Here is a 72,089-nt window from a genome sequence, read left to right as displayed (position 1 = left end):
TCAACAATCGTGTTCTCAGGGCCGAGTATAGTATTGGAAGTATACTCAGAAGGTACTCAGTAAATATTTGTTGAATGAAGGAAGGAGAAGAGTTCCATGCTAGCATTGTAACCAGTAGGCAAAGTCTTGATGAAGGCTGACATTGCTGAGGTACTGTACAGTGAGACTTGATAGTGTGTCATTCCCTCATGGAAAAAAAGAAGAGAGTAGGAATTAGTTACTTTTATCTCTTCTCTCTTGCTTCTAAATTCTTCAGCTCGTTAGTCATGGTACTTTTTGTCTGACCTTTCAGTGTAACTTTTTGATATAAGATCTTTCTTAATCCTTGGGCTCCCGATTTGATAAAAAAAATTTTCTTGTCCATTCATTTTTTCTTAATCTTCTCTGTTACTTTGATTTACCACCAGGGACACCTGGGCAGATGATTGTAAGTCAATGCTACTTCCCCGGGCCTTCGCATATAAACGTGAGTATCAGAAAAGATAAAGAATTGCCCCTTCTTTTAGATAAGGGAAGAATCATTGTAAAAAGCCATTTCAATGAATTTCTTTCCACACAGGAAGCAAAAATACTGTGCATCAACTAAACTGAAATGTTGGACATGTCACTTGAACTGCAACTAATAATATATCTAGTTGTTTTTTAACCCCCAGGATGTTAGCCTGTATCTATACTCTCTCAGTCCACAGTTTCAAAGGACTGCTCTATGTTAACTAGGCACAAACTTGAACTTATCTAAATCACTTTAAGCTCTATATAAGAATTACTCTGAACCTTACTGCCCCATAACAAATTATTTGATAAATAAATTAGTGCAAACTTTAAGTTTTATTATAGCTAACTATTTTGAAATTTTTACTATTTTTGCTCCTTTCTCTGCCTGGAAATTTCATATCCCAAATATCTTTCAGGCTTGCCCTCTCACTTTCTTCATATTCTGCTCCAATGTCACTTTTATAGTGAGTCCTCCCTGGCCACTTTTAATAAAACAATGACTCTCTACCATCACCCCAGCCCCTGGCATTTTCTATTCTCTTCTTTGTGCTCTATTGTTCTCCATTATACTATGACCATTTGACTTTCCATATATTTATTTGTCCATTTGTTCATTTTCTGAGTGCCAGGTACATTGCAGGTGCTATTATGGTTTGAATTTTGAACTCCATCCTCATGTTGAAATGGAATTGCCGTTGTGACAGTATTAAGAGGTGGGGCCTTAAAGAGGTGATTAGGCTGTGAGAGCTCCACTCTCATGAATGGATTAATGCTATCATCCTGGAAGTGGTTAGTTATCATGAAAGTTCAGCTCTCTCTTTTCCTCTGTCTTGCATACTCTTGCCCTCTTTTGCTCTTCCTTACTGTGTGATACCTTCTGCCATGTAATGACACAACAAGAAGGTCCTTTCTAGATGTGACTCTTTGATCTTCGACTTACTCGCTTCCAGAACTGTGAGCCAAATAAACTTCTATTGTTCAAAAATCACTCAGTCTGTGGTATTCTGTCATAGCAGCAGAAAGGGACTAAGAAAATTGCTTGATAAGTATTGTTGAATGAATGCATGCATTAATAAATGGTTAACTTGATATACATTTAATAACATGACTCAACAATCATTAACATGTTGCATTGTATTTAGACATAAATGATAAATGGTTGCAAAAAAGTACAACAATTAGTATTCCTTCTAAGTAGATGAACAAAACATCATGGGAGAGAGGTTAATGGAAGAGAGGGAGGCTGAATTTGGTGAAGCAATAACTGGCTTTGAAGCCTTTATAAAGATACTTGATCCTCAACAAAGAGGTTTCCTCATTTCCTGGGTTTGGGCCGTCAGAGTAAGCACCCAGGACTAGAGTCGGGGGCTGGTGTGACTCAGTGCAGGCAGTTTTGCACAGCTGGGTGAGATGTATTTCTCTTTTACTAAGGATGAAAAATGGAGCACCTAGTTCAGCCTCTGCAAGGAAAGCTAATGTGCAAAATAAATTAGGAGAATGACAAATCCTTTCCTCTTGCAGAAGAGATAACTGAGGGCCTTGGCCTGTTTGTCCATCTTTAAAATAGGGATTTGCTGCCACTACATTTGGAGACAGTTTTATTTTCTGTGAGTGGCTTATTGGTAGGTACTTTGCTTAATTGTAGTTAAGTAAATTTTATGTTTGTCTTTTTACTGTTGTATCTTCAGCACCCAGCAGATTTTCTGGCTCATAGTGGATACACTGATTTCTTTCCTTTCTTTCTTTCTTTTTTTTTTTTTTCTGAGACAGGATCTTTATCTGCCACCCAGGCTGGAGTACAGTGGCAGGTGAACAGGGCCCACTGCAGACTTGACCTCCCAGGCTCAAGCAATCCTCCCACCTCAGCTTCCCAAGTAGCCAAGATTATAGGTGTGTGCCACCACACCAAGCTAATTTATATATATATAGCATATATATATATAAAATTTGGTAGAGATGAGGTTTTGCCATGTTGCCCAGGCTGGTCTTGAATTCCTGGGCTCAAGCCATCCACCTGTCTTGGGACAAAGTGCTGGGATTACAGGCGTGAGCCACCATGCCCAGCCTACTGATTTCTTTTAGGTAGATAATATAACCCTCTCAGCCATATGGCTACTACTAAATTGCATTGAAGATGCCATATCTTCCAAACTGTTAGAGTCTCCCTTCTCAGAATCCCAGTGCTTGGGCCCCTGCTTGGATGCAACCCTGACTTTCTATGGTCATTAGTTTTCTTTTCATATAGATTGCAAGTGCCATGAAAGCAAAAATTTCCAGCACTTAAGGTAATGTCCAGTTCAAGCTGAGGGCTCAAAAAGGTTTGTTGAGAAAGGGCCATATTAATTTGAATTGACAATTGGTAACATCTATAAACTCTCTTTTCCCTTCCCACATCAAAGCTACCTTAGAGATCTGGTTTCAGAACTAGATATTTCAGAAAAACATGTTTGGGATAGCCCGACTGTATTGTTGTCTAAATTTATGACAGAAACCTGTTTCGTAGAGACTGCTCCATAGAGTGTACTCTGAAATGTTGTAGGAGAGAAATTGAATGGCTGAATTCTTGATATGGCTTGGATTTGTGTCCCTGCCCGAATCTTATGTTGAATTGTAATCCCCAGTGTTTTAAGAGGGTCCTGGCGGGAGGCGATTGAATCATGGGGCAGACTTCCCCCTTGCTGTTCTCATGATAGTGAGTGAGTTCTCATGAGATCTGGTTGTTTAAAAGTGTGTAGCACTTCCCCCTTTGCGCTCTCTCTCGTGCTCTGCCATATGAAGATGTGCCTGCTTCCCCTTTGCCTTCTGCCATGTGTGTAAATTTCCTGAGGCCTTCCCAGCCATGCTTCCTGTACAATTTTCAGAACTGTGAGTCAATTAAACTTCTTTTCTTTATAAACTACTCAGTCTCAGGTAGTTCTTTATAGCAATGTGAGAACAGCGTAATACAATTCTGAAGCTGGGTTTTGTAGGGCAGATCTAGCAAGAAATTAAGAATATCAGAAATTTGTGAAGCTTGTTGAGTGACTAATGCAATAGACCTTGAGGTTCTAAGATATTAATATATAAAGAGGGAAAGCAAATTGAAGACAAAAGGAGGTGATCAATTAAGATACAATAGAGATTCAGGCATGAGAGCACTTGGGTGTCATGGAAGAATAGGACATTGTGGCCAGTGGGTGTGATAATTAGAATTTATTGTTTCATAGGTGGAGCAGTACAAGGTTATGTACAAGACTAGGACATGACCATAGAAGTGAACTGCTGAAATAAAGTTCACTGAAGTTGAAAAGGTCAATGACCTTGGGGTAAAATTATTTACTTAGTAAGTAGTATAATTAATCCTGGCACTTGGGTCTGCTAAATCCACAGTCAGAGACAAAATTTTATAGCAAGCACCCATTCATACACGGGCCTGGCTGGACATTAGTAGAGAATCCACATGCAAATTAAGGAAGGCAATGTTCTTTGCTCTATTTGCTCCTGACTCCATTCGCTACCCCAATTATTTAAGCAACTTTTACTTTTCTCATTTAAGCATCTTTTTTTGGAGAACAATAATTTTTGATCTTTTTTAAAAAAAGAAATCACATAACTTTCAAGAAAGATAAATCTGTTCTCCAGATTGAGGCTTTTGAAAGCACATCATCTTATTTCTATTATAGTTGGAGGGTAAGTGAATGAATGGGAGAAGAGCTGAGGTATGACTTATAGTGAGACTTTAAAAAACTGTGGGATCACGTGATTTGAAAAGCACAATTCTACTGTTGGTGGGACAGGATATTTAAAACTGGGATTATAATGGAAAAGCTAGGAATGTTTCTTGTGAGGGCTGTTCTGAAATAATCTTATCTTTTAGGAGGCTTTGCTAAAGTGATTGCGTTTATTGACACATTACATTTTTTCTCTAACATAATGTCTCCTCTTTTCTCCATGAAAAACATTATTTGAAGAAATGCTGCGTGTTGGTTAAAGTCTTGTTCATTGATATAGTCAACAAATATATAATGAAATAGTACTAGGAGCTAAGTAGCATGACCTTGAGCAAGCTAACTTAACCTCTCTAAATCTAATAAAAGTGTATATGCATTTCTGCTTGACAGTCAACTTCACCTGATCACTAGTTTTCTTTATGGCTACAAACATTCATAACACAAAGAAATAATACATGTTTGAGATGACGGATATGCTAATTACCCTGATGTGATCTCTCTACATTATATGTATTGAAACATCACTAAGTACCCCATGAAATGTACAATTATTAGGTGTCAGTTAAAAAACTGGCAATAATAACAGTAACTTTCTTCACAGCATTATTGTTGTGAAGCTAAAATGAAACAATGCATGTAAAACGCTAAGCACAGTGCCAGTGACAAGGATTCAGTGTCATTCACTGCTAGACGTGACAGCGTGTGGCTTTGACTTTATGCCAAAGAACAAAAACCGCATTTTCAATACTGACAAACCTTTAGGGTTGTAAACCAGGCTAGGACAAGTGTTAACTTTTATGTTTAAAAAATTATGTGAGTTTTCCTTTTTCTATTTTAGTTGTATTTCTTAAGCAGTTATATATTAAGGTAGGTAAAGATAGTACGTCTTGATTAAAAAATAGCCTAAGCCCAGAAATAAATAATAAAGGCCTTAGGATTTAATTATAAATTATTTAATGATTAATCTGAGACTTTTTAAATCTGAAAAGAAAAAAAGTCAAGCATATAGTGTCTTAAAGTACAGTCAGCAGACAACATTATTCTTGTTTCTGATCAATATAAGGGCCAAATAGCTGCTGGTGGTTTTTTAATCACCGATAAGTGAAGCTTCCAAAAATTGCATCTCTCCTCATAATTCAATAAGATGAGATTGCTTTTTCCAAAGATATGATTGGTCCTTTCGCCAAAGGGGTGGAGAGAGCAGGGAAGTCTAGAAAATGAATACCTTTCACTTATAATGTTCAAAATCAGCTGAAGCACAAAGTAACTAGAGTATTGCTCTGGAAGGAACCAATAGGAAGAAGTCGCAAGACCTGAGCAAACCCAGCCAGAAGCCCAGGGAAAGAAACTTCCCCTGGCAGGCTCTTAAATCGGTGAGTTTTAACAAGGGGCTAAACCAACTAAGAAACAAGAATTTCTAAGATTTCCTGTCTGGAAAATAGGATTTTTGAATTGAATGGTCAATTACAAGGAATTATGAGGATAGCCTATGCCTGATACACGAGGCAAAGAAACAATGACTCTTAACTCATTTTCAGGGAATTTTTTTCCTTTCTTTCTCCTTTGCGGTTGTGAGAACTAGGAGAATGTTAAAGCTGTTCTGTCTGAGCCTTTATTCTGAAAACCACGGTAATTAATGAAGTTAATTGGATTTTTTTCCTCCTGTTGGGTTTAGGCCCAATCTGTCAACTAACGCATATAAAAGACATCTCAGAAGCAGAGTTTCACATCAGGAATAAAATAAAGAATGCACCCAGCAGTAAAATAGTGAGAATCTGTAAAATTGCAATTTCGGATCTTTTCTGAAGCAATCTGAGTTTCTTTGCCCAGGTGTTTAGCCAATTTGTTCCTCACAGTTTTTTTTTGTAAACTTGTATATTTCCTTTTGATGAGGAATAAACAGATCCTATTGTTGAAAATTCTGCATGTTTCATGTTGATTATTATTATTACTAAGGGCAACTTGATAATTATAAATCATCACTAACATGATCTGTTTGGATATAGGAGCTCAGAGCTGGAGTATTTGAATTTGAGATGTAAATTAGGGGATTTATTGCCCTTTTCTCAAACATTATTATTATTATTGTCCAAGTTTCTTTTTATACTCTTGAGGGCTGAGGAGGAAATAAATTGCCTACAATAAATACAATGTCCAAAGATCTTTCCAACTTGAGAAAGATTTGCAGGTCTGATATTCCTTGGTGATGCTGTGGGGAATTCTGTGGTTCCAGTTTCATTTCTGAGGTTTATGGTTTCCCGCATTTTCTTAGGCCAGTGTTTAGATCAGGTGGCCCCTTTCATTATCAGCAGAGGGTTGGGTTACTTGATTGCTTTGCTAAGAAGGACTTCTGGATGTAGGCAAGGTCCCCTGGGAGATAAATAGAAGAATGGACACCATGTCAGGAGGTGGGCAATCTTGTCTAGTACTTGAGTAGAAAGCGCCTCTTATTCTGAGAAAGAGAAATATTGAGGCCCGGAAATTACAATAGTAATTGTTATATAAAAATTTACACCTCATCCCTTTTGCTTGAGAGACTTGGGTTGGAGACAGTGTGGGCATAAACTAATTTGAAACTTACTATTCGGAAGCTGGATAAAATAGTAGTCATCACATGACAGTTGACACTTTAAATATTATCAATCTAAGAAAAGATTAGAGCAGGTCTGTCTATTTCTCATAATTCTCCTATTACCTTAGATTTGTCAATTTGTTTCAAGCTGAACTGGTTAGGAATAAATTGGCATGGAGGTTATTATTCTCAACAGACAACTCTGCCTGCTCTTTACAAGGCTTACAAAATATTGAATTGAATTGATTGCTCTTTTGCCGGCTTGGTTCGGTAGAGAAAAAGATTCTTGCCTTCCTACTTCCCTTCCTTTCTCCCGCCCTTCTTTTCCGTGTTTTCTGCCATATTTTTAGTTAAGTATGTTGAGTTAAGTAAGTTAAGTATGTTTTATTTTCTTCTCTATCATCATATTGAACCATGGCAGAAAAAGCCCGAAAAGTGTATGTGCATTTCTGTTTGACAGAAAACCTCAGCTAATTACTAGTTTTCTTTGTGGCTGTGAACATTTCCCCTGTAGAGAAGGCAAGGATCTTATTAGCACTAGCTAATAGGTAAAGGTTACCCCTCTGGAGACCTGGATTGGGGTATTTGAGACCCCAATCTATTGATTTTATTTCTTGATTGCTACTTTGCATGTCAAGGTGCTTTCAGGTTTTTCTTTTTATGTATAAAAGAAAAACACTATATTCTTATATAATAGATGCAAAAATAATCCAAATCTTTTCACTGGAATACAGAGTTGATCTATGACATATCACTATCGGTATCATTATGGCTTATTGCATGTTAAGCACGTATAGATGCAGACACAGAAAAAAAAATTATGAAGAGCACGGCTTAAATTTATTGAATTTATAGAACACTTCATGAGCAAGAAGAGACACAATAGCTAGGACGAAAATCCTTAAGGTGTGACCTCTGGCTGACACACACCCAAGGCAGTGCTGGCACATGCTTAGAGCACAGATGTGAGCTGCTTACCTATGTGGGGAGATTTCAGGGCTGTGAGTAGGTCTTTCGCAGAAAAACCTTCAATTTCAGCTTCTGTAAGGCATCTCATTAATGGCAAATTTCCAAGGGAAGTAATTTATAGACTGAATAGGCACCTGCACATAATCTGTGGTAAATAAATATATGAATGAATAAATGGATGAGGGTAGCAATTTCACGAATGTTATAATTGGTAACAAATTCTTTGTTAAAAATATAGACAATATTGCAAAAGTAATATGCTATTTTTAAACAATTAAAAAAGTGCCTATATTACCAAGTATCCTCACTCTCCAAATAAAAAGTAAAGAAAGAATTACTCCTAACATCATTGTATATCATAACCATGAGAACACTATACATAATAAAAATATATTTTAGCCCTTTGGCATATATATTTCTAGGCATCTTTATAGTTTTCTCTCGCTTAAAAATGCTTCATAACTCTTTGATAATTACTGTTTTTCCACAAAATGTATTATAAATATTGTACCATGTCAACAAGATTAATCAATTCCATTTTTTTAGAGAAGATTTTGATAGGAAAGGAAAGGGGAGATGCTTGAAACCACTGTGGTGCTCAAATGGGGAGGTCAAATCCGAAGGTCGATAGAGACAGGAGAGAGGCTAGCACGCAGAAGGAGTCCGAGGAAAACTGACTGGTCTCCAGCGTGGTCATCCCTGGACGACCGGGAAAACTTGCTGGTCTTCATTGTGGTTGTCCCCGCACACAATCATGGCCCATGCCAGCTGGCTCACTGGGGTTGAGCGAAAGAAGCTTAGTCCTGAATTGTTCCTCCCTTATCATAAGACACCAGCCTAGGGGCTGGCACAAATTTCTGAAGTTGGTATAAAAATGAATCTGACCACAAACACTTTTTCCTGTAGGCTTATTGTGGGTATTCCTTTTAGACAGTAGTGGAAATGGGTAATCAACCACTTGTTAAAGACCTATGTAAACCAGCTAAAGGATTTCTGAATTTTTAATACACTATGTTTCCTTACTTACATTTTATCAGGCTTAACACTGAGCACATTTTACCTCTAGACATTGAATATTATCTGCTTATCTTTCTTGGACATCTTCTCTCTCTAGTTTGTGGGTGTTTCTTTGTTAACTTTCTGGACATTTCCTGGCCTTTGATGTTTGTTTCCAACTTACTCCTCTGCACCATCTTACACCTATTTTGAGGTCTGCTGGCTTCTACTAGGTTTTAAGTAACTAATTTCAGAAACTACTTTATGTTGAAGTTTTCATGGATTCTGGTAGATTCAAATTTCATGTTCTCAGATAATATATCCCTAGAAAGAAATTTCGTGGTGATAATGCTTCAGGCAAAAAATGGCAAAAGTTTCAGAAGCCAGAGGAGGCCAGTGGGGAAGAACATTTTGGGCAGGACACTTTCAGATTTGTGTAAGTGGCTCTCCACACTGCCCGTGCTTTTTGGTCTTTCCTGCATTAAACCAGAGAAAATTTAGCAGGTCGAGGGGAAATTTATTGCCATATATTTTTTGAAGATAATTTTAAGACTAGATAGAGTGTAACAGAGTTGGACTCTGTTTCTTGATATGAACTTGTGTTTATTTCCTGTTAGGAGGAGAACCTGTGCCATTCTCTTTTCCATATCTGCTTATACCTATTTGTAAGTCCATTGAGTTTGGACATGAGGACTTCTGGCTACACTAAAGATAGTCTTTAATTTTTCATTGTGGAATAATAGAGGATTTTAAAAGGCTAATTCTAGTAACTCAAAAGATATTTAAAACTTTTATGGGTGATGAAGAGTGGGGATGTTTTCAGCTTTTTCTGTAATAAGCTGTTATGAGAACAGCCTTAGGAAGCTTTGTTCATGGTCCAAAAGACCACTGATTAGCAGATGTGAGAGCAGTGGAGTATATTTTATGGCTTAAAGGATTATGCTAACATGAATAATCACATACAACTTACTCCAAGAAGTTTCATTTATATCTTTCACAGAATCATAAATTCAGCAGAAATTTTGACAAGTCATTTAGTTTCTCCTCTACTTTTAAACAGGATACTTTCCTCCAACCCCCATATGTTATTTCCCAAGCAATAGTGTTATGAAATATTGTGCAAGAAAGGCAAGCTTTTACAGCTACAAAATTTGAGAAACTGATCCTCTTGGGAAATAATATCATAGACCCTTGAAGTTGTACCCAGACTACAGTACCTAAAGAGTAGCTACAGTGCAAAATACAACAATAACAATGTACAAAAAATAAAAAAATAAGCACATAAGAGATTCAGATATGCAGCTGATTGGGAACCATTGGTTTGATCACAGGATGCCATCCCAGGGAACTGGGGGATGTGGTGTTGAGGGTCCTGACCACCTGGGAAGGTAGATAGGACAGCATCTCTCTACTATGGGCAGTAGGCAATCTTCAAATACAGGAGGTAAAAGAGGGAAGGAATCGACAAATGACTATTTTGTTTACACAATGAGGTAATTCAGGCACATTCAATACTGAAAAAGAAACTCTCTAAAACATATCTCTGAACAAATACGGTCATGACTATGTGTTGCATTTATTATTTTAAGTAGTACAGTTAGTGTTCTGCAAAGATATTTATGATGGTTACATTGCTATAGCCTGTTTTCAGCAAAAAGTATAATTCTGTATCAATGATGAAATAGCACCTCAACAAAATAATGATAATGTTCCCATACTCTGCACTGGTACCTCCAATTTCTTTATGAACTGAAAGTTATTTTACTCATGTGTAGGTAAACCAGAGGAAGAATTAAGTAAATTAAGCAGATTAATTTCTCCTAAGAGTATTTTAGTAGCAATTGAAGGAGCCAGTTTTATATTCTGAAGGATGTAGACTTTGGATAAAAGCTTGAAGGTCAAGTGGAATTTGGATAGACTGAGAAGAAATGGAACACAAATTACATATAGGGGAAAATATGTGTAAAGTGTGAAGTTGAAAAATGAGTTTGTAATGTATAAAGAAGAGCGGAAAAAAAAGAATTCCCAAATAACCATGTATTTAGGATTCTCTGCCTCTTTCTCACAGTGTTCCTCAGGAAGAGTTGTGTCTAAGTTGTGTCTTTGAAAAGAACTAGAAACACTCTCAAACACTGTATTTCCAAACTTAAACAAAAGCATTAATTTTGATCAGTGTCAGAAAAAAAAATAAGTCCGCATATGATATGTCAAAAGCAACTCTTCTGCCAGGCAGGCAAGGCTCTACAGAACAAGATCCCATTTTACCAAGCCAAGATGGCTACCACTTCTCTCCATGATGAACTCTGTTCCCACGGAACAACTCTTTTTCCATCCCTTATACACTTTATGTTCATTTTTTCCTCCAAATTTTAGCTCACATCATTTTCTTACTGAAAATATTCTCTACGGTTTTGGTTGCTTATTAAAGCCCCTTGGGGGCTCAAGTGAAGTTTTATGTTATCATTTTCATTATTAACATATCGAGTCTTAGGCTGTACAAGGCCTGGGTACTTCTAGATATAGGAAGGACAATTCTTGATATTACACATACAATCTAGTTAATTCCTCAGAAAACAGAATTATTTCCTTGCTTTAAAAATTATCGTCTAGGCCAGGTACAGTGGCTCACACTTGTAATCCCAGAACTTTGGGAGGCTAAAGTGGGAGGAGCCCTTGAGCCCAGGACGGGAGTTTGAGATCAGCCTGAGCACCATAGAGAGATACCGTCTCTACAAATAATAATAATAAACAAAATTAGCTAGGTGTTGTGGCATGCACCGTGGTCCCAGCTAGTCGGGAGGCTAAGTTGGGAGGATCACCTGAGCCTAGGAGGTCGAGGATGTAGTGAGCACTGATCACATCACTGCACTCCAGCCTGGGCAACAGAGTGAGACCCTATCTCAAAAAAAAAAATTGTCTAAAACCAAGTAAAGCAGCATTTTATTGTTTTATATTCTTGTATTATTATATTTTCTGACCATTAGTTGCATCTTTTCTCTGTCCAGAAAATGATAGATACCCTCCCTAAGTCTAGATAACATGGTAAACCTCTGTTGTCCTACCTCAAAATGCTGGGTTTACAGTAGATGTTCAGTGAACACTTGAGTTAACACACAAGCATCTATTGATTCAGCATGGGACCCTGAGGAAATCTCTTATACAATAGCTATATCTTGATGGATGGGCAAGTTTGGGAAAAGCAAGCATCTCAGCATATAATAAATAAACACGACCCCCCATTCATAATATGCTTTCGAATCCAGTATCCTATTGCTCCTACAACAAGCATGAGTGACGGGTAAGAAGGAGACTGCCCATTTTATAGATGAAGTGGTTGCAGTTCAGAAAGTTTAAATGATTTACTCAAGATCAGAGGGTGGGTATCACAGCTGGACTCCAACCCTCATCTCATGATTCTGAAGCTAAGGTGGAGGACAGGACTGGACAGCCAGTTGGGCGGTGGCAATCTTTGGGGAGGAGAGAGTTTACCAGAACAAGAGGCAGTCAAAGGGGAATCAGGAGTTTGAAAGGTAAAGAAAAACTTTCATTTGGGGTAGGTCTTGGGATGTGGTCCAGCTGGCAGCCAAAGATTTCTCCTACAGCTTTCTAACCATCTCAGGGAGAAGGATTTGGAATGAACATTAGCACCTGACTGTCCTCAAACTGTGTGTAGGAGACTGTAGTTTCAGCCAACTGGCCACTGAAAGGGTCACTAGCCTTCCTCTGTAAGCCGTAAGTTGGCAGTTAGAAAGGGGTTAAATTCATGTCTTTTGCAAAGGTGAATTACATGGTTAGATATCTGCCGATCACCCTGTCACCACCTGTGGGGCACACAACTCTGTGTTCCACTTGCTGACTCATATAATGCCCGAAATTGTTGCCTAGAGAGCTGAACAGTGACATCTATTGGTTCGATTTGAAATACGCAAGTTCAAAAGAGAAACAGCCACATTAGCATTTCTTCCCCTTTCAAAACAAATAGTAACAATCATGCCAAAGGAATGACCCTTCCAAAGGAAGTTTTAACATCAGCAGCAAACTTTAACTGAAGAACAACACACGACTCCAAGTTTCAGGATGAGGGGTATCATGTGACTTTTATTTTTGCAGACAGCCCATCAAAGACTTTGTGTAAACCTTTTAAAACTCCAATTCAAAAGAAACAGTACTAAGACCTGTGTATTTGAGAAATTCCTCAGTGCTCAAGATTTCATCCAGAAGCATAAATGAGCAAACAGAAAGTATGGATTTGGGGCGGTGGTGGGAAATAATGAAATTGCTTTCTGCTCTAGGAAACTTGAGAAACAAACCTTCCTGTGGATGTGCCTGTGAGTTACAACCCAGCTTGAATCCTTTCTAAATAGCTCCAAATTTCAAGATCACTTTGACAATCACCTAGCTCTTAGTTTCAATTAATGAAGTGTCCATGTTCCTTTGTACTGAATGCTCTATTTCTTTCCTTACAAAACTCTAAACCTCATTGAATGTACAATGGAAATGATTATCTGGGGAATCTGGATAATAAAAAAATACTATATTCTGACAAATTATATATATACATATGTAAATTTTTATATACATATATAAATTATATATACATATATAAATTATATATAATATATAAATTATATATACACATATAAATTATATCTATTATATATACATATATAAATTATACATAATATATACATATATAAATTATACATAATATATACATATATAAATTATATATAATATGTATACATATATAAATTATATATATAATATGTATACATATATACATATATAAATTATATATACAAATTATATATACATATATAAATCATATATACATATATAAATTTTATATATAAATCATATATACATATATAAATTATATATATAAATCATATATACATATATAAATTATATATATAAATCATATATACATATATCAATTATATATATAAATCATATATACATATATCAATTATATATAAATCATATATACATATATCAATTATATATATAAATCATATATACATATATCAATTATATATAAATCATATATACATATATCAATTATATATAAATCATATATACATATATCAATTATATATAAATCATATATACATATATCAATTATATATAAATCATATATACATATATCAATTATATATAAATCATATATACATATATCAATTATATATAAATCATATATACATATATCAATTATATATATAAATCATATATACATATATCAATTATATATATAAATCATATATACATATATCAATTATATATAAATCATATACACATATATAAATTATAAATATATATATAAATTGTATATATAAATTATATATACACATATACATTGTATATATAAAGTATATATACACATATACGTTGTATATATAAAGTATATATACACATATACGTTGTATATATAAAGTATATATACACATATACGTTGTATATATAAAGTATATATACACCATATACATTGTATATAATGTATATATACACATATACATTGTATATATAATGTATATATACATATATACATTGTATATATACATTATATATATATAGTGTGTGTGTGTGTGTATGTGTGTGCACACTCCATACAATATCATTTCCTGCTCAGACCTTTACAAAAATTGCTAAGAAACAGTAAATTGGACAGTTTGGCCTTCAACCTTTTATCCACCCCAGGGAGAAAAGAAGTGGCTCAAAGAGGGTAGCATGAGAAAACAGAGGAGAAAATGAAGGCTTGGATAATCTGCCAACTGAATAACTGAGTAATGACATAATCGGATCATTGAAAAAAATGTTAAAATTTTTACCAGTTATTAATTAGAGAATCATGCATGACCCCGGGAACTTGCTTTTTGTTTTAAAACAGGGAGCCACGATTATGAAATGGTTCAAGCTGGCTTATTCAGGTCTGCTGAGATCTCTACTGGTTTGCTTTTCAGATCCCTCGTGGTTCGAGAACAGAATGGCGTTAAATCACACTGCCCTGCCTCAGGACGAGCGCCTGCCACATTACCTTCGAGATGGGGATCCCTTTGCTTCCAAACTTTCTTGGGAAGCGGATCTAGTGGCTGGCTTTTACCTGACAATAATTGGTAAGCTTCCTTAATTCTTCTGCGCAAAGGCTGCATTTAGAAAATTCATGGGCTGATATGTTAATTTTGTAAAACGATTCTGATACTTAAGTGGATAGTTTAGTGGAGGCGAAGAGTGGGGAAAGGCAGAAGATGGAATGGCATTATGGCATTCAATAAATGTTTCCTAGAGATGACTCTTTATTATCATTATTATTAGGAATAAAATTCCATTGATAATCCAAGAACTCTTACAGCAGAATTATTTATCCATTTCATTTTGGTTACTTTGGGAGTAGATTTACTTTCTGAATATCAAAATTAATGATAATGATATTTTATTTAAACAGAGTGCTTTTTATTTTTTAATAATGTTTTTGATATAATCATAAGATTTTACGTTGAGAATGGGCCTTAAAAATAATCTAGGTCAGTCTCCTGTTCTCACAACTGAGCAAACTCAATTGTGCTATAGTGCTATCGTAATGGCAGAAACACTGAGTTTACTTCACCTAAAAGTAAAGTTGCATTAAAATAGCTAAGCCATTTTGGTGAGAGTTGAAAAATGTATTGGTGATAAATGGAAGAAAGTCCGGGGTCAAAAGATTTTTGTGCGTAATTGACGAAGGGGTGCACCTGCTTCTAGACTGCATGATCTTGTTCATTCAGTAGCCACATGTGGCTTTTCCAAATTGAAAGGTGCTGTAGTGTAAATAGTCACCAGATACTGAAGGCTCAGTACAAGAAAAAGTGGTATAAAATATCTCATTAATAATTTTTAAAAATTAAATACATGTTGAACCTACAACATTTTAGGTATGTTAAGCTAAATAAAATATATTATTAAAATTAATTTACTGTAAATTTTTAATTTCTAAATTAAATTTTTACGTTGTTTAATGTGGCTACCAGAAAATTTTAGAATCCATATGTGGCTTGCATTTCTGGCTTACATTACATTTATATTGGATAGCACTAATCTAGACAGTTAGGATTTAACCACCATACTTTTCTTAAATTTAAAATTGTTGTTTTAAATTTGGGTGACCAGTGTGAAGGTGGGTTATGTCTTTAGGTTTGTTTGCCTTTAATTTTTTCAGATGTTGGGTCAAACTTGCTCTCTCTCTCTTTTCTCTTTGTTTCTATCTTTCTCTTCCACCCTTCTTCCCTCCCTTCCTCCCTTTCTTTCTTTTTCTCCCTCTCTCATCTATTTATTACCGGCTAAGAATTTCATTTAACCTCCTGAAAGTAGCAAAACTCATTAGAAAATACTTGATATCCCTCTATGGTCAGTACTTGAGGCAAAAGAACTCACGTGATTCAACCAAATTCTGCTGTAAAGTGATTCCCTGGGTCTTTGTCTTTATTGTTGTTAGTATTTTACTAGTTTAAATTCTGTTTCTTATAAATGAGTCCCCATCTCTTTTCAACATAAATATATATTGAGCACCCGCTCTTTGCCACTGTTTTAAGTTGCTGGGAATAGAGCAGAGAATAAAATGGGCAAACATTCTGCTGGAACAGAGACTATCTTATCTCTGTAAAATCCACATTGCATTTTTATTAAACTTAAGTACTTTCAATTACCAGAAAAGGCAGAAAAATAAGCAACTTGATCAGTTGAATTTAGCATAGCTCCATCACTTTCAAGGAATGAATTAAAAAGTAACATAAATAACCTGACAAATCTCTCCGACAACACAAAATAGAGAGGCCTATCAGTCCATCCCCAATCTTATGCAGGGAGGATTGGAGGAAGAGAGGCAACCAGGGTGAGGAAATCAGGAGAATTTCCCACCTGATACCCATGGAGTTGGGAGGAAAATCCACAATCATATTCCAGTGGGTTGGCTGAGATGGAGCCAGAAAAACAGGCTCAAAAAGAGTCCCTGGACGGGGGGAGCTTTAGGAGGATCAGGGCACTGGGAGGTGGAGCCAATGGTATGTTAGAGAACAGTCACGCAGGGTGAGGAGAGGGGTCGGCTGGAGGGGTTTGGACTCACCCTAGACCCACTTCTTGGACTTGGCCGTGTGTCTGGTTTTCACTCTCCTAGAATAGGCTGGTGTAGATGTTGCAAGATTCCTTTTTTTTTTGGACATAGAGTCTCACTCTGTCACCCAGGTTGGAGTGCAGTGGTGCGATCTCAGCTCACTGCAACCTCCATCTCCCAAGTTCAAGCGATTCTCGTGCCTCACCCTCCTGAGTAGCTGGGGTTACAGGTGTGCACCACCATGCTTGGCTAATTTTTGTGTTTTTTAGTAGAGACAGGGTTTCGCCATGTTGGCCAGGCTGGTCTTGAACTCCTGGCCTCAAGTGATCTGCCCACCTCAGCCTCCCAAAGTGTTGGGATTACAGGTGTGAGCCACTGCGCCTGGCCAAGATGTGTGTGCCCAGATTGCTTTTAAGGAGCCAGAGTGGAATAAACATTCTTGGTGGGCTTTGTTAAATACTAGAAGTCTTAAGAGACAATGGAAAGATAACAATATAAATCTGAGTTTGAAATACAGGAGACATAAATTACAAACCCATTTTCTACCTTCCACACTTTTACTATTATTGTAAATACTAAGTTTATTAACAGTTAATATATATGATATTTTTGTATCCATAAATGATATAGGATTTGATAATCTAAAACTGTCCCCACTTTGGTCTTTATCTTCTTAATCTGGTTGTCTTTTCACTAATATTAAGAATAAATTTGCTTTTTCCTGACACTCATCTATAACATATATATATATATATATATTGCTTGTTAGAATAATTTCCATGCAATGAGTAGAGAGGTGACTATTTTTTGATAACGCTTTGGGCACTGGGTGAAACCTTATGAAGTAGGGTCAGTAAAGAAAATTTAAGGGAGGAAAAGTAAGAAAACAAATATTTTCAAAAGAGATGTAGACAGATGAAAGGTGTTTCAATGAGCCTTGTGTATCAAACGAAAATGGATACTTGTTTTTACTCTTTTTGGATACAAAGTAGGTGGCATAAAGTTTATACTTTTTCAAGCCACGTTTTCACAGTTTGCTTTCCTAGCTGGTTTCCTTGAGTGAGACCTAAGTTTCATTTTGGTTGGTTTGCTCTGGAACTCCGTAATCTCTTTTATTTTTCTCTTCTTCTGCTTTATGAAAGCTAAAGAGGTTTTAATGGACCATTAAGCAGCACTGACTCCAGGGAGTCAGAATTCCCTAAGAGCACAATGCAGTTAGTTCTTGGTGGTTTCATACCATCAGCTGAATCACACATTTCTTTCTTTGCCCCCAAAATGAATTGTGGTGGAGAAGTAGAAATTAAAATAGAAAACTCTGGGTTTCTCCTGTTAATACTCTCCTTATTCCTTACTACTAAAGGCAGCTGTACCAGATTCTCATTTATACACAGCTACACTATGAAGCAAGAATTCCTGAAGAAATCTACTCTACATGTTAAGCTATGGAAGTAGGTGTATTCTTTTCTTAAATAAAGTCAGTAGGGATTGGGTCTTTTTGGATTTAAACTGGGTTTGTAAGAACTTTCGAACAGTTTCGTTGTGATGCCAAAGGCAACTAGTGATTAATAAAAGGATATGAAAAAGTGGGAACACACTTATGGCACTGTTGGTAGGTTTGGTGGGTTGAGGGTCACTTTCTCTCCCCTTGGTGGGAGGGACAGTGCCCAGGTTCTCGATTGTCACCCACTTACCCTTGATATCTAGTCCAGTAGCAGCTGAAGGCTGTCCTATCTGCCAGACACTCAGTGTCCATGTCTCCCAAAGAGGCAAAAGTCCTGGGGCGTCTCTGGGAGATGTCCATTTTCTTGAAGGGAGTTATGCCAGCCATACCTGGCCTCTGCCTCTCCTGAACACTGGTGCTCTCTTAGGAGTTCACAGTGATACCGAAGGCACCTTCTTTGGTTGGCTTCATCTTCAGAATTTATCAAGAGCTAAGGGTTTAACCCTACTGATCAGAGGGAGGGAGTTCTATAAAGCCAATAATCTATGAAAATGGCTGAGGAAAGTACTCCACCCTGGGGGCCAGGACAAGAACTGACCATTGGGATTCCCACACTTTCCTGAGCCTCGCGGGGAGATTAGCGATGCCTTTTTCTGGGTAAGTTCAGTCTTGTAATCCCTGACTCCTGCCCCATTGGCCTGTCACTCACAACTCATGCTTTTTATTTCATCTTCTTAATTTAGATGTTTTTATTTAGAGTCCTCTCACTACCCTCTAAATCTATGGTGTCCATTTTTGAAGTTGAGAAGTGTTTCATATCTGAGTGAACTCAAAATCCTAGTTTTAACGATGGGAATTTTTATTTTTCCTTGTAGGGATTCTGTCCACGTTTGGAAATGGATATGTCCTTTATATGTCTTCTAGACGAAAGAAGAAGCTGAGACCAGCCGAAATAATGACTATCAATTTAGCAGTCTGTGATCTGGGGATTTCAGGTAACACAACCATGCTATGTTTTCTTTGTGGGTTTAAACTACTCCCCATTCTAAAGTACTCACTGTCTCAAACATCACACCCTGACATCTCTTCCCTTTACATCTCCTTCCACTCTTCGCTTCGCACATCACCTTTCAGCGTTTTGTGGTAAGTCAATGGGGAGCTGTCCAGGTGACAAGATTATTCATTTAATATTTATTGAGTCTTTTCTGTGTGTCAGGCATGTTAGATGCTGAAGGCACAATTTGAAATAATATGTGATACCTCAGATGTCTCAAAGTGTAGTGGGCTAAATGATTCAGAAATCAGAAATCAGGAGGCAAGTCCCAGGTCAATATTTTAAGCTTCTTTACACTTCTTCAACCCTTATGAAAGTCTGATTAAAATAAACATCAACAAAGGAAGCTTGAAGGGTAAATGACAGTTGAAGACAGTTGAGAGGTGAATGTAGGAAGAGGAAAGATGTGCCCTGCTGATGATATATGTAATCATGACTTAGTGACATATCACAAGCATAGGAAGCTTCTGGTTCAGTGGTCCTCAAACGCAACTCACAAAATATCATCTGGGGAAGTTCTGAATTAAGTGGTTGAGAATGTTACCTGGGCATCAGGATATTTAAAATGAGAATCTACAGGTATGCTAATGTGTGGGCAAAATTGAGAACCACTGGCTTCTTTTTCACTTCTCTAATAACATGGCAAGGAGTTGGAAAAAAATTTCTCCTTCACTATAATTCACTTTTAAAAATATGAACCATTTTAAGTAAATCATTCTTCACTTTCTTCTACACAACTTCAGAGTTGCTTAGATGGACTCTAATCTGTCTTTGAATCCCAACATCTGCTATTTAGCTTATGGTTTTAGGTCATTAGAGTAGGGTAATATGTTTGAACAGTACACAGCAGCTCCTCTTACCATTAGAAATTTGTTAGTGGTTTCCCATCAAAAGCCTCCTTTAAAAAATGTTTTGTGGCTGGGCACAGTGGCTTGCACCTGTAATCCCAAAGCTTTGGGAGGCTGAGATGGGTATCAAGTTTGAGGCCAGGAGTTCAAGATCAGCCTGGGCAATGTAGTGGGACTTCATCTCTACAAAACAAATTTATCCTTGAAGTCTGGATACTGGGTAAAACTAAACAAAACAAATAAAAAATAGCTGGGCACTTGATCAAGTTCAGGAGTTCAAGCCTGCAGTGAGCTATGGTAGTACCCTTGCACTCCAGCCTGGGTGAAAAAGCGAGACCTTAATTTAAAAAAAAAGAGTTATCCGATATTTGTTTCTCTCTTCATAAGTGGATTTTTCTGCCAATCTCTAAAAACAAGGCTCAATAATAATCCTCTGTGTTCTGAGTCACTATTTAGCACACAGCAGATGTGTGCTTACTCAGAGTTTGGATGGTCTTGGTTATCTGGGAGGGCTTTATTCAGTATGGACCTGCATAAACATTATGAACGCTTATGGTGAATGCACGTGCACATTAAGAAGAGCATGCATGACATGCCTGGTTTTGTGAAAATAAACAGGACGAACCCCAGGGGATTTGTGAGGCTGCAAAATGGCTGCCATTTTTACCTGTTGCCACGCGATGGCGGTGTCGCAACAGGAACGGTAGCTTTCCCGGCCAGCTCGCCCCGCGGGCCCCTAAGGTGCTCTACCTGGTATTGAGCCTAACATGCTTGAATGAAACAAGTCATTCCAGCTACATCCTTCATCGGTGAATAACAGCAGGCTCATTGCTGGACTAGACTAGGCTTGAATAAAAATGTCCTTAATTGGCCTGGTGCATTGAAACATGCTTTCAGCCAAGCAAGTCGGCTCTAGAATGGCGCAAACCACCTCATTACTCTGCTTATGTCTTCCGAGTAATTTACCAGAAACCACTTTCTTTCATATAACAGCTTTCTCTAACCCAGATCATTTTTTTCAACTTTGGAGCATCTATAATACATTTTCCCTTCCAATAAACGTTTAAACTTTGCCTGCTTTATTTTTTTCTTGCTCAGCTATATTCCATTATAAGCACCTCCTGGAGGCCAGATGTATGGCATCTATGCAACTAATACTTGTTGACTAAATATCAAGGGCTCCCAGTCGTGTGTATTATATACACGTGTTATATTAGGATAACCTCTTAGGATAAAGTCGTGTTATATTAGGATAACCTGGGGTTGGGCGGGGGGTGGTGGTAAAAACATGTATAATGCCTGAACTCACTCCAGATAAATAACAATATTGGGAGGTTTGTGGGGAGGGATGGAACCCTGGATGCTGATATTTCAAAGCAAAGCAAAACAATCCGTCCAGCGATTCTAATGTGCAGCCGGGTTCTGGAAACATTCTACTAAGTGGAAGAGAGAGAGACATTCTAGATGACACCCCAGAGTTTAATCCAAAGCTCTACTGAAGAAGGAAGCCTGAAATCGCTTTTGCTAATCAGGATCCCAGGCACAACAGGTGTAATCTTACTCCATTCTGTCACTTTCACTTGTCTTTTTGCTGCCTTTAGCACCCACCTGGCTGACACCCACCTCAAGCCTTTTAGTTTGCTGTTTCCTCTGCCTCTAATCTTTTCCCTCCAGAAGTTTGTTTGACTTCTTTCCCACCGATTTAGGTATCTACCTAAATGTCACATCTCAGAGAAGTCTTCCCTAATGTCTTTATGTAAAACAACAATTTCCATCTACCTGCTTTCTCTGCTTTATTTTCCTTCATTGTACGAATCACTACCTTTCTGTCATACCACATCTTATATTACAAATTTAGGTTTTTTTTTTGTCTGCTTTACCTGTTAGAAAATAAACTTGTCAGTCTTGATCTCCACTTTGTCCTCTAGCACCTTGCTCTGTGTTTCTTACGTACTAGGCATTGAAAAATTTGTTGTTGAATGGAAAAAAACCCCACAAACCTAAATAGTTATTTTACACTCCATTTCCTTGTGGACTCACTGGAATTAGGAGGCTGTCATATGAGGGCACCTAGTCTAGCAAGCTGAAAGGTGGCACTAACCATCTAGACAACTAGAGGAGATGTGTGTCTAGATTGCAGAAGGCATTCATTAAATATGTGTTGATTCACCCAGCTAACAGGAACTCCTGAATAGTTTTGTATACCATAGAGGAATACACCTGGGAGGGCTGGGAGCTAGCACCTGCAGGCTGTGAATGTTAGTTACTTAGCTTTCCTAAAGCATTAAGGTTAGGGAACCTTCTTTTGTGATGTAGATCAATTAGAGGTTTGAAGAGCTTCCTCAGTACATTTTTTTTTGGGGGGGGTGGTGTGGTGAGAACTGAATAGGGAGGGCTACAGGTTATGATGTAAAAGTAGAAGAATGCTTTCTAGAAAGTAAAAAAAAAAAAAAAAAAAAAAAATTCTAATGGAGGGCCAAGGAATAAATAGTTTAAATCCCAGAAATCTGGATCTGGTTGTAAACAGCTTGGACCTCACATTTACTGAAATAGCTATACCGTATTTGAATAAGATATAACTTAACAGAAGAAGAAAAAAAGAAACAACTGAAACAGAAGGAAATGCAGAAATCTGGTTCTAACCTTAACAAAAAGGATTTTAAAATAAAATTCCTAAACAATTTTTTTAAAACAGTGAATTTTTTTCTTTGAAAAAGAGCATGACTTAGAAGCCGAATATATAAAACAGGTGAATACGTTATCTTTCCTGATTGACAGAAGGTGGAGCGTGGAATCTTGGTTGCTTAATATTTCTTTCCCTAAATGACCTGCCTACGTCCCCTTCAGGGGTCTCTCTCTCTCTCTCTCTTTCTCTGTCTGAATACTCAACTTTCTGGGGTTTCTTAAGCACTTTTTATTCATTGATAGTAACAAGGAAATAGTAAAAGACTAAATATGTTCTATTTTTTAAATAAATGAAAGGACAGATTCACATTTCAGAGAAAGTTGTCTACATCATTCTTTAAAATGTGTTTGAAACTCACACTTTCTTTCTCCAGTGCTCTTTATAATCTTTATTCTCCAGAGTGCCATTAAACCTCCTCCTTTTCTATATTCACAGTAGCTAGTTCACTGCTTCTCTAATTAAGGCTTTCTCTGATATATAACCTTTCTCTTTTCCCTCCTAAACCCTTTCATAGACACTTAACTCCTAAAGTACAAGGTTATCTTGGGGTGTTAGAAACCATATTCCTCCTAGAAGGATGCAGCTTCCAAAAGAAAAAAAAAAACAAATTCCCGTTTTCATTATAAGGAATCTCATGCCTTATACAGGTTCTAAAAGGCCCTACTTGGAGGGGGATGAGGTGGATGGAAATCACCATTTTGCATATTCTTTTTGTCTTTCTCCTCTTTTTCTTCATTTTCTCTTTCTCCATCTCTTCTTTCCTCTATTTATTGAGACAATTTTCTGGAAGTTTTATTATTAAGAAAAGTTGCATTGGTCCCAGGAACGTAAGTATGTTTCAAAAACAAATCTATTAATAACCAGCATTAACCGATTCAATGAGAAAAAATGTTATGATCACCTCAGTAGATGCCGAAAAAGCATTTAATAAAATTTAACATCTATTTCTGGTAAAAAAAAAAAATCTTAACAGACTAGCGTGAGAAAGAACTTCTCTAGAACAGAAAAGTTGTGCTTGAAGAGCGTATTTTCTCTCAGAGATTTTATACATTTCCCCTTTCTCTAAGCCTTCGAATGAAGGACTGCAACAAAACGTTAAAAGTGACCAGATCGTAGTCACTGGCTGCTAGTATCATGCCTGTAATTCCTGAAGCCAGGTCTCTTTGAGACAGTTTTTTCAAAAGTAATAATTACTTAAAAGTTTTCCCTCTATATCCTTTCACTGTCTTTGGCTATTGGGATGACTGAAATTCCTCTCTGGGTAGCTTCAAACTGAGTTTATTCATAGATAGCTGCTGGATTTTTATTAATCTAGGAAATCTGTGTAATCAAGGGTATGTGTGTGTGTTCACATGTGTCCCTGTGCTTTAGAGGAGGAGGTTCAGGTGAGTTGAGGTAGGTGGGGAAATAGTAACCAGAGGAACCTCTGTTGACAAGTCACTTGGTGCTCTAGTTGTAGGCAAGCCGTTCACCATCATCTCTTGCTTTTGTCACCGCTGGGTGTTTGGCTGGATCGGCTGCCGCTGGTATGGATGGGCTGGATTTTTCTTTGGCTGTGGAAGCCTTATCACCATGACTGCTGTCAGCCTGGATCGATATTTGAAAATCTGCTATTTATCTTATGGTAAGTTGGCAGGTTTCTCATTCCCTGACAGTTAAAGCTAGGTGGATTGAGTGTTAGAACTGTACATATTTCATGCAGGTAACAAACAAAGATTATGAATAACCTCAGAGATCAAGAATACTTCTATTTGTAGCCTATCATCTTGTTCTAACATGTTTAAGGATTTTAACCCATGTCAAAGTAGATTTCTTTTAATACATATTTTATAGTAATGTCTGGTGTTTGGTTATAATGCTTTAAAAAATATCATTTTCTTGTATACTGTGTAAGCTGCCATCATGTTTTCCATGCAAACAAAAGAAATAAAGTGCATCGAAAGGGTGTTAAGTCCAAGATGTTTAGCTCATTCCCCACCTAGTAAGTGTAATTATAAGAAAAGCTGTTTACGATTCTCCCTTAGGACTCACGCTTCCTGTGATTTCAGAGATAAGGAATTCCAAAAAGTTCACCTCCAAGTTAGAGTCATGTAGCTGTTTCTGCATGAAAGGACACACATGTAGAAATATCACTCAACATATTTTTTTTTGTGGTGTTGGTTGGTAGAAAGACGAGTGATTACAAGAACTGGTGAATCAGCAGAAAATAAGTTTCCAGGGCCTAAATATATGTTTTTTAATGATTAGACCATTCTACAGGTTAAAAATAATTTCTAGTACTTTTGTTTGTTGGAGCTCTCGGAATTTACTAAACCTGAAAGAATTGCATTTGGGCCTTTAAGTTTAATATTGAGAACCAGGCACAACCAAAGAATAGTACTGACTTCCTCTGGATAAAGCTGCTTTGATTGTCAATCTGTCGATTAGAGTGATTGTGATGGACGACAGACTGTGGTGTCAGAGCAGGGCCTGGAGACTGAGGTGGGAAAAATCAAGTTAACCTGACACTGTCAATGTGGTAGAATTTCCCTTTGTATTGTTATAGTTTACGTCCCCAAACTCCAAAGAATCCCTGCTTGAGTGGGTGGGAGGCGGGGGCTTGTGAGCCATTCTCTTCATCATCCAGCACTACCTTTTTTTTTTTTTTAAAGTTTACATCTCCTTTTTTAAACATTTAAAACTTCCAATAGAAATAGCTTGAATCAAAATTTCCAGTAAGATATAAAATATACAACTATACATATTCTGTGTGACGTCAACATCTAATTCTTTCTATAGACTTATTTTTGTTCATACCAAAGAGATTTTAAATTTAACTATAGATTTTATAGATCAGAAAAAAGTTAAACTTCCTGAGAGTGTTTGAGGAATACTAAACCCTGATACCTCTGTTTTTAAATATTTTCTTGAGTTTAGGCTTTGTCAGTTAAAGAGATGATGCCGCCCACTGCCAGGATCATTGCAGGTCGTAACTCCATATGTGGGAACTGTGTATATTTTCCAGCTTCTTCTAAGGTTGAACCTCAGTAGTGTGGTTTCGTCATTTAATCTGATGCACTATTAAACCCTCCACACAGCGTCCCAGAATGTTGGAATTAGAAGGTCGCTTGGGGACGTGTAGACTTTTCTCCCATGTAACGTGGTAAACTGTTTTAAGGCATCCCTGAGAGACGACCACTTGGCCTCTTCTTGAATAATTCCAGTGACCAGTGACGGGGAGCTTACTACTGCACAAGGCAGCCCATTCTCTGATTGGTCTGCTCTCATTGTTACAATGTTATTCCTTATATTAAGACAAAACTGCCTCCCAGTAACCTCCACCCATTGGTCCTAGTTCTGACTTCTGGAGCAACACAGAACCAATCTACTAATCTACTCCCTCCTGTACTTGACAGCCTTTCACCATACTGGAATGTAAGTATAAAACACCTCACAAGTAACCCTAACCATAAATGCTTATACGTATGCCTATGCACATTCCCATGAATATATGTGATTACCTGTGCCAATGTTTTATCAGTTTTAGTGGAGAAACAAGAGCTGACTTATATTGTGGCTACGTGATTGCCACCCCTATCTGGTTGGGCATGAAATTTGCATTTCATGACACAAAATGCCATGTATTTGAAAAAAATGGAGACAATAGAGTATAGAAACAATCTGTTATATTTCTTGTTAGCGCTAAATGAGATACACTTACACAGGAGTAAAACATTCATGTTAATATAGCACTTTCTAGTTTGCAAAGCAGGCCCCTGACATTATTTTATTTAACCCATATGCAATGTAGTCTTGCATGCACAAGGTCAGTCAAAGACTAGACATAGAAGAATTAGGCCTGACCGACTTTCCAAACGTCACATTGCACTAAGCAGAGGCAGGCCCTGAGTCTATATGGAAGTAATCATTTAGCTTTTGTTGAATGTATTTTGATATTTCTTCTCTGCTAACACAAAACCAAGGCAGTAAAGAGTCACTTTCCTGGCCCTCTTCGTTCGGGGTGATGAGTGAGGTGTGAAGGTAATTTCCTGTGGAGGCTGCTGCACTAAATCAGGCCGACCTGTCTTTGGTGGTTGTGTTGAATTCTGAAAATGATCACTAGTGCTTTACAGCTTTTCTTAGATGACTGCACTATTTCCTCCGCTTGGAATTCTCTTTTGGTTAACAGAAACTAGTGCTGAAAAACGGAGCTCATTTTTTGTCTTCCTGAAAATATCTTCACAGAATTACTTTGCAGAACATGATGCAACCTACCTAGATTCTCTGCCTCTCCCATTGTGGCTGTGTGAGTGCGATTGTTGTGTGAATGACGTTTGAAGATTCCAAACCTGCTCCACAAATTACTAAACACAGTCAAGCACTTTAATCTCAAACCATAGTGTCATGATCACGAGCCACCAAGCCCCTTCCGCAAGTTCTTAGGAAGCCAGATAAGGCTAGCGACACAAAAAGCTGTTAGGAGGAAGGGCGTTTTAAAGACACAAGCCTTGTTTTGTGATTCCTCACCTCCCCGAAGGATTTTCCCTGGATGATCCACTAACACACCCTTTCCGAGATGTTTTCTCAAGGGCCTCCATTGTCTTCAGCATCCTGTCATCTCTTTCCTGTCCCTTTTCCCAGCTGTTGTCACTTCTCCCTCCCAAAGCTCCCAGATGCCTAGAGAAAACCTTCCAATTGTGTTCTCCTGGAGAAAGGCCCAAGCTCTGGAACTTTTTTCCGTTTACTCCACTCTCCCTCAGGCTTCAGTTATCTGCCCAGGTCTCCCAGAAATCAATGGAATAAATCTTTGGAGGTGGAATTTGACATATCGAGGGGAGGTATCTGGGTGTAGGGCAGATTACATCCGGGTAATGCTTTTCTTCCGCCTCCAGGGGTTTGGCTGAAAAGAAAGCACGCCTACATCTGCCTGGCAGCCATCTGGGCCTATGCTTCCTTCTGGACCACCATGCCCTTGGTAGGTCTGGGGGACTACGTACCTGAGCCCTTCGGAACCTCGTGCACCCTGGACTGGTGGCTGGCCCAGGCCTCGGTAGGGGGCCAGGTTTTCATCTTGAACATCCTCTTCTTCTGCCTCTTGCTCCCAACGGCTGTGATCGTGTTCTCCTACGTAAAGATCATTGCCAAGGTTAAGTCCTCTTCCAAAGAAGTAGCTCATTTCGACAGTCGGATCCATAGCAGCCATGTGCTGGAAATGAAACTGACAAAGGTAAGTGCACTAATATTTTACACTTGTTTTCTGACTACTTACAACTTCATAGGGTAAAAAGCATAGGGAACGTTGGAGACTGAGAGAACTTAGAATCTCTATTCTTTACGTAATTCTGAACTTTGTTGATGATTGGCTAAGCCTTTCTTTGTGGTATCTCTCTCTTCTTTCTGTCTCTGTTCCCCCACTTCTCTCTTCTCTCTCTCTCTCTCTCTCACACACACACACACAGACACGCATTTTAATATCTACCAAATTTGTATAACCCGTCAATTTGGGGCTTATCTTCTCTACTGAATAGGGTGCTATTGATTCATATTCATTATTTCAGCAATAAGAAAAACTTTTATGAATCATATAATGCCTCACCGTATTTACTGTGTTGCGTGGACTTTGGGACATCATTAGGGGACATTCTACCACTTGAATTATTTATAGAGTAAGAGTTTACCATGCGTGCTTTCCCATGGGAAGCTTGTGTTACGAACATGAGCAGTTTCTGCAGGCTTGAGTACCTTGGTAAATGGTAGTTTCAGAGGTGACAGTTCTTTAGATATTGTGGAGTAAGGAAAAGAACAAGACTAGAGTTTAATCCCATCACCAATACCTGCCAAGTTTGTGACCTAGAGCTAGATATTTAGCTTTCTTGAATCCCTGTTTCCTCACTTGCATAACAGGAATAGTGATATCTGTCTCATTGGGTTACGGTGGGAATTCAAAGAGATAAAGCATATTATTCTGTCATCTGGTGCATAGAAGGTGTTAGAACAACCGTGGTTTCTCCTTTTTCCTTATGCCTGTTAGGAATTACTGGTACAGTCTAAAGCAGTGGTCTTCACATGTTCATGATTTTTTGCCCATGTACTGAAAAAATATTTTCCAACACATGCCCTCAATATAAATGACATACAGGTAATACCATGAAGCTTTGTATTAAATATTAGCACTCTCTAATTTAACCCCCCAATTTTTGTCTTCTATTTTAAAGATAAAAATAAAGGTAGATTGAAGTTATAATTATTTCTACCTGTATCCCAATCAATCATGTTGATTGGTGTCCTACCCTCAAGTGTTCTCATGTTCACTTTGGAGACCACTAGTCTCAGGGACCCAGAGAAACACAGTTCCCCCCAGATAAGAGATGGCTTTTTAGTAAGTCAGAGCCTTGGTTCTGGTAATACGCCTCTCTCCAAATTGCAGAATTTTGGGAGTTGTACAAAGATCTCTTGGTTGCATATTGTATTAGTCTGCTGTCACACTGCTAATAAAGATGTACCCAAGATGGGATAATTTATAAAGGAAAGAGATTTAATTGACTCACAATTCTACATGGCTGAGGAGGCCTAGCAATCATGGCAGAAGGCAAATGAGGAGCAAAGTCACGTCTTACATTGTGGCAGGCAAAAGAGCATGTGCAGGGGAACTCCCTTTTATAGAACCATCAGATCTTGTGAGACTTATTCACTATCATGAGAACAGCATGGGAAAGTCCTGCCCCCATGATTCAATTACCTCTCACTCGGTCCCTCCCATGACACATGAGCATTATGGAAGCTACAATTCAAGATGAGATCTGGATGGGGGGACAGCCAAACCGTATCACATACTGTGAGCTAGATTCCTGATGGCTCCAGTTGACTGTTATGCTCAAACTCTATGCCAAGTAGAGGAAGCTTTGAGGGATTTTTTCATCACTCTAAATCTATACTGGTAGCTTAATAATAGAACAGTTCTTGGACAAAAATGCAGACTCAGGAAGCATGAACTTCTTCTGTCTTATAATTGGCTATAAAGTAGGAAAATATTTTCATAAAATGAAGCATTATGAGTTAGGTTCTTCATTTCTAGCTCTCCGTTTAGCTCTTATCTGCATCTTTCAAAAAAGAAATTTAAATAAATCAATCCTAGTTAAAGTTGAATTATATTTAATCCAAATCCTATTTTGTACCAGGTACTATTTTAGAAACTGGGCAAATGTACCAATGATGAAAAATTTGCTTTTCAATAGTTTATGGAAGTGTGCCCAAGAAATGATGTGCAGACATTCATCACACTGGTATGTGACGTCGAAGTTTACTTTGTTGCCCTGTAGTTTGACGTCACATACAGTTGCTGCAATGTCTCGGAATGTGCTTTCTTCTTGCCATCCCCCTCACCTCTCTGTTTTGCATCCCCTATTATGTCATTGGCCTTGACACTTTGTTGGCCTTGCTCAATGAATCTGGGTCCTGATTGCCATGAGGCCCTTCTTCAGTTTCTCCCAGTTTGTTACCCATCATCTTCTCTCCTGTCAGTTGAACTGCTCAACTTGACCCCCTCACATTCTAGCATCTTGTCCTCTTGTGTATTCTTGAGGAGTGAGAAGCTTGTCTAGTCAATGCTTCTGGAACTCATTATACATATGAGGTATAGCTCAGCATATACCATTTAATTTGATTTGTTATTATTCTGCTTGACATGGACTAGGTAGATCAAATAGGCTCCCCCTAGACCAGGTTAAATGAAATGTTAAACAAAGTGTAGGAATACATATGTGTAATTTTGTTATGTATATTCTTTTTAATTTATATACTAAATGATATTATAGCACATAATATGTAATATTATATTAAGAACATGTCTAAATTTTGTTTATATAAACCTGTATTAAAATAACCTAAATACAAACATCTCTAATTATTAATATTTGGGCAGAAAATTTAAGCCAAAATTCAACCCATATTGAAAAATGAACCTAGTCAATGTTTAGACCAGTCAGTGCTTCTAGAACTTATTACACATATGAGTCAATGCTTTTGAAGGTCATTATGCATATGAGGTATAGCTCAGCACATATACCATTTAATTTGATTTGTTGTATTATTCCACTTGACTTGGACTGGGTAGATCAAATAGTTAGGCTCACTCTAGACCAGATTAGCCAAAGAAATGTTAAATGAAGTGTAGGAATACATATATATAATTTTGTTATGTATATTCTTTTAATTTATATACTTAATGACATCATATAGCATGTAATATTATATTAATATGTATATATTTCATTTATTTATATAAACCTATATTAAAATAACATAAACACAAATGTTTCTAATTATTAATATTTGTGCAGAAAATGTAAGACAAAATTTAACTGATACTGAGAAACAAACATAACTACTGTGACATCTTCAGTACTAAATTGAAACTATTTTTAAGTACTACTCAATTTTGACCTTGATTTTTCTACTGAGTAAAAATAAGTAGAAACCGCCTTATACTGGGCCCTTCCACAGCCTTAGAAACCTTTTTGCTCATTTAGCTACTGCTCAGGATTGTCAAATTGCTTGCTCTCTTGGTGCTTCTGATCTTCAGAACAGCCTGGTCTAAAAGCTGATTACTTAAAGGTTACCTTCTGGGATTCTGAGATCAAAATTACTTAGTTTTCTGTGTACTTTAATTATTTCTAGCTCGGTTATTATTGGGGCCAGTACTCTGCCAGTCTGATATCGTGAAGCTAAAAGTTGGCATTCTGTCTGCAAACCTTTCTCTACTTTGTAGCTTTTTTCTAATTAATTTTTAAAAATGATGGTTTTGCTAGACTTTTGTAGCAGCCTGAAATTTCACAGGCTACAAACAGAAGTGTGATGTGTATGTATGTGTATATATATATATATATATGATTATATTTCTATGACTCAGCATAATCTCATTTCTATGCTTGCATTTGACCTTGTAAAACTGATTTCCTATTGGACAATCAAGATAAATTCAGTGAAATCAGTGATTTCTCTTTTCTTCCCAGGATTACCTAAAAGTTTCAGGAAGGTTTTCACAATGCCGGTGCTAATGGGTAGGAGACTCCTGGTCTGGGTGTTGTCATTCATTGACCCTGGCATTGCTGAGATATTTAGGGGTCCTTGTGGTCTTAGTTACAGTTTTCATGGGTCACTTTGCATCTTTGTTGTTCCAACTATAAGGCATCTTTAGGCTCATCAGCACTGTAAGCTACTTCCCCACCCTTCTGATGCAACCCTTCAGGTGCATCTTGGGTCTTGGCTGGGGACCCTGGGAAGTGAGGCACATGTTTTGTGCTTTCACATCCCTGAGAGTTCTGTTGTTCTTCCACCCCCACCCCCGGCCTTTGGTGTTCAGCTCAGTAGGGTAGGTTCAGGACACCTTCTCAGAGTAGGTTACCAACTCCTCTGATGTCCCCACTTGCCTTCAGGGTGTAGGTCTTGTACCTATTTGGGAGTGGGAAAACTGGCTCTTATTTCCATGTACATCCTCTAAATTTTTCACACAGTAATCTTAATGCCCTGAGTCCTTTAAGCCTCTGATTGTGGATACTCAAAGTCACTTTATTCCCCCACACTCAAAACCCTTTTTCTCAATTATTTTCTCTCCTGGGAGTTTCAAATTTCTGTTTTAAAACTTAGAAGCTGAGAAATGAAGGTTTTACTTTTTTAGGTACTTTTACTTCTAAAAATCTTCACACAATGCAGTGAACACTCTTGCTGCTGATTAAATAAGGGGAATGGTAGAGTCACTGCCTGAGGGGTTCTTCCTGCCTGCTGCACAAAGAAAGACCATGGCATTGCAATAAAGAGTTTAATAGCCATGAGGCCAGCCATGCCAGATGGGAAATGGAATTAGTACCCAAATCAATCTCATCCAAAGTTTGTAAGTGAGAGGTATCTCAAAGGCTGTTTGGGTGAAGGGGTGGGGATTGCTATGCAATGGGTGCTTGCTACTGACTGCTTGGGTTGGGAATGAAATCATAGAGGGTGGAAGCTGTCCTCTTGAGCTGAGTCTGCCCAGGTGGGGCCACAGGAGCCTTGGGGTCCAGGTGGAGCTATGAGTGTCAGACATGCAAAAAACCTGAAAAGATATCTCAAAAGGCCAATCTTAGGTTCTACAATACTGATGTTATTTGCAGGAGTAATTGGGGAAGTTGCATGTCTTATAACCTCCAGAATAATGGCTGACAGTCATTTAGGTCTGCACCTTAGCAGAACTCGGTGTCCTCTCATTCCCCCAGTTTGACAGCCTCCCATTCGCTTTTCAAAAGTGCTTGAGTTTGGAGAAAGGCCTGTTATCATTTAAACTTGAGCCTAAATGTCTCTCAAAGTCAGCCTGGCCCCCAATCCCAGGAATAATTAAAGGAAAGTCAAGATGGGGGTGTTAGAACAGCTCAGTTCACTGTTGTAATTTTTCTTACTGATATAATTTTTGCAAAGGCAGTTCCAGTACAATGACAGGAAGACAATCCCAGAAGCATGAATTATGTTTTCTAAATATTATTATGCCATACATGTTGGTACTTCATAGTAATTCATTTAACACACATCAATCATTTACAATGTTCCAGGGCTACAGTTATGATACAGATCCCCTGAGCACCTGAATTTCTCTTAGTGTCCCTTATTCATACTGGAAAGCCCTTGTGATTCTCCCTGGTTAAAGTCCGCCTGCTATGTATGAGCCATCAGAGCACTTGGCACATTATCTTTGGTGACACTGGTCATATTTTACTGAATCACATGTTTATAGCTCTCTTTTGTAAGACAGTAAGTGAGGCAAAGGAAAGTGCCGTGGGTCCTGTTTGCCACTGGACCCTACAGCCTGGCACCTGCTAGCTGTTTAATCAAGATTGCTTGAATAAATACATAATTGAATAAACTAAGTTAATCTAATTACCTTGATGAATGTTAAGAGGTCCCTTGAACTCTGGCTTGAGTGCCTCTGTTTCTTTTATACCTGACAGGGCATTTTGCTTCACTTTGCTCTTTTAAATTGATTGTGAAATCTTTCTAAAACTCTTAAACATAAAGCTTCATTTCCCTTAAATGACTCCTCCCTTTTATAGCTCATCAAATGTTATTTATCATTGAAGGATCAGATTCAGAAGACCCCCTGTGTGGACTCTAAGGGCAGTTCATGGGAAAGTTGAACTGTATCGCTTTAAAAAAACCCCAAAACCAATTAATTAATTACATCCCTCTGTTCTTAGCTTAAATGTCACTTCCCAGAATTCTTCTGAATGGAAGAATTCAGATCTTCCATTACAATGTTTCATTGCAGCCTTTACATTATCTTCTTGGAACATGTCACAGTTTTTAATTAATTTACAATTTCATACTTATTTTGGGGATTATTTGTTCATTTCCCTTTTTTTCTTTGTTACCACTACTTGATGAGCCCTGAGCTGGTAACAACCATGTTTTTTTTTCTTTGTGTCCCCAGGACCTAACACAATGACTCATACATGGTAAGTGCTTAATATATATTTGTTGAAGGAAGGAAGGATTACTTCAGAGCAATTTAATCATGAAAAAGTTTTAAACTAGGGGTCAATCCCAATTTTGCCACTAGCTCCTTGAGAGGTGTTACATAGTCAATGTGTGTTTTTTATTTTGCCTGCCAGAGGCTGAAAGGCTTCTATATCTGAGGAATTTCCAACGTTTTTGTGCCCTGCTTAGAGTGAGAGGAGAAGCACTGTGCCTCTTAATTTAAAAGATGCGGAAAAGACCAGCCACTCATTTCCCAGAATTCCCCTACAGCTATTGACTTGGGCACCAGCCCTCAATGTGTCCCAGAAACTAATGATATGGCATCTAGGGGCAGGGAATTCTTTCCTGAGGCCATGGCTACAGCAGCAGGAGTTTCTGCATCAGAACCAGTTCTCAGTCACAGTTTTGGGTAGCATTTCTCTCTGCTTGATCTCGATGTAAACTGCAGCTTCCCAGTGTTACTTTGTGTTAACCAGTATCCTTTAAATAAATGTATTTTCTATCTCACTCACCCATAGTCAACTTCTGTTGCTTGTAACTCAGCATCTTGATGAATTCACCTAAAGCAAACCATTTAATCTTGCTAGGCCTTAGTTTTCTCACCTGTGAAAGAAAGTGGAGGAAGAGAATGAAATGATATCTCAGTTACCTTCTAAACTCTGAGTGTCTATGAAAATGACTAGATTTTTTCAATTGTTTAAAGGTCTCTGGCAATAGCTATTGTTACTAGAACCACATGGCCTTCCAACCTGAGTATTTGCTCCTCTCCGAGCTGCGTATCCCCACTTCAAGGGCTTTGGACCATCTATAACTAACAGTGAAGTCTCTCCTGTTTTGTTGAACCAGATACTTGTAAGTTATTTCCTGTCCTTTAAGCCAGCCACTGCCTGGTCAGGAAATATTGTATTCGGTTTTGGACCAAAACTCCAAAACACAGATGCATAGAGTGACATGACCTAATTTACTGTCTCTCTTTTCAGTTGCAGCTTTTGCTTGTTTATAGAGTAGCGGTATTTTAAGATTCGAGAAAATTGCAATTGGGAAGTGTGAAATTCTTGTTTTTCTTGTTTTTTTTTTTTTGAAGTATGAATTCATGTTTATTGCTTAGATCACAACGAGGGTTAACAGATGGAAGGTACACCAAAGATGTCAGAAATTTTTTTCTTTACAAGTTTATGGAGGAAGGTTTAGGATAGTTGACCTTAATTATCATTCCGTGGATAAAATAGAAGGAAGGAAGAAATTCCAACTAGACACACTCAAAGCTGTCAAATTACTTAATTTCTTAAAAGGTAATGTGAAGACTAAGTAAGTGTCACCACTCTTATTTGTATGTGTATGTGAGGGAACCAAAGAAGGTAGGTCACAGTTGTCAAGTTCCCTCCCTTCCTGCTTGCCACTGGTAGAATCACTCAACGACAGATGGCTCTATACGTGGAAGGTAGTAGTCTCATAACTGGAATTACTGTCTTTTAATATTATTTTCTTACTGGCTGGAATCAAATCTAGCTAGACCCAAGCTAGAAAAACAAAATCTTGTCACCCGCATGCTCCTGTCAAGTGTGTTGTCTCCTGGAAGAGGCAGAACGCGCATTCTTCCTGTTCCCTAATGCATACAGGTGAGCTCTCCTGGGAACATTATCTCACCCTAGCCACTGAAATATCTTTGTTATCCCCAGTCTAATTAGTTCTGTAATGTGATTCAGTCTTGTTATTGACGGGGAACTTATTTCATCTCTCTTTTTCAACCTTATTTTCACATCAATTCTGTATCTTCTTATCTATTTTATTATTCAAGGTAGCATGCAGCTTCAAGTGTTAGCTGAAGTCTTATTTGCATCTGGGCAAAGGATCCTGGAGAGAGGAGCTGGGCACCCCCTCTGCAATAGTTGTTGCTAGAAAATCAGCGATTCTGCCCCACTCACACTGGTCAGTCGAGCTGAACCATGACTGGTGTCATGGAGTTACTCAGAGTATCTCCATGCCAATGACTTTTCCCACTATTCCACACTGCCTCAGCACATTGAAAGGAGGGAAACTCCTTCTTAGAAACCTTACCTGCTGGAATGCTTCAGATGTATTAGACCCAGAGGAATAGCCTTGGAGGATTTACTTTCAACCACATTATTCTATTATTGCTTTAATTGGTTAATTAATTGGAATTGAGCAATTACAGACAACACTGCTTTTGTGACACAATACCAGCTTGAACTGGCACTGGAAACTGGCTATATCCCTTGGTCCTCTGTAGCATGATGTACTTAAAATGAAGTGGGTTGCAGATGTGTGTGATTCTTTTGTAGAAGCTAAACACGTATCCTGTGAATTTCCGCCCATGAAAATTGTCTAATTTAGGATTTGAAATCTTACTGCTTTTTCAGTGACCCAAAAAGGCAGTAATAAAAGTGAAGTAATTAAAAAAAAAATAAACAACTTAGAAAAAGTTGATGGGTACAGGAGCCTGTGTTAGAACTGGCTTAAGGATATCTGGAATAGAGATTTTAGAAAATAAAAATTAAGACACACTTAGAATTGAGGAAAGTCAAAAACAGGCTGATGAAAAGATTAAATATATTCCAAGCTGAGTAGAAAGTGCTGACAAAAACAGAGTGTAACATGAAAGTTTTGAAAACTTTTGTGGCCTGTATCTCAAAATAGTTTTTACATTTAAATGTTTAATATTTTGTGGAGTATATTTAAAATGGAAAGGTTACAGAAAGTGAATGTGCCTTATGTTAACTTTGTATTCCCTTCAGAAACATAAATAACATTGTGTAGTACTTTTTAGATCTAGCCTTTTATCCCTCTTTCTGCTTTAAACTCAATTTCTAAGTCTTCTATTTAAAGTATTTAGATTTATTCTAATCCCAGAAAAACCACAGTGATTCATTTGCTATGTGTTTGTAAAACTGCAGTATATTTAATTCTTCTATGTCCTTTTAAGAAGGATAACATAATGCAAATGTTTTAAGTCTTTCCTATTCCCCAATTGCACACTTCTCTAAAAGTAGAAAACACGTAAAATGTAGAAAATATTATGGACTAAGTGCTAATCTATTTTTTGTCAATGACTTTGGCAGCAACACAGAAAACAGCTTTTGGGATACTGTGAACTCATCATATGACTCACCAAAGAAGCAAAGATGGAGCTATGTTAAGTCCCTAGACATCTGCTAAAGCAAGCTTTATTTCTATAGTTAGTGTTTATTTGGGATTTAGAAAAAGAAGGCCCTCGCTGTGAGCCTTGAGGCATTCATTCCATTTACAAGCAAAAGTCACACAGACATAACCAAATAAAAATTTCTCCTGGGTTAGCTTCGTAGAAAGATAGAAAAGCAAGTCCAACGGGAGAGCTGCATGTGTACATTGGGACTTGACAGTTTAACTGCTAAGCACAGGTGAGAGTTTTGACCAAGGACCGAAAGCAAGGTTGCAGGTCATTCAGGAGATCTGGGCCCACTTGATTCATTTCCTGGGAATTCAGATTCTCTATTTGTAAAATGGAACAAAATTGATATTATTAATTTTTTTGTGTGTGTGTGTGCTGCAGTTAATGTTAAGAGATGAGTTCTGAAATTCTTGGGTGGAATTTTAGAACCTGGGACTTTAGGTTAGACTTTAGATTTTCCATGTTTCATTCTTATACACACCACAGAGGCGGGTTCCCAGGGCAAACACACCCCATAGACAGGCTGTTCCACAGGTCAAGTAGACCGAAGGCTGTGGACCATTTCCTGCCTACCACTAAAGTGTACTGAAATGCACGTGCACACATATGTCCTTGTTATGGGAAAAACACATCCAATGAACTGTCTAAAACAAAAAAGGCATTCACAAATAGTGTTGCTTTAATTATTACTAATAAAACATTGTATGTCTCACTCCTTATCATTGATTCTCTAGAACTTGTCATGACCCTGATGTTGGGAATTGTTATTTTGCTTCTTGAAGTGGGGGAGGGGGGTAAAAGGAAGTGATACCTGGCATAGCTCCATCCTTACTCAGAGATTATAGGAAAGTCCAATTTTCCTGGAACTCCTTTATAAAATCCCCAAGGTGGGTCTGATCAAGATCTTTTGAGTCATGAGCTGCTCTCTATTCCTATTATTGTAGCTAGGAATTTGTAGTCCTCTGCTTGGTCAGACTTGGGTCATGTGATGCCTATGATGATGTCAACTTCATAAAGCAGCCTAGCAGATTGAGGGGTGCCGGTGATGTTAAGGTAGAAGAGATACACTGGGAAGGTGGAAACAAAGGCAAACAAACGAACAAACAAACAACCCCCCCGAAAACAAATAGATGTCTACTACGCAGAAGACAGATTTGAATACAGTTTTCAAATTTATTTTACAGAAGGAATATCCTAGTAGATAACATTGTGTAAGGATACTTTGAAGTTAGTGTACGCTTTCTCAATTAGGGCCTGAAATAGCACACGTTTTAAATAAAAACCAAAGTTTTGATTTCACTTGTCAGTCTCAATACTCTAATTTCTTATTTCTTCTTTAGACTCTTGCCTAACCAAACGTGCTAAGAGTAGAAATTCTACATGGGCAGGGATGTGTCTCCTTTGTTTATTGCTTTATCCTTCACACAAAACATGTGGAAGATGCTCAGTAATACTTGTTGATTGAATGAATAAACCGTGATCTTTCTACCTTCTATTTTTTTCTACGCCATTTTACTCTACAGGCTAATCCTCCTAAGCAGAGCTCTCACCATATTTCCTGCTCAAAAACCTACTAGTGTCTCAAAGAATATAGAATTAAGTGCAAGCTCAATAATGCCATACAAAACCCTGAATCTTTCTTTCCTGCCTCACTTCCCTTTGTTGCTTTCTCCTGCCGCAGTGAATTGCTCACTGGTTCCTATACAGACCTCTCACGTTCCTGTCTATGCCTTTAATTTGTTTCACCACTATTTCTTTATTTCTACTTGCCAAGGTGCACATCCTCTTTGAAACGCTCCTCGATAGGCCAGGCGCAATGGCCCATGCCTGTAATCCCAGCACTTTGGGAGGCCGAGGTGAGTGGATCACCTAAGGTCAGGAGTTCGAGACCAGCCTGGCCAACATGGTGAAACTCTGTCTCTACAAAAATACAAAAATTAGCCAGGCATGGTGGTGTGCACCTGTAATCCCAGCTACTTGGGAGGCTGAGGCAGGAGAATCGCTTGAATATGGCAGGCAGAGGTTGCAGTGAGCCAAGGTTGCACCACTGCACTCCAGCCTGGGCAACAAGAGCGAAACTTCGTCTCAAAAAAGAAACGCCCCAATTTGCCCCATAGAATGTACATGTGTCCTCCTCTGAGCTGCCACTTAAATCATATTCAACCTCGTACTGTAGTTATTTGTATTCTAGAGGGATACAACTCAGGCTCTAGGTTTTACTGGTATTCCCCACAGCACTAGGCATAGGGTCTTACACAAAGCACTTGCTAAAAAGAGTTTGTTGAATTGAAATGAGATGATGCATAGGGGTCAGGCAGGGAGTTACACGGCACTAATTAGGACTACATTATTAAAGGGACTGAATTGCAGATGGCGAGAGACTTGTGAGGGTATTTAAAACCCTATTGCTAATTATTCTTTGGTCTGAAAATAAAGAGGCCCCGAAGGTGATTATAATTTTGTGAGAGTGAAAAGTGTTTTCTGAAAAAGTCTTGTTCCATACAACTCTGCCACTTTGGCTGAATCTGAATGACTTATTTTACATTATGTACCTGGTGAATTTCCGCTATCTGAGTCTCAAACCTGAGAAAAATTTGAGTCAAAAGAAATAACATTTAATAGAAATTTCTGAAAATGCAAATTAGAATTTCAAACTAGGGCAGAATTTCTGTTTCCTGAGGCAAATATGGATGATTTAAAATTTCATCAAGGTGAATATATTTTCCATCGAGTTTTTAAGTGAATGTGGGTTTTTAAGTGAATGTGGGTCCAGAAATATTATGATTTCCTGCCCCATGGAGGCATAATCTGACAGCTATTTGAGGGTTATATTTTGGGTCTTTGGGTACATTCAAATTGTAGAGTGGAGACTAGATAGGATGTGGTAGATGGGATAAAAAATTGTAATCACTTCTTTTGGCTGAACTTCTCGGAAGTCCATATGAAATGATTCCTATGTACAAAGTAAGTGAAAACAATGACAGACTTTCTTGGCTGTGAGAGGTGACCTGATCCTTCTCCATATCCATCGTTTCAGACTCATGTCCTTTACCAGTCGTCTTGCTTCTTTTCTCTGTTGCTTTCCCTCATCAGGTAGCGATGTTGATTTGTGCTGGATTCCTGATTGCCTGGATTCCTTATGCAGTGGTGTCTGTGTGGTCAGCTTTTGGAAGGCCAGACTCCATTCCCATACAGCTCTCTGTGGTGCCAACCCTACTTGCAAAATCTGCAGCGATGTACAATCCCATCATTTACCAAGTTATTGATTACAAATTTGCCTGTTGCCAAACTGGTGGTTTGAAAGCAACCAAGAAGAAGTCTCTGGAAGGCTTCAGGTAAAACTTCAGAAGCTGGAAATGAATTACACTCTCTTTGTTTCAAAATCCAGCAGGGTTCAAGGTACTCAGATGTGCTGTCTTCTTAGGGTTAAAGCTCATCGCCTAGGAGTAGTGTAGGAAGGACTTTATTTTCTGTTTATCAAAATTCCTGAAATCAAGTAATCAGCTATGTAGAAGTTGTATGACATCGATAGATAGTGAGAAGTGATTCTTTTTTGATCCTGGAGCAACTAAGATACAGAGATGTGTCCATTTGAGCAACAACCACTATTTATCCATGGCTCGTACGTTGCATATCTGGGACCAAATCCATTGTATTCCAAGAGTACTGTTTCACATGGCTTTGATCTCACAATAGAATGATTCTCTTGTTTGGCACATCACTACCACTAGCTAAGGGCATAAAAGTTGGGCAGGCAGAGGAAGGAAGGCGAGAAGGGAGATGACATTTCTGCTCTGTGGCAGGTTTCTTTTATTTTATTTTCACAAGGGCCTTGGGTTATTCTTTTTCTTTGTCAGAAGAAGAAATTGAGGTTCAAGTAAGGTTAAAGTTAAGTAAGCTGCCCATGTTTGAACAGCCAAAAGGTAGCAGAGGAAGAATTCAAATTCAAGTCTACTGGGTTTCAAAACGTATCCTCCTTGCTTGATACTATTTGTGCTACACAATGAAAAGAGTTTGGGAATCCAGTACCATTTTTCCTAAAGGCCCAAAAGGCTCAGGGTGAGTAAAGACTTGGGGGTTATTGGTGGTCTTCTGTGTCCACTCAGGCTCAGTATTAGCAGTAAAAAGTGGAAGAGGCACCTGAATTCATGGTCTGAGGTGAGGGGTGTTGAGAGGGCCCCTGGTCTCAGTGCTTTTTGTTCTTATTTACTTGATTTCTAGATATTTATTAATACTTCTTCCCTTGAGTAAGTAAGAGACAGTAGAGAAAAAAGTAGGACTAGCTATGAGAAGATGTGGGTTTTGTCTTGTTCTTTCACTGTGCATGAGCAAGTGACAAATATTTTGGACTTTAGGTTCCTCACCACGGATCAAATGAAAAGATGACAAAAAGTCACAAATAAAAGGTAGTATTATCATTATTGCTGTGGTACAGGGGAAGAGATACACAATTTGAAGATAGAAGACCAGTATTTAATGTTCAGTTGTTTACAATATGTTTACAATAGCTCTGTATCTTTGAACAAATTAACTACATAGAGCCTAGAATTGGAATAAACAGTAACAATACCCATCTCCTGAAGTTGTAGAATTAAGCAAAATTGATGTGTGAAAAGATCTAAGGGACCATTGTTAGTAGTGCTTTCATATTTTTTGGTGGTTACTGCCTTTGCTGTTGAATTGAACAGTTAAATCCAAATGCTAAAACGCATCTCTTTCTGAAGTAATAACACTATGTCCTCATCGGCTATCGACATTTTGTTACAAATGCAGGTAGAGAGAATAATTTTAATAGAGCAGTTGTGGGAGAAAGTAATGGCGCACTTCTTCCTCTGAAGGAGATGGGAGTTTGACAGGAATGACTGCAAGCATATTTCACGTACCTCATAATTTTGCCTCAGACTGCCTCTGTGTTCTGTACATTCACTCACAACTGTGTGCAGCCCATAAATATTCAATATTCAACAATGGGAAGAGGGAAATTTATGTGGGAGAAAGTGACTTAGGGCCACGGACCTTTGGGAAAATCAGTCAGGCAAGAGACAGCTCGGTTCACTGGTTCCTATTAGCTGTTTATACGAAATATAGCAATTGCTCTGCTGGAGGAGGACAGTGCTATTTCTTTTCTCTAGAGGGTCAGCTTTCAGGGGAAAAAGCAGGCGGTAGAGCTGAAGCAGTGAGGAGCCCTTCGGTGCTAGAGGTTGAAACCTCTTTGTGGAAGGAATGCTGAAGAGATATTGAGTCGTAGATTTTAGAAGGTGCTGCTTCAGAGAAGAGCAGAAGGGTGGATGGTAGCCACCAGAGGTTTCTTTTTATCTTTACAAAGTAGCCAAAAAGAAACCTCATTTCTCTTTGTTGTTGCTAAGAAGCTATGCAAGTGAGTAATTGCTGGACTGCAGAGCAAGGGTAAGTGATGTGAAGCTAGTTTAGAATTATTGCACAAAGCAGAACAAGTGAATTAAACTGGATTAATCAATATCCTTATTCTTTTCTTTTCTGAGCCCTGAAATGTTTTTGCTTATAAGGGGACACCCTCTTGGGAAATATTTTGAAATCAAATAATAAAGCTAATGTATTGAATATGGGATTGTGGAAATAAATTTTGGGTAATTTTAACAGTCTATTAAAAGTTAAACTCGTTTTTTCCTCCTGAATTGAATCCCCTGAGATTTTGGTAGAAGTTGGTGAACCAAAGGAAACAAATGTGGCCAAGAGCTCTTTCTGGAATGTTATTCTTTCCTACACCTGGGTGTCCAGATGTAGTCTCCCATATTTTGTAAACAGCACTGCTCCACCCTGGCTGTGTAATGGAGACACCTGGGGAACTTTGAAAAATGACTGCTGCCTGGGCCCCATCTGTAGAGATTTGGCTTTGTCAGGATTGGTCCTGAGCTTCCGTTGTTTAATTGTTTACCTCTCCCAGATGACTCTCTTGTACACTGTTGAAAGCTAAGGAACCAGAGGCTGAGAAAGGAAGACACTGGCAGTACAGCTCATGGAGTCATAGGCCTTTGCCTACACAGAGACCAGTGTGGCCACCTATGGGCAGTGACAGGGGAAAGAGGCTGCAGATGCTAGGCCTATCTCAAATAGAGAAGAAATGTTCAAAAGGCACTGGGGGTTCAAACATTTGATTGGGGGTATGCAGTGAAGGATGGAGTCATTTGCATTCCTGGTACTGAGTGAAGATAACAAGGGAGAACAAAGCTGCAAACTCTGCATTGCTATCATAATCAAACCTCCCCTGACCGCCTTGGCTTGCAATGCTGTCTTCATAAAGAACATTCCTTCAGTAGGTGAATCAGAAGGGCCTACGTATATAGTGCAGGTAGGTGTGCAATTAATTTTGTTCTAGAAAACAGGAAACTCATGATGGCACACGAAATGTGCTGTAAATGAGTGGCTTATTTTTGGAAAACTCTGCCCAAATAATTCATTGACTTTGAATATTTCAAATTGAATTATTATTTTCTGTCTGTTGCTAATTCAAGATTTGTGCACATAATCCTCATGGTAGTCAAGTTTGACACATACATATGTATGTATATGTATATATGTATTTATGTGTGTGTATATGTAGATATTAAATTGCATTTTTCTTCTCCTATATCTAGGCTGCACACCATAACCACAGTCAGGAAGTCTTCTGCTGTGCTGGAAATTCATGAAGAGGTATGAAGATGGATACAGCATCACTATGGACACACGTATTCACTTATTTGCCTCTTCACTGCTGTAAACATTTGATTGTGGCCACACTTTTGTCTTTATATTCTATTTTTATATTTTGTACAGTTTTCCTCAAGCCAGGGGTTGCTGGGAAATTCCAATGGCTAAATGGAAACTAGATTATGGGATACTAATTTAAGGAATATTATCAGGATGAGCATCCCTGGAACTTTCTTTTCTCGTACTTTAAAACCTATTGTCATGCCAAACAGAATTGAGTGTGAGATAGTGAGAAAAATGTTGAGAAGTTTTATATTAGGGAGTTATTTAATTTTATTACATCATTGTCATTATTGTTTCTTAATGGGTTAGGGAGGCAGTTTCTGGGGCTCATTTAGGTGGACAATCATGTATGTTGGGCCATGGCTCTTTGGTAGGTACTTTGGTTCTCACAGCCATTTTTCATGTTGGGGGAGGTTCATACTCTGATGGCAGTGATTCCACAAAGGAGTCCTCTGGGGAAATCGGTTTTGCCTTAAACACTCAGTGGAAAACTCTCCTGTATCTCTAAATTTGAAGACAACTGTAATTTCCGCTGGTGATAATTTTACCCACGTGGGTTTTCTCATTAAGCTCTACTTACTAAAACAGTGGATGTAACAGGGCATTATGAGTTGTAATTGCTAAAGAAGTGAATTTAGTGAAGATGGGTGTTTGTAAGTGTTGTTTCTTCTCTTTGCTCTTTGTTAGCTTGTTATTTCTTTTGTTCATTTTTTTTTTAAACAAACACCTTTTGAGGCAGATAGGTAAAGAGACGTAGATATGAATGAGATGGAGTGATTTCAAAGACAGATTCCTGCCCTTTAAAAGCTGCTGGAAGGAGAAGGCATGTGGATACTATGTCCAAATAGGTTTTCTACCCATTGTCTATTATCTTTTCTCCTAATCTGATAAGCAGGGCCATCTACGTTGCAGTTCTTTTAATTAAATGACTAGACAGATGTTCTCTATGCTTCTCTATTCCATCTACCTCCCCTTCTGCTATGAACTTAAGCCTTGCTCATCAATTGTGATTCTGCCTTACTGGTAACTACCAGCAAGAACAGCGAAAAGGGGAAGAGGGTGGCCCCACTCACACCATTGATAATCTCTCCACTCCTTCCACTGGAAGGTTTGTAGAGAATCATACCCTCCTCCAAGGCTCAACCTCAGTACATGGCACCTTCAGTTCCTTTGTCTTTGTTCTTTGTCAGTCAGGGGTGTGGGATGAGGAATGACTTGATGTGTGTCATTCGTTTAAGATAAATGCCAAATAGATGTTGGAAAACATGCTCTATGATTAAAACAACAACAACAAAAAGCAACAACTCTGCTTGGGGCTTATGCCTGCCTATCAAATTCTGGAGAAAAGAAGAGGCAGAATTGTCATTAGAATAGAGAAGCAAGGAACTTTTTAGCAGACATGTACATTATAGAGGTGTGAGAGCATGTGGCACGTCAGATAGAGGTGGACACAGCTGTAAAGCACAGTCAGGTTTGCACCCCTCCTCTGTGCCCTTTGGCAAGTTTGAAACATGAGGATAATAACAATAGTATCACAGGGTCATTGTGAGGCTTATGAAATAATATCCACATAAGTCACTTAGCACTATGCCGGTGATAGAGAAGCACCCCTGTGTGCTAACAACTGCTCTTATTATTATTAAGGTGAGTGGTGGTGGTCAGAAGTGGAGCTGAGAGTGGTAGTCTGGCAGGAGCCAAATCAGACTCCAAAGGCCTTGTTGTTTATGCTGTTATATGGATTTTACCACGACGGTGATAGGGAGACCATTCATGATTTTAGGCTGGGGAAGAAAGACCAGTCCGGTGGCAGTGTGGAAGGTGGATTGTCTGCATGAGAGTGGGGAATCAAGATTAGAGGTTGGCAGACCAGTTAAGAGGCTTTATAACAAAATTACAACTTATGAGGCCTGAATTAAAAAATGGCAATAAAAATGAAGATGAAAATTTAGGTTTAAAATATTTTAAAAAGTGACAAAAAAGTGGTAATTGATTACACAGATGAAGAAGAGTTGAGGATAACTTGGGGCCATCTGCTTAGGAAATGATGTAGATAATGGTATCTACAGAGGCGAAAAATACAGGAAAGCGAATGGGATGGGGGAGAGGGTGAATTATATTTAGAATATATCGAACGCGGAGCATTTGCAACATAGGTAAAGATATTCAAAACAGGTAGTTAAAAATAATCTAAAGTCATACTGAATGATATATAGATTATATCATTATATCATTATAATGATGTGATTATAGATTATAGAGTTGCAGAGTGAAGCAGGTAGGACAAGAATGCTAAAAGAGAAATTGCTGGTTTTAAATGACCTGAAGAAAGTGAAGTGAAGGAGGTTTTTTTTTCTCCTTGTTCTTCTTTTGTGTGAGGGGATGATTGTGGAAGTGGATGATGGATGGCGGTGTAGGTAAGAAAAGGAGAAAAGAACACTCAGGTTGGTGTAGATTTGTCTAGAAGGTGGAATTTAACATTAACATTGTACAAACGTCCCTGAAGACAGATAGTTTAACTGTTTAAAAATAGACTCATTTAACTGTTCCACCGGAATATGGTCTTTAACATGGCTTTATAAATGCATGTATAAGAAAAATTAGCATAGTGAAAAGGAAAAAAAGAGTTTAAATTGTAGGAGCTTTGGAGGAGATCCTAGAGTTAATATCTGCTATCAATTTGAAAAATATGATTTAAGTCCTCCATGCTTTGGTTCTACATTGTTTTGGGTAATACTCTGAGAGCTGGGAGGCACCAGAATTGATAGAGATGTTGTCCTTGGGATAGAATGGAGGAAGAAAAAGCAAGGAGTCATTGAAGTTTGGCTCATGTACATAAGACTGTCAGTGGATAAATTCCTGAGTGGGTTTTGCTTCCCCAGTGGCTTCCAATGATTTGAGAAAACTCTATACAGACCTCAAACACATCTACAAATTCAATTTTAGCTTAAAAAAGATATATTGCATTTTATGTCTCGGAGGGTTATGAAAAAGACTGCAAAATCTTTGAGCTTGTAGCTATGGCTCTTCTCCTTTGGGTTCTCATAACTGGCCCAGTACCTGATGCATAAAGGACACTTGGAAAGTTAATGGTTGAAATCAAACAAGTAATGACTTGGGGGAGATATGGAAACATGAGCTAGAGTATTAAATCAAGAATGTAAACTCCTAGATCCCTGGACTTTCATTTAAACATGGCCTATCTTGTTAACAAATAAATGAGTAAATAAATTTGTAAAATGGAAATTGAGAGTAGAAATGCCCTACTAACTTGAAAAGTTGGATTTCAAGAATCATCATAAAATCTAAATATATTTTAAGTTTTTCCAAGTAGAATGAAGCAATAAGAATATATTTCACAGTAAAATCCAAGTTTTTGACTTTTAGAAATGTATTTTCAGGTTTGCACCCCGGAAAGAATCAAGCATTATGCTTATTTAGAACTGAAATGGTAATTACAAAAATCTATCTCATTTAATTTCCCACCACTGCCTTTAATGACCTTTAGCAACCTGAGCCACAAATCTACGAATAAAAATGCTTCTCCATTAAGTTAGTGCAAATGAGGGAGAAAAGACAAAGGAAAGGAGAGGGAAAGAGGAAGAGTCGGAGCTAGCTGATGAGTGGGCTACTGTAGGGATCAATGATGCTGGCATAATGAAATGTCTTAAAGGCTGCCAAAATGTCAGAGAACATTATATATAGAATGAAGATATATGTCATTAAAGAAAAAAGGTTAGCAGAGATAGCATCAGTCTTTGATTCAATAACTAATTTTGTAGAGAGGGAGCCAGACCTCATTGTCCAGGAGGTCAAAGGGTTGACCATTCTGTTAAAATGGGGCAAAAGGCAAGAAATATAAGACCCACAGGGAATTTGCTAAGAAAACACATTTAAGGGCGTGCCCTCAGTCAGTACAAACTTTGCTCAAAGCCTCATGCTATTAGTGGATGCCATATTGCAAAAATTCCTGGTCACCACTGTGACCCTCTGTGATTTTTAAATGATTTAACCTTCAGCATATTTGTTCATCAGGTTATGGGACTACATGGGATATATTCTAAAAATACTTTAAGAAATTTGAATCAAACCATTATCATTCAAACTGCTTTTCTCAATTACTTTGAACCCTCTTTCCTTAGCCTGACAAATATACCCTCACATGCACCACGAGGTCTGGAATAGACAGGCAACTATTACTTAAAACATATGTGAGAGAAAAAATTCTTTCAGGTATACATGTGCTTTGTTGGTTTTGTTTTATTTTGGTTTTAACATTGGCCAAATCTACATAGGCAAATACTGCATTCACTCATTCAGCTTTGCATTCAGGCACTTTTAAGCACCTGCCATATACATTGTCCTGAATGTTTGGAAGATACAAAAGAAGGGGAGGATGTGTTTTTAGTTCCTTAGGGATTTGAGGGTTTTGGCAAAGTTTTGACCTTTCTGTATATTGTGAATACTTTAATTGTAATAGTTTTTAGATGAAGACCTATAGGTTTACTTTGATGAGAGAAACTGCAAAATATCAGGAGAGGTCCTGGGAATTGATTTGCATATATCTCTGTTCCCCTGATGAGGAGAGAAATATAGGGCTTTTGCAAGGTCTTCTAGAGCAGAATTCAATCATTGCCAGGCCAATGTTCTCCTGTTATCTTTGGGTGTTTGAATGTTTGGTTTGAGAAAAGGAAAATTTCTTGAGTCAGTTTTCTTCCTCAGGGTATAGCAAAATGGAGCTGGCCAGGTGATTTGGGGCAGTGTGGATTACAACATTTTCTTCCAAACGATACCTAGAGCATTGGAGACACAACATAGAAGTTCAGAGTACAGTTTCAGAATTAGCAGACTTGATCTCAAACTCAGGTGCCGTCACTTACCAGCTGTGAAGGCAAATTACTTGATCTCTCAGTGTCGCTGGTTGTCCTCCTTGTGGAATAGGGACAGTCTCATCTCATTAGGATTTGTTGTGATTCATATATCATCTATAAGATTCTCAGGACAGTTCTGGCCCACTGAAAATATAAATTAAAAGGAAACTATTGTTATCATCCCTATTAGAGGAAATAGGTGATTATTCCAAGCGGGTTTTGTAGTGATAGGTGTGAATCTTGTTCTTGAGGAGGTAGGAGGACATTTCTCAATATGTCTGGTCACCATAGATCTGGGAGATGTTCAAGCTGTTTGAGAAAGTGAGAAACACACTAAGATTCTGTGGAAATAGCAACTGGTAGCTCTGCCACAGGAAACTTGTAGTGTTAGGAACAGATGCTATGAGAGATATTTGCCCTTTTGAGCCACGATTGGAGGTGGCAAGAGACCAAAGAGAATAGAGATTTATTCCACTCCGGTGGGAGCCATCAGGGAGACATACTGGAGATGGAGAAGGGGGTCAGAGCACCTTGCCTATTTAGCTTTCATGAAAGGGTCGAGATATTCAGCCTTCCACTAGATAGTTTGCTGAGATGGGAACACACCTTCTTACTATAGATTTTTTCTGGAATACAGGCAGAAACAGAAATTCTCACTGAGGCTCATGCCAGTTACAGAAATTCTCAGTTATCAAGACCTCTAGTTCTGACTTTAAATACATAAAAGTGTATTTAAAGTAGAAAATATTCCATTTTGGAGGCTTATCTAGGAGTTTAAACTCGTTAGTGTCTGTGTATGATGTTGTTGTATATAGGGTGGTTTAAATCCTTGTTACCCAAAATGTAGTCTGCAGACCCAGACCTTGGGTATCTCCTGAGAGCTGGTTAGAAAAAAAGAACTTCAGCCCCATGCCTGATCTACTGCTGAATCAGAATCTGTAATTTAGCAAGATGACTTTGCTGCCCATTGAATTTGATTAAGTCAACGATTCTGTTAAGACTAATGTGTTTTTAAGTCTTTCCCCATTGGCTGTGGTCACAGTCAGAGGTGTCCTGAGAAATAGTACCCTAATCAATGGGCAGCTGTGTAAGAGCAAGGACTTGGAGTCTTGAAAGTATCCCTGGATACTGGGGATCTGTGAGCAGGACACTCTCTAAGGTATGTTTCACCCTCAGGACAAAGGGAGATGATGGCATCAGCTATCTTGCGGGGAGAATTCTGAGATGACAGCCTCCAGTGGAACACTAGGGACAAAGTCCCATTCACCTCTTCAAGAAACCAGGGAAGGGGAAAATAAAGCTGTTGGGTGAGTCAGCATTTCTTCGGATACAGCTATATTAGGATTGACTACTTAGAGATAATTTGTTCAGAAAGAAGGGTATTTTCCTTAATACCAAGAGTTACACTTACCTAAGTATTTTCTACTTTGAAAGTGGCATTCACTTCCAATAGCTGCCCGATCCACATATATACACACCCAAATGAATAAAATGAACAAAATCTAATCAGAGGGGGAAAAAAGCACCTAATCCATTTGAAAAATGAGCCAAATTTGTCAGCAAGCATGTGGGATTTATTCAAACTGCTCAGAATAGATCTGAATCTACACATTTTGACATTCCATCCATGTAGAAGCAAAGCCATGTGTGAGACCAGGCTGATAAAATGACTTAAATGATTGGAAGTCAAGAAGAATAATAGCATTGAAGCAGCAAGTTACTCACGACGTTTCCAGAAAGTGGAGAATCAGTCACTCTTCTCTAAATGTAGGACTGGGCCTGAACATTGTACAAACACATCCAAGCTAGTGTTTTGCAGAAACTCACTGCCAGTGGGGATTTGGCAGGGCATTCATCCATAGGATAATCTCAATCTGCAGTTCAGCCTGCGTGTGGGGCACAGATGAGGCTCTTAGCTCAGGATGGCAATGAAACCACACGTTCCACAAAGATGATATCTCTCCGAAGCATGGGAATGTGTTCCAAGGTGAGAGATGACCGTACCCACCTATTTTGAGCTATTTTTGGTATTGTTAGATAAGGTACCTCGGCAGGCATGGAAAATCAGCAGTCAGGTCAGCTGGGAGCTGGGAAATTACGTAGACTTCACTGTAAGAAATGACTGGTTCATGACAAGGTGTCAGAGCAACTGGAATGTATTGAGGCTGCGCAAATATGGTGGAAGGGAGAGGGAGAGTGGAGGCAATGTGAGTGTCTGAGACCATCAATAAGCAAGAGAATTTCCTGTCTCATTCTGGGTTGCAGCAGCTGCTGCTGGTCCAAGCCCTGCAAATGAAGACAGACATTTGGAAGATCTAATAAGCTGAGGACTGTGTGGGCAGAGGAGAGCAACAACTTCTTCTAGACAAACCCTGCCAAAAAAATACGCTTGCAAAAGTTGGTACAAAAAGGAGGCAGGTGTGGCTTCTTTAAATTTGTTTTTCAAAAAAAATTTATTTTTAGCTCCTGGAGCAAATATCAGAAGTGGTTAAGTAACTGTCCTTGTAATTTAGCAGCGCAATAAGAATCACAACAAGAATATGTGGCTGTTGAACTCACCCCAGGACACCCTAAATTTCCTGGGTAGTGGCATCAATGCCATGAATTGCTGGTCAGAAATCTCTAAGTAATTCTGAAAATTAGGAATATATATATATATATAAAATATATTAACAGTATAAGTAGAAATATATATATATGTATTACAGTATAAGTAAAAATGTGATACTAGAGAGGAGAAAGGGAGTAATTTATTCCACATTCAGTAGTCTAGTGCCTTGGTTTCATTCAGTGTTGTCAGAATTTAATTTAATTTAATACAATTATTAACAGTTCATCATTCAATATAAATTATTTTCAAATGAACAAAACCATTCACATTAGTCAGGCTGCTGCTGTTATTGGCGTGTTTCCCATTATAGTGTCTTACAGGTTTTTCAAATTAAGTTCTGCGCTTCAGAATGGTTGAAATTATAGGGGAAGTGATATTATTCCAGAAAATACCCTGTTGGTTTTATTTCCGATGCAAACATAAATGAGGAATGGGAGGAAATCTTCTGAGTTAGTGAGTCTTAGATGTCAGCTCATTCTGTATTGATTCCAATTAATACAAATAGGCAAAATGTGTTCTCATTATAGTGAGAATATGATTAAAGTTTGTATAAAGGGTTGAAACTTGAGTTATTTGCTGGGAAGCAAATTCCTCCAAGCAAAATAATAAAAGCTACAATATTATTAAGTTTAACATATGCGAAGCATTGGTTTTATGTAAGAGTCAGCATACTACAGCCCTCTGGCCAAATCTGGCCCACTGCCTGTTTTTGTAAATAAAGTTTTAATGGAACACAACCATGCCCACTTGTTTACGTATTGTCTATAGCTGCTTCTCCTTTTGAGTAGAGAGAGAGAGAGAGAGAGAGAGAGAGAGACTGTCAGTTTTGCAAAACCTAAAATAGGAACTTTCTGGCCCTTTATGGGAAAACTTTGCTGAAGTCTGCTCTACTTTTTGACTTGTTTTAACAGCCTTAGGGGTTATTCTTTGTCCCCTATTAGGAAACTGAGGCACAGAGAATTTATAGAGCCTGCTCAAAATCACACAGCCTGTCAGTGGAAGAGCTGGAATTCCAGCTTTCTCAGTCTGCCTCTACAGCCTGTGACTCTTAGTACTTTGCTATATGGTTGACCGATTTATTCTGTATGTAGATTTCTTCTTTCATCTCGCTTGATTTAAAATCCCACTCTAGGTCTCTTACAATAATTCTATTTCCTTGCTTGATTTACACTTGAGATGAGAAATTAGAGCTGATTTCTATTCCTTTTAAGGGAGTCGGGAGGTCCTAGACCAGGGGCATCAAATCCTAACTTGGTTTATCGGATAAGGGAACCAGTTGTATGGGGGTGTGATAGCATCTGAGGATAAATTCCAATAGACATTATTTATTGAGTGTTTCCTATATAGAAAGCTAGGCAAAAAATAAGGCATGCTCCTTATATGAAAATAGGTCACGGTGTGGTGGAAAAACAAATAAGAAAGTACAGTTGACCCTTGAACAATGTAGGGGTTAAGGGAATCAGCCATGCAGTTGAAAACCTGCCTATAACTTTGGACTCTCCCAAAACTTAACTATTAATGGCCTACTGTTGACCGGAAGCCTTACCAAGAACAGAAACAGTCGATAAACACATATTTTGTATGTTATATGTATTATATACTGTATTCTTACAATAAAGTAAGCTAGAGAAAACATTAAGAAAATCATAGGAAAGAGAAAATATATTTACTGTTCATTAAGTGGAAGTGGGTCATCATAAAGCTTTTATCCTTATTGTCTTCATGTTGAGTAGGATGAGGAAGTAGAGGAGGAGCTGGTCTTGCTGCATCAGGGGTGGCAGAGGCAGAAGTGATGGAGGAAGTGGAAGGGGAGGCAGGTGAGGCAGGCACACTTGGTGTAACTTTTGTTTCTTTAAAAATTCACATATATAAGTGAATCTGTGCAATTCAAACCTGTGTTGTTCAAGGGTCAACTGTAGATAGTCTCACTACCTTGTGGGGAATGCTATGATAGAAACTGCACAGGGAGGGCTCTCCTAAGCCACATGGGTGTGGGAGGGGATGGAACCCAGGGACATTGCTAGAAGAGGCAATCCCCGATGGAAGTTGGCCAGAAAAAAATTCTAGGAGGGTCTTCAAAACCAGAGAGAGCCTTGTGAGGAAGAGCACACAATGTCTTGGCACAGTATTATTCTGGAGGCTCTGAGAAGTTGGGTAAGAGACAGAAAGGAGTCAATTCACTGAGGTCTTTGAACATTTATGTCATCACAGTCAATAATTTTCACTGTTTCCAGTTGACTGTGGGAAAAATATGTGAGCAATTTTAGTACATGTAAATTGTTTTAAGATTTTTATTTTAAATCCTATAGTTTCAGGCCAATGTTGTCCTTGTTCTCATCAAAATGTAGCATTTGAAGTACCTATATTAGAGTTTCATGGGATGCTTGGTTAAAATGTAAATCACTGGGCCCCACTCACACCTCATACATCCGCCTGTCTGTGGAATAGTGGCTACAAATCTGCATTTAAGAAATGCAGGTGAGGCCAGGCGTGGTGGCTCATGCCTGTAATCCCAGCACATTGGGAGGCCAAGGTGGGCAGATCACGTGGTCAGGAGTTCAAGAGCAGCCTGGCCAATACAGCAAAACCCCTCTCTACTAAGAATATAAAAATTAGCTGGGTGTGGTGGCACGTGCCTGTAGTCCCACCTACTTGGGAGGCTGAGGCAGGAGAATCGCTTAAACCCAGAAGGTGGAGGTTGCAGCTGGCTGAGATGGCGCCGCTGCCCTCCAGCCTGGGTGACAGTGAGACTCCGTCTCAAAAAAAAAAAAAAAAAAAAAAAAGCAGGTGATGGTGATTCTTATTCCAGGTGACTCTTATACACTCCACAGTTTGAGAAGCATTGAAGGATAGTTTTAAGAAGAAATCCAGGGAAAATATGTCCATATGAGGGCTGTTAAGGGTCTGAATGCTGGTACCTGGGCTGCAGAGAGAGGGTAATTAGATTTTGGAAGTACTTTGGAAATAAACACGGACAAGAGTTTGTTATTCATTGAATGTGGATGGTGGCTAGCAAGAAGAAAGGAACTGCCTTTCCTTATTGAAAAAAATATGACTTAGGCTATTGACATGAGATAGAGAATATTTTCCTCACACCCAAAACTGTACTCTTCCTATCTTTTGTCCTAGATTAATTCAGATTCTTGCTCAATAAATTTCCCAGTTTTTACTCTGAAATGAAACATGACAGCCACTTTTGAAATGGGTGCCCAGTTTAGTTCCATAGAAACTCAAAGGCACATCCAGAGTAGTTGGTTGGAATTTGTATTTCTTGAGATGAAGAGGCTGGTATGTAACAGGGTGTATTTGAAATTGTCTTGCCAAATGAGAGTGCTGTGGAGCCTGGCAAGAAGGGCAGTGTAGTTCCATGACGGAGTCTGTTCTGTAGGCAGATTGGCCGTGAGAGCTAATAAAAATTTGTTCATGAATGAACATCATTACAGATTTTTTTTATACTGTGAAACAATGTTATTTGGTTGGTTGTTTTTATCCTCCTTCACTTCTGTTGTTCAAATCCTCCAAACGACGTCTTCAGTCTTCACAACTCCACAAGCTAATCTGTTCTAGATAATCCAAAAGTGGGATAAGACTTTCCTCTCCTAGTTGCAAAGGACACACCTTTGAGGGGTACAGTTGGCCTTGGTTGCTCTGAATAACACAAGAAAATAGCATAAAATCCTGCTGTGATCTCAGCAAAGCCCCAAGCCACATACTTGTTGAAAAGAACATAGCTAAGGGAGTCATCAGAACTGAATTCTGACTCTGGTTAGTTATGTGGCCGTGGCCCAGTATGTGACTGCATATTGATGTCGAATGAGACACAAATTTAACCCTCAAGGAGCTTATACTTAAACAGAAAAGGCAGAGTCAGGGGTTGGCGAGATAGTTTGGCTTTAAGGAGGAAACGCTATTTGAGCAAAAGCTTGAAGAACAGATTAAGTTTTCAGGCATAGAAGGAGGTGGAGGGACATAACCAGAAGCCCCAGCTGAGTCATCCCTGGAAGACAGACAAAAGTTTATATTGGATGGATTGAAGGGTATGTGGGAGAAGATACGTACCTGGCAGGGAGATGCCACAATTCCTAAGATTGTTTTCCCAGGGCAAGCCTTATCTATTTCAGGACAGATGTACTGATCCCTGAGATACCTTCAAATATGGGAGACTCTACTGCACAATTTGTGGTAGTGCAGGACTGTGTTCACGCTCTCTTCTGGTAAAAAAGCAAATCTTAAAAAATAAAAAGGAAGGGTATATGGGAGAAAATTAGGCAGTACAGGTGAGTAGGGAGAAGATCCTGCAAGGTCTTACAGGTTAGTCTTTGGAGGTTGCATTTCATTCTAGGCAATGCTTAGGAGTAGAAGACCAGGATATGTATCGGGAGACTTTGGAGATTCTATAGGTAAGAAAGGAGCCTGAATTAGAATTGCGGCCTTTAGAACATCCAGGAAGGGAACAGGGCGGGATGCACCTGGAAAGAGGACTCTGTGGGTTCTGAGAGAAGCCATCTCAGTGACAGTGTCCATCACAATCCTGGTTCTTTTGGTGTGTGTGTGGTATGTTTAGGCTCTGAATTTAGTTTTGGACTTTCTCCACTTACCTGCTGTGTGCCTCACCCTAAAACTCAATTTTTTCTTCTCTACAGTGGGAATAACAAATGTTCTGGTTGTGAATAGTGCATCTGAAGTGCTTACACAGCATCTGGCACATGCAGAGAAATTAGCTTACAAATGTTATTTTTCTGACTTCTCGCCTCCACTCCGCTTACCCTGTCAGGAAAAAATAATTCACAAGGAATATCAAAACAATGATGCACTCTAGGAGTATCCAAGTATCTTAGCTGAGTTATCTCACTTTAGTATAGTGGCAGAGTTACAACTAGAGAGTGCTAGAATCCCACGCTTTAGACATCCTGCAGTGCACACCTCAGTCTCATCAGTAAGGACCTCACTTTCTTCTGAACTGGGGCTTGTGAAAGCTGGCCTGGAAAGCCTGATTCAAGGAGATCAGGCATGTCTCTGACTGGAGCAGCTACACTCCACATCTGTAATTTGATTTGTTCTATTGCAGATGATGTACTGGGCAGAGGTGAGTGTGGATTGGTGAAAATCTGTTTTTATGACTGGCAAAGCAGTGCAGGGGGATCTTTCACTCATAAGAAGCATCATCAGTAGGGTTTGTCCCTGATGCCTTTACCACAGCATCTGAGCACCTCTCAAGTTTTTCCAGGCCAGCTCCAGTTTCAGTGAGGAGAGTGTGGGCTTTCTATTCCCCAAATATTCTTACTACAGTTAATGTGTAGGTTACTGCCTCAGCCCAGCTGCAGGTTCCCAGATGTGAGTTCCATGTAGGCAGAAACTGTCCAGTTCTTGAAATTGAATTATTTCCTTGTGTATGTGTTTTTTTTTCCTGCTTAAAGCTCCTTGGGATGCTTCCTCTCAAAAGTCTTTGAAGAATGAGGTTAAGCTAAGACAACCTGGATCAATTTTTTTTTGGTAAAAATGAGATTGAAATTATCCCCATAATTCAATAAAATAGCTTTTTTCCTTCTTTCTTTTTACTTTGTTGGAAACTACGCAACAGAAACAAAGTAAGAAGACTCTACCTTAATTTCAAAGGTAACTCTTACATAAAGAAGAAAGTCATTATGCCAGGCCAGGGGGAGAGTGGAAAGGGGAAATTTAGAGAATAGAAACAAACTTAAGCATGTGTGAATTGTAAACACATAATGAATGAATGAGAAGGGCCAGCCAGGAGTCTGTGAAATGGTCCAGTTGGGAAATGCCTAATGCATAAACACAAATCTTGGTGACAGGTAGGTTAGCTATCTGTGAACTTTCTAAAGGTTAAATAAACAATCATAGGATTTTGTTAATGTGCCAAAGTGAGTTTAAACCATGAAAGACATGATGCAAATGTGCAAGTACCTTTAATTGGGCATAATAAAAAGTAATGAGGTATGGTTAAAATCATAACATTTAGAACAAGAGAGAAGTTAGGGAGAATTTTTGTCTAAAAAGCCAAAAAGTGATAGTTGATTAGTGAAAAGGAGAGAGAATTTTCTTAATATAATAAATTAGGTACTTTGGCAAGTGAAATGGGTTCTAGGCCAATTGCAAATCCTTGGGATTCCCTGGCAGCTAGAACCTTGGCACTCCCAAAAGACAGTTCCAGCTAAAATGACAGATGAACACGAGTCTTCAAGTCAAAACTACTGTTGTACCACATCCGTTGAATGTTTGGTGATTCAAGTCTCTGTTATTCAGGAACTGATTCTGTTTTTCCTCCTGTCAAAACCTTTGGCTGATTTTGACTGTAGTAGCACATCTGGCAGGAATATGACAGAAAAAAATTAAGTTAAAAATATAATTTCTATTCCAGTATTTTTTTCTGTAAAAGGCTTTATGGGGAAGAAGGGAAGAAGGTTGACATGAGTAGAGACGATACTCGCCTCTGGATGACCCAGTTGGGTTCTCCTTTGACTGCCATTCACCACAGTTGACCTCATTAGGCTCTGAAGTGTGAGAAGAGCTTCATTGCCAAGTTAGTGAAAGAAGCAGATGATTTACTTTTGCTTGAGTGGGTCTGTAGACCTCGGGAGATTAGCCATTTCTCTTAGAGTTTGGTGTATGTATTAAGATACAGCATGTATGTAGGTATATATAATACATATATGTGTGTATACATATATATATATCTGGTTTGTTTAATATCTTTTAAAAAATTTTAATGGAATTTTTTGAACATGTACAAAAGAGAAGGAATCCTATGATGAACTCCCATGTATCCATCATCCTGCTTCAACAATGATCAACCCGTAGCGTATTGTGGTTCACGTTGACACTCATCCACTTCTTTCCTTCCCCATCTCTCCCCATTATTTTGAGACAAATGAGATCCTGGGATTTCATCAAAATATTATGAATATCTTATTTGTGAGAACAAGATTTCCCAAAGCATGATCCCCAGAAACCTAGTCCTGCAAAACTACCACAAAAATAACGTGTTCTAATCTCCAAATGTTTTAGGCAAGTGTTAGATATCATCTCTCTTTTTTGAAGAGTTGTACCATACGTGAATACATTAATGGTTCTTCACCTACGAACTAATTTAAAGCAGTATCTTCCAAACTTAATTGAGTCTGGAATTCTTTATTTCCAGGAGAGTCTATTTACATTGTGAGGAAGAAATGTTAAGAGACAGTATTTACCACATTTGCCAGGCACTCACTATATGTCAGGTTTGCTGTTAAATGCTTTTTATGGGCATTACTTCATTTAATCCTTATAAAAATCCTATGAGGTGAGAGTGACAGATGAACATATTACCCCATTTTCAGATGAATAAATTGAACCTCAGAAATACAAAATAACTGGGTAAAGGTCACAGCAGGGGCAAGAATTTCTCCCAGTGTCTGAATGACCCTTGAACCTGAGTTCCCAACCCTCACGCTATGCAGTTGGAGAAGGGGTATTAACAATATCTGATGACATGAGCATCCTCTGGTGGCTTTAATGTATTCCACTTTTTGATTTGAAAGGCACTGGGAAGTTTATCTAAGACAATAGAGGTGAGAATAATCTAAAAGGTACAAAACAACTTTTGTACCTTCTATCATCTAAAAGGTACAAAACAATTTTTTTCTATGGAAGTAGAAAATATTATTAATCAATAATGTTGTACTCCTATTTTCTTATGCTAACAAGGGAAACAAAAATACAACAGAACATACACGATCAGAGTCATTAGGCTAAGAACTTTGTTTAGTAATATTTTCTATTTCCATAGAAAAATTGTTTTGTGCTTTGTAGATTATTTTCACCTCTATTGGCTTGAACTTCCCAATGCGTTTCAAAAAAAATTAGGTTAAGCATTTTTTTTTTATTCAGCAAAGAAGACACAGAAAAGATATATATCTTGCCAGAGGTTTGAAGTTCATTACAGAGCTGGAATCAGAATGTAGATGTTTATGTCTAGGGCAATTTTTTTTGGCTGCACCACGAATATTGCATTGACAAATAGGATATTCCCCCAACTCCTGGCTTGTTCTGGTTAGTGTAAACTGGAGAACCAAAGAACTGGGAGGGAAGGGAGACTGCCTTAAACCAGAGTTACTTGATAGTGGAGGGTCCATTAGTGTTAATACTGTTTTCAGGTTTTTTCAGAGGCAAGGTCTAGTGCTTCTCTTAGCATTTATATCATGTTTTGCATATTTTCAGGTAGGAAAGGAAAATCTAAAGATTTAGTTTTCTTAGGACAAACTGTGAACTACCATCATAGTCCATTGCTTCTTTACACATGGAAAACCCTGCCAGTGCTCATTGTGATATGCAGTCATCCCCAGGCTGTTTTGGAAGCTCCAGTTCATGGCCCAACAGTGATGGGAGGGGCTCTGTGGAACCACTCAGGGATTCCTCAGTGGAGGTATCCATGATATAGCTGGGAAGAGGACCAAATGGTGAGGTGGAAGAAGAGTGGCTATTTACCATCTATCTCATGTTCCTTGTCAAGGTCAATGTATTATTTTCTAGATGACATGTTTGGTATATTATTCCCTGAGTAAAAAAAAAATATGCAAAAATTAAAATACAGATGCAATTATTTTCAAAGATATTATGGGAAGAAGGATAGTTGTGTAATAGCTACAGAGAATTAAGCACCAGCATTATTAGAGCATTAGCAAGGCAAACTAAACACCCCTGATTAACTGGGCATTTATTCTGGCTGAGACAAACTTGCATGGAGATAGGGAACATTTGGACGTACGGCTGCAAATAATGAGTGTTATCACTTCATTAAAGTAGGTCAAGGTAAGCAAATGTGATAGATTTTTTTTCCACATGCTATAATTACCAAAGGCAATTCAGTAGGTTTTAGACCTGGACCATAAAATTATATAATAAGCAGTCATTCATTGTAGGTGATTAAAAATAAATGTCTCCAGACAGATTAAAAGAGGAGAGACACAGAGTAAAGCACCATGATCCCACTGTTTATTATATCCACTCTCGTAATTAAGGAAGGTGTAAATTTAAAACATATTATTAAATATGTGGAGTTACCATGATATAGTAAAAAGAGAGCTGGTCCTGGAAACAGACCACCAGGGTTAAGGAGTCACTTTTTATACCTTTGACAACATGGCCTCAGGAAAACAATTTGATCTCTGTGAGTCTTGGTTTGCTTATTTGAAAATGGAAATTAACAATAAATTCTTAAAATATTTTCTGGTGGTCAAATAATATATGAATCTGCAAAGTTCTAGGCAAATGACTATTAATGATAATGGTTAAAAAATACGTGCTATAAAGCCAGAGCAGAAAGGCAGCACCAAATAACAACTCTGCAGGAGTTGACCTATCTAGGTGTGCAAGCACAAGACCTGCTCTTCTGAAACAGTCTTACTGATGACAGGAAGATCAACCAGTCCTAGAGCAGTGAGCCGGGGCAAAACAAAAGAGTCAATCACAACCTAAGTATCAACCTAAGAGATGTACTAAGTATTGACTTTGGGATCCATGACACTAGGAAGAAGGAAAGGTGAATTTTTTTTTCTTCATCTGGCCACCTGGTTCCTTGTTCTGAGTATGCGTATTAGTAGTCAGTGGTCATTATGATATAAGAGTTAAATTTTTTTTTCTGGCTGGTTTAATTAGATTGAGATAATCCAGAGTGAAAAATGCTCATTCTGTGCTTCCAGGAAACTCCTGCTAACACTAAAATTTGAAATCAGTTAATGTCCAAAGCACTCATGTGCCATAGGAAGGTCAGTCAGCCTATCCATGTTTCATTCCTGGAGGTGTTGAGACTCAAAGAGCCCCCTGCCATCCAAAGACATCCCAGGTAGCACATAAAGTAAGTAATAGAGCTGCAGTAGACTTCAAGGTTCAGGGCTTTTCCACCTGCTTTATCTACTGGAGGTTAATTGGATGTTTTACAGAATACTCCGAGCATGGTTGTTACTCCACACAAATAAAATTATTAAGGAAAAAGGAGGCTTTAGAGTATAGCATGGGTAGGAAGAAGTATCTGGAATTTGCTTATTTGAGGGTAACTCTCCAAGGGATTTGTGGAGATCTGGTAAAAGTCAGTAATTACTTGCTCAATAGGAAAATATGGTATATATTATTTCCAAAGTGAAAAAGATGCCTGACTGCAAGTCTCAGGGCCACATGAAGTTAGCAGTGAAAGAATGCAGCATATCGTTTGTTGGAGAGGTGGAGAGGATAAATCAGTGAAAGGTGAGTTAAGTTAGGGTGGAAAGGAAGGGGTGGGAAGTCTTTCTGGCTTTAGAATAGGTTCTGGCAGTTCTGTTGTCAGTAACTGTCACCATACTATTCAGGGAAAATTTGACAATCTCCATTGCTAAATCCCCAAAAGTAACAGTTTAACTGATTTTTCAGAACAAGCCTCATATAGATTGCAAATATTTTGAGTGGCAAGTTGATTTATTGGGGGAAAATTTTTCCCCACATAATTAAGTTTGCCTCTTATGTTATAATGTCAAAATGAGAGAAAATGTAGACATATTTTAGTTCACCCTAAAGAGACTAGAGGTACTACAAAAATACTAAGAAGACTTCTAAAAAGTTCTTATTTGATTTTTGCAAATTAAAATAGTGATACAATCTAATGGAAACAGAATAATATTGCACAAAGACATATAAAGACAAACATAATCAATGACCTTCCCTCCAATATAATGTTAGTGTTCACAGCATGACATGAGTCTTTCCACATAACTCCTTATTCACACATATGAAAAAAATTTTAAACAGGCAAATGCTTAGACAAAACCAGAGAATCTCAAAGTGCTTGAGATTTTTCAGCAGAATCAGAGAAAACCACAACTATTCTCTTTGGCTTCAATCTTAGTATAGAAAAATCTACCCTAAAGCATTGGTGCTAGAGTGAGGTGGAGGTCAAAAAAGAGCACCAAGAGAAGTATACCTAGAAGCGTTTATTTCTAGAAAATTAGTCCTGTGCAGAATACTAGATGCTAGGCCATGGGACTTCTCTCAACCTTCCTCCTTCATTTTGCTTATATAGAGAGGTACATGGTGACATGTCAGACAGTGACTCATGTATCCTTAGGGAAGCTCTAATCATCAAAGTGTATTCAATATGGTGAGCATGTGGTTGTATGGTGCAAAGGTTAGGAAATCAAGCTAAAGAGATATGGCCCTAACTTCCAGGGCATAGAAAGAGAAATCAAGGACCCAGAGGCAGATGAACAAGGAAAATAAGTAGCAGAATGAACCAGGGACTTAATATATTTGCAATGTGTCTGGTTTGTATTCTGTGGAACGATGAGGGAGGAACGTCTGGAGCAGGTGCACATTTGGACAAGATGAGCCTAGAGAGGAATAGCTGTCTCACTTCCAGAAATGTTGCTACCTCTGCCTAGTGAATATAACACAGGGAAGGGCTGAAATGAAAGATAATTTTCACATGCGGAGATGAAACTGCAGTCTAAATCCACTGAAGTATAATCCCACTATGCCCAGGGTTACTTATTTAAAAAATATTTTTGGGGTTTTGACGGGTACTGTGCTAACCAAAGTATAAAATAACAAATACCATTATTGCTACATTGTATATTTGACCACTCCATGGAAGAATTTGGGTAAAAAACCTTTTCTCATTATTTTATCTTCCCTCCCTCCCCCCCCTTCCTCCCTTCCTTCCTTCCTCCCTCCCTCCCTCCCTCCCTCCCTTTCAATCTTTCCTTCTCACCTTCTCTCTTTCTTCTTTCTCTCTTTCTTTCTTTCTCTCTCTTTCTTTCTTTCTCCTTCCTTCCTTCCTCCCTCCCTCTCTTTCTTTCTTTCTTTCTTTCTTCTTTCTTTCTTTCTTCTTTCTTTCTTTCTTTTCTTTCTTTCTTTCTTTCTTTCTTTCTTTTTCTTCTTTCTTTCCTTTCTCTCTTTCTCTCCTTTCCTTCCTTCCTTCCTTCCTTCCTTCATTCCTTCCTTCCTTCCTTCTCTTTTTTCTTCATTCATCAATTCATCTATTTATATAGCATATATATGTATGTATGTATATCTTTATGTACACTTGTGCATGCATAGATATAATACCAAACAAATTTAAAACACATGTGGTGAGTTATTGCATTATTTTTGGAGTTCCCTCAAATGGGAAAATTAGGTATTTCTTTCTCTTGTGATAATCAGTTTTATTTACAGAAAGGTCAGAAGTAAACTGCTTTTATCATTTGCTAGTGGGGTACATTACAGTGAGCAATTCTAGTTACAAGTTCATTAGGGTTTGGTTACTACTCCTGGAACTCTTTCCTTCCCATTGGGCTTCCATCTCTAAGATCTAACTGAAGTTCCCAAAAGCAAGCATTCAACTTGCTGGTTGGTAAAATATTGAACAACCCCCATCCCCACCCCAGTATTCCTGAATAAATAGTGTAAATAAATAGACGAATCTGGCCTCCGAGAATATGTTTCAGAGATTATAGAGTATCTACATTGTTCTGCTCTCTATGGATAGGTATAAAAACCTGTTGAATAGATGCTAAAAATCAGTGGATGTGTGACACCTCAAAAGTGTTGTTTTTTAAAGAGGGCAGGAACAAATCTGCTAGTCCCAATAATCTGGATGCAGAGAGTCATAGTAATGATGATGACTGTGGTAAGAAATATGAACCTATATTCTGAGGCCAAGAAACCTCTTACCTGTTCACCAGGGCTTCAGAAATGAATGGCAAACTCCAATATATTTTTTGAAATGCAGAAAAGAATTTATGTATTATTTGTATTTGTCTTTTAAACTTGAGAAAATACATGGCCAATGCCAACTGAAGTGTTATCGAAGTTTAATCATGAGTATGTAACATATATCAGCTACTCCTTCTTCAATCTTCACAGATTTTTGTAAAATAGTGACCCAAGATGGAAAGGATATTCTAAGCAATGGGAAGGCAAAGAATCACTTAAGCTTTTCATCCATTGTGATAGCAACTGAACTTCTTGATGTATTTATTGTTATAAAAGTGTCCTCAAAACCACCAATTATTTCTTCCTGTAGATGGTTAGAACTTAATATTGTCTGGGAATCTTCTAGAAGCATAATTTGTCAAGCCAACCTGCATACAGCATTTGTAAGTACTCTCTATGAGAACACTTAGAAAATGTTACAGTTTCTGACTCATTCTCTCTAGCCCAGTTGTGTGTTAAACTGAAGGACACATTTGACTACTGCACCAGGAAAAAATGGGTTAGGTTCTTTTTATCTCTGTCAGTTTCTCTTTATCCACACATTTAAAATAATTTCTCTCTTTTCTTTTTAAGTCACAGCTGTGTTATTCAAGTGCACTTTTTTTTCAATAAAGAAAATATACTGCATTGACATTCTGAGTCATTCTGGTTTTGTTGGTATTGTTTATTTTAAATTTAAAGATTCAGCAACACAGTGGGTAGTAAATGAAAGGCTTTGACAGAACTAAAATAAGGGTGCCTTACGTTAAAGGGATCAGCCAAATTACACAGTTCCGTAATTCTCCATTTGCCCATAACTTTGATTTGTGTGGACTTTTCTAAAACCACAAGGTTTAGGTAAAAGTGCTCAGTAGTTGGGAATATTTCTAAACATCTGGCAGCACTGGGAGCTATCCAGGAAACTCAGGATAGCTCTGTGAAGCACGTTACTTATTTCCTTGTCTAAGCCAAAGGAAATATCTGAAGTTCACCTTCTAAAAACTGGAATAACCAATAAATATTCTATTGTTATCTTTATGCCTTCATCTTAGCAGGTAACCTTTTCTAGTTAGAAGAGCTGGTTTTCCCCACTGGCTGTAAGTATTTAAGGCAATCCGTGCATATTGCAACAAAGGCCCCAGAAATTTAGAGGGACACACTGTCCTATAAACCCAGTACCATAGCAAACATCTCAATCCCATATTATGGCCATTTGAGAAAGAAACAAAACAAAACAGAAAACATGGAAGAGAGTTACTCATGAGAGTATGAGTGTCTCTTCACTCTCATGAGGTGAAAACATTTGAAACCTTTTAACATATTGCTACAGACAGGTAGCGCTATTTCACAAACCCATGTAAAACAAAGGCTCTGCTATGCTCTACCAACACCACCAATCAATCAAATGAAAAACACCAAGTCAACCCTAATCTGAGTTGCTTCAAGATTTATTGCTAGAGGTGCTTCCCAGCACTTTGGAGGGCCAAGGCCAGAGGATTGCTTGAACCCAGATATTCAAGACCAGCCTGGGCAACATAGCAAGACCTCATCTCTGCTGAAAAAAAAAAATAAAAAAAGAAGTTTATTGCTTACTTGCATCACAATCCAATGCCAATGGGCAGAGGGACTCTGTGCACACAGTCCTACAGGGTCAGGCTCCTTCCATTTTGTGACATCTTCATCTTCTGCATGCAGTCTCCAAGATTGCTACAAAAGGGGGAAGTGACAATGGAGACTCAAGCGGTGAGATTTTGTAAGTCATGCCAGAATGTTTTATCTGTCACTTCCACCCACTCTCCATTGGCCAAAACTGCCATATGTCCCAGCCCAACTATAACAAGGTATGGAAAAATGAGTCTTCCTTGTGGCCAAGTGGAAAATGAGATGGTTTTGTTGAACACATGACACAGTGGTTGTTGTTTTGTTTATTTTATTTGTTGGCACCAGTGAAAATACTAACTCTTAATACTAGTTCAAGACTTTTTAAGTCATTGTTAAACTATAATGAGGGGAATAAATAATATCTGTTATTTATTAAGTTCTTAGTACATGCTGGAAATGCAACAATACTTATTTAATCCAGTCTTTACTGACCCTATGTGTTTGAAGTAGATACTATTGTTATCACTCATTTTATAGAAGAAAAAAATGAGATTTAATTAAGAACTTGTTTTGTAATTGACAGAGCTGGGTTTCTATCCAGCCATTTGCTGTCAGAGCCTGGATTTTACTCACTGAGCCATATTCTTTCACCAAACAAACACTGAGTCCCATATGTATTTGTTTGAGTTCACTCTTGGTCTTGATTCAGAACCAAGTGCTCTACCCTTCCATGCCTGATCTTCACGATCTACAAAAGAGGGATAAAAATACCTCCTACTCCCTTGGCATTTCAAACCAAATGGGGGAATCACTGTGAAGTACATTAAATTCTGTCCAATACACACTGCACAATATCCTTATGATTTAAATGCGATTTACTTTTTGAATAGGTAATAGATTCACATGATTGAGATTTCCCAAAGGTACATCAGGATCTAGAGTGAAAAGTCTCCTAACCACTTCTGTCCCTTCTCCACTCATTTTCCCAGCACAAAGCCAATCCATATTACTAGATTGATTTGTATTATTCATTTATATAATTTGTTTACCCTTTGGTAAATAGACTAAATTTCTAAAACAATTCTTGCTTTTTTTTGCAATTAACATTTTAGCCTGGTGATTATATTCATACATACAATATCCTCATTCTTTTTATCCATTGTATAGTTGTTAATTATAAGAATATAATTTGTTCAACCAGTGTATTAGTCCATTTTCACACTGCTATAAAGAAATTTCTTGAAATTGGCTATTTCTTTGTAAAGAACTGAGAGGTTTAATTAACTCACGGTTCTGCATGGGCTGGTAGGGAGGTCTCAGGAAACTTACAGTCATGGCAGAAGGGGAAGCAAATACATTCTTCTTCACAAGCTGGCAGGAGAGAGAACTGCAGAGTGAAAGGAGAGGAGCCCTTTATAAAACCATCAGATCTTGTGAGAACTCACTTACTATCATGAGAACAATGACATGGGGGTAACTGCCCCCATGACTCAATTATCTTCACCTGGTCCCACCCATGACACATGGGGATTAAATTCAGATTATCATTCAAGATCAATTCAAGATGAGATTTGGGTGGGGCCACGGAGCCAGACCATATCAACTAGTTTACTATTGATGGACATTTAAGTTGTTTATAATGTTTTTGCAGTTTTTCACATGTGACTATTTGTATGAAAAATTTTTAGAAGTGATGCCATAAGAAGTTAAATCTGATATTTAATGTCATTGCATTTAATGATTGAATTTGGTATTAGTCATTGTAGTGTGCAACTGCAAATATCACAGTAAAGATAAAAAGTATATAATGTCTTCTTGACCATCTCAGGATGAAGCTGCTATTAGAAGAAATGAGGTTGTGATCAGTAGCGCTAAATTCGAAAAATTCTGATTGTGGGTTCATCATTATTTAGGTGTTTGGCTTGTTCTTTTTCCACTTTCTTGATCTACATATCTAAATAATGATTGTATTTCTATTTGTTTTATCACTGTTAGAAGGGGCCATGACTCTAAATAAAAAGTTCATGAATCCAGTTTATAAGATATTTTGGAACTTAATCATGTTATAGTTTTTTTATTTTGCTTAACTCTTAATTATAAACCAACAGCACAGGCCTGCAGGTATAGTCATCAACTTGTTTCACAATCCCCTCACAATATCTAAAATAGAAACTGCAAATAATAGTGGTTGGAATAAGTCAGAAGTTTGTTTCTCTGGTAAGTGGTCTAGTGCTATTATGATAAATGTATTCACTCATCAGGGATCCAGGCTCTTTCCACCTGTTGCTCTGCCATTCTCAATGTGTAGCATCCATCTCAGTGATCAAGGTGGTTTTCTCCAACTCCTCCCATTATTTCCACAATCCAGAGAGCAGGAGGGTGGAAAGGAGAAAAAGCATGTCCGTTCTAAGGACATAACTTGGAAGTCTCATTGTCTCATATATCATTTTGTTTCACAGTTCTATAGCTAGAACTTAGTCACATGGCCACATCTAATTATGACAAAGATTAGGAAAAGTCGTCTTTATTCTGTTGAGGGGCATGTTACCCCATGGCTAGAACGTGAAGTTTAATTATTATGAGAGAGAAGGAGAGAATGAGAGACATATAGCAGTCTCTGCCATGGCTTATCTCTCTTCCAGCCAAATACCTATGTGCACCCTTCTTCTCACTGATAGAACACACTTCGGCACCTGCTCCACTCCCATCAAGAAAGACAACTACAAAGTCCCATCTGGTAAATTGCGTTAGGAGGGCCCAGAAGTTCAGGGTGATGTGAGTCATTTCTATCAGGTTTGGGTGAGTCACCCTATGATCTATTACCCCTCATCCCCAACCCCACACAATAGACAATGGTGAGGGTAGGAACTGGGTAATTACCATGAAGACTCACTCAGAAAAGTGAAGAAAGGGATGTACTGAATCACAGAGAGCTATGGCATCTAGTAAATCCAACTCAGCAGGTGTTTTGATACTTCCCAACCCAAGCAGTGAAGTAAATTCCTTAATCAGCTCTATCTGGTAGTGCTGGTTCTTCCCACCGGAAGGAATCCCATATCATTTAGCTTCTTTGGCCTGCAGTGGTATCTTTTAGAAACCTTTTTTGGCTCTTTATTGTCTACTACTAAATCTGAAGTAGTCACTGGAGAGTGTGCACTTCCTGAAAGCTGCAGAGGGTTCTCAGTCAGCTTTCTGATGGTGCAGGTTTGGAAATTCAGGGTTTATTTTAGGGATCAAAATCACATCATTTGAAGGTGAGGCTTGCATGTGTTGCCCCATACCTGTGATTATAGAGAAAGTGGGGTAGGGAGAGAAGGCACTGAAACTGGAATTAAAATTGTCATCGCCACAAACATGTGTGACTAGGACAAGTCCCCCTCTCAATGTTGATTTCCTCATCTACAAAATGATTGTTTTGAACTCTGGTCTCTGAGGGCCCCAACTAGTTCAGTCCTGACAGCCGGTTTTAAGTGAGTAAGCAGTTGTCGTTTCCAGGAATGTTTGAATTTCCATCAGCCTTAAAGTCTTTTTAAATCTCTTGTTGGTGGAATGTAGTTTATTAAAATAGAAAGAGCACATCATCTCTTGCATTCATACTGTTTTCCAAAGTAGTTTGTGCCATTTTAGTTCACCGTGCTCTTTACCCCCGCCCCCAAACCTGGAAATAGGACTCCTTTCTTTTCCATCCCGGCTTTGGGCTTCGTTCCTGAGTATCCTTATGAGAACTGTCAGACACTTTCTTCTCTGAATGGAGGAAACTGTATCGGTTCACGGACTAGAAGGTCAACAGTCACAGATTCTAGAGCAGTGGTCCTCTGTTGTGTATGTTTGTGTGTAGAGGGAGACTTGAATATTTTGAAAAATATTCTCAAATTCTTTTCTGATACACCATTCTATCACTGCCTTATTTAAGATGGTAGATTTTGGAAGAACTTTTGGGGTGATCTGATGTCTATTCACCTTCCATGCTCCACTCCAACACACACACACACACACACACACATACACCCCTCCGTGAAGAAGCATTACCCCAGACTGGGGAAGTTGCTAAACATTTCTACATAAAAAGAACTTAAGCCAAGATGCAAATTTGATGGAAGACTGTGTTAGGTTCCCATTGGTGCTGTAGCAAATCGCCACAAACTTAGTGTCAACCTAAATAACAGAGAGAGAATCTCTAAAAGAAAATATATTTGTTTCGGAATAGAGCATTGCAATGAGAATACACATGTCATAGTAAGCTATGTGCATATTCAGGGAGGTAAAGGAAGATGAAAGTTTTTACTTCATTGATTTTATTTGTTTATTTATTTATTTATTTATTTACTGAGACAAAGCCTCACTCTGTCTCCCAAGCTGGAGTGCAGTGGCATGATCCCTGCTCACTGTAACCTCTCCTTCCTAGGCTCAAGCTATTCTCCTGTCTCAGCCTCCCAAGTAGCTGGGATTACAGGCGTGTGCCACCATGCCTGGCTAATTTTTCTATTTTTTAGTAAAAATGGGGTTTCACCATGTTGGCCAGGCTGGTATTGAACTCCTCACCTCAAGTGATCTGTTCATCTCGGCCTCTCAAAGTGCTGGGATTACAGGCGTGAGCCAGTGCACCTGCTTGATAGTTTTTAAAATTAAAAATGAGAAGAATTACATAATTGTTTTGAAGCAATTATCCTTGTCTACAAAGATCAATAACAAATGTGATGCCAGTCCAAGGCTGGACAGGGAGTTACTGGGCAGATTTCTTTGCAGAAGTATTTTTTGTGGAAGGCCTTTATGCAAATTGTTAGTTTTTGTAGTGCCTGATATTTTTTTTTAAATCAGATATACAGGCATGAGAACCCTCTCTTCATGGCCTTCCTCAGCTCTATCTGTCACCATTTTCTTTTTTTGTTTGAGACAGAATCTTGCTCTGCTACCCAGGCTGGAGTGCAGTGGCATGACCCCAGCTCACTGCAACCTCTGCCTCCCCAGCTCAGGTGATTCTCCCACCCCAGCCTCCTGAGTAGCTGGGACTACAGGCATGTGCCACCATGCCCAGCTATTTTTTTTGTATTTTTAGTAGAGACGGGGTTTTTGCCATGTTGCCCAGACTGGTCTTGAGCTCCTGAGCTCAGACAATCTGCCTTTTTTGGCATCCCAAAGTGCTAGGATTACAGGCATGAGCCACTGCGCCCAGCCTGTCACCATTTTCTTAATATTAGTGACTCCATTTTAATTCTCACAACTTTCACAGTAGCTTAAAACAATACATTTCTTTTTAAACTTATAGTTCTGGAGGTCAACAGTCTGAAATGGTCAATAGTCACTTGGCTAAAATCAAGGTGCCAGTAGGGGTGCATTCCTTTTTAGAGGCTCTAGGGGAAAATTCATTTTCTTGACTTTCCAGCTTTAGAGGCTGGTCACAGTTCTTGGCTCATCATTCCCTTCCTCCATCTTCAAAGCCAGCAATGGCTGGTGGAGTCTTTTTTATGATGTCATATCTCTCATTCTGATCCTCCTGCCTCCCTCTTTCCCATTCAATTCTCTTGTGATTAAATGGGGCCCACCTGGATAATCTAGAACAGTCTTTTTATTTTAAGGTCAGCTGATTATCAACCTTAATTCCATCTGCAATGTTAGTTATTCATAGGTTCTGGTGGTTAAGGCATGGAGATATTTGAGACCATTATTTTGCCTAAAACAAACACCAAGCAATGTTGAGAGAAAACTGGCAGGTAATAACATTTTAGGTAAATGTTAGATAATGAATTTTACTCTATCTATTTATTTGACATATTGTGTGCTTGCTATGAATCTGGCACTGAGCCAGGCTTTAGGAACACATGTAATGAAAAAACAAACAAACGTCACGAAAACTTGTTTATTTTCCTCTGTGTGGAGAAATAAGCAAGTCTGCAATAGCATAACATGGAAACGTCCTATTATGGGGGAGTACAGACGCTACAGGAGCAGCTTCGGACCAGACCTATGGGGTGACAGCAACTGGGGAAACCAGGCAAGGGATGGAGGGGTGAGGTGAAGGGTGGGATGCAGCAGTGAGAGAGAACATAGTCACTGGCCACTCAGCAACGAAGAATAA

At 38.4% G+C, this 72,089-nt stretch overlaps 1 protein-coding gene and 1 non-coding gene across 2 annotated transcripts; both read left to right on the top strand.

The window, feature by feature from the left end:
- Window positions 1–14,703: 14,703 nt before the first annotated feature.
- OPN5 (opsin 5) lies at window positions 14,704–58,730 on the top strand. Its single transcript, XM_003254193.2, has 7 exons — window positions 14,704–14,855; window positions 19,142–19,261; window positions 24,308–24,478; window positions 27,726–28,060; window positions 40,595–40,836; window positions 44,116–44,173; window positions 56,356–58,730. The coding sequence occupies exons 1-7, from the start codon at window positions 14,726–14,728 to the stop codon at window positions 56,362–56,364; spliced, it is 1,065 nt and encodes a 354-aa protein (XP_003254241.1). The 5' UTR covers window positions 14,704–14,725; the 3' UTR covers window positions 56,365–58,730.
- Window positions 55,764–55,926, top strand: LOC115832646. Its single transcript, XR_004028166.1, has one exon. It is a non-coding gene; the product is annotated as a U1 spliceosomal RNA (small nuclear RNA).
- Window positions 58,731–72,089: the final 13,359 nt, after the last annotated feature.

This window comes from Nomascus leucogenys, chromosome 22a, assembly GCF_006542625.1.
Source record: "Nomascus leucogenys isolate Asia chromosome 22a, Asia_NLE_v1, whole genome shotgun sequence".
Lineage (NCBI taxonomy): Eukaryota > Metazoa > Chordata > Mammalia > Primates > Hylobatidae > Nomascus > Nomascus leucogenys.
Note: the sequence above shows the minus strand (reverse complement) of the source record. Positions and strands in the feature narration are given on the sequence as shown.

Excerpts from the sequence above, each read along its gene's own strand:
- OPN5 (XM_003254193.2), top strand. The coding sequence starts at position 14,726 with ATGGCGTTAAATCACACTGCCCTGCCTCAGGACGAGCGCCTGCCACAT. Across the intron at positions 19,262-24,307 it reads CTGTGATCTGGGGATTTCAG|TTGTAGGCAAGCCGTTCACC; the intron begins GTAACACAACCA and ends TTGGTGCTCTAG. Across the intron at positions 24,479-27,725 it reads AATCTGCTATTTATCTTATG|GGGTTTGGCTGAAAAGAAAG; the intron begins GTAAGTTGGCAG and ends TTCCGCCTCCAG.